At 41.6% G+C, this 60,948-nt stretch overlaps 1 pseudogene; it reads left to right on the top strand.

The window, feature by feature from the left end:
• Positions 1-377: 377 nt before the first annotated feature.
• LOC125910421 (S-formylglutathione hydrolase-like) lies at positions 378-50,975 on the top strand (annotated as a pseudogene).
• Positions 50,976-60,948: the final 9,973 nt, after the last annotated feature.

Below are 60,948 nucleotides of genomic sequence, written 5' to 3'. Positions count from 1 at the left end.
CTTTTTCTCCTCCAATGTCTGTAAATGTGAGCTGCCTCTCCCTTTTGCTTTTCTTTGAATCTGTAGTTCTGAGGAGGAAAAAAAGCGCTTTCTGTTTCATCTATTTAATACAAATAATTCTCTCTGAAACCAAATGGGTAGAAAAAGTACCAGGAAATGTATAGAAAAGTCACTACACTAAGTCTGTCCTGAAGAAACCATGCCATTCGCAGAATATTCCACCGCTAAAGATGAGCACACAGAGAAGAGACCAGAAAAGACAGATGGGGAAGGATCTGGAAATGTGTCTGAGTGTGAGTCCTGGTGTGTATCATGAAATGGACCTTCCTGGCATAAGCTTGCAGAGCAGAATCCTTTTCAGCTGGAGAAGAACAGAGATGGTCATGTGCATCAGGCCTCAATTAAAGAAGGGTGGGGAAGACAATGTCATCTCAGAGATCAGTCACGAGCCACTCCCCCGACCTGAATGGGAGCCCTGTCGGGGAGCCTGCTGCGGGGCTATGAATAGCAATCCTAGCAATGGTACCAGTGGGAAAGGCTTTGTGGAGGGCACCGTATATCAAAGTGGGGAAGCCAAGCTGGCAGAGGAACTTGAGGAAAGCACTTATATGCAAACGTGTGGCACCTCTTGTGGACTTCCAGAAAGAACCAGGTGAAACTTTTAAATGGGATTGGAAATCCTATGTTACCAGCCCAGAGGAAATCTTAAGAGACCTAGCTGATTACTGTAAACATGACCCACTTTACGGGAAACTTAGAAACGTAGGCCATGCACCCTGTGAAGAATGACTGAGAGAAGTTCAGGTTTCTCACATAGAAAAGAAGTATAAGAATATGGAGTGGAGTTTAGCAGAAACACTCTGGTGTTAGGGTTTCATGGAGTCCAAATGCAATGCCTGAGACACCAACAGGAATGCATCCGAATTGCATGTTTTCGTGATTTGATCGTACATATTTTTCTTTTTTGGCCTGCCTCATATTAAAGAACTTTGACTTCATAATTTTGCTAAAGGAATTTTGGCAAGCAAAATAATAGACTCTCTGCAATTTACATAATCTTGCTTTAAAAAAAAATCAATATTGCTTCTGCATGAAGTTCTTCAATGTAATTTACACCACATATAGGATTTTCCCTGGAGAAACCTAGTCTAAAGGAAAGAGGATCAAGAAGAGAGACAGAGAGAATGAATTAGGTGATGTACACAGAGAGAGCACAGAAGGTGAGGAGGAGGCCAGGACATGGAAAGAGGCCAGGTCAGAAGGGACAGCAGGTGGTGCACACAGAAGCAAGAAAGAGGTCATCTGAAAAATTCTAAGAAGACAGAAGGAGAATGTGTTCAGAAATTCTGATTCCTCCAACAGGGGGAACCTGAAAAGGTGAGAAGCAAAGATTATAGGCTCTGGTCAGCACTGTGCATTCCAATAGGTCAGAGGGAGATGGGATTCATGTTTAAGGATGCAGACAGTTTCAGCGGGATGTACATGCAGCACAGTACAGTAGTTGGAGAAGATTCTAAAGAAGGCACTGGGAAGCTGCATCCCTGGGTCAGAAGTGGACAGTCAGGTCTTTAGTACCACATGCCCAAGGATTCCAGAACAGTGTCTGCCTATCCTCTGTCCTGGTTGTGGATGCCTCTGGGGCACCATTTTGAATCCTCTTGGCTTTGCCCCTTCTTTCAACTGATGCTACTGTGGCAATCCATCTGTACAGTTTCCTCCATTTCTGACACCACAGCATGGCACAGCTGAAGAACTGCTCAGTACGCACCAATGCTCAGCTCTGAAAATGGAGGGGAGTCCATGCCCTGTAGGAGAAAGCCCTAGACTATCATGGGAAAGGACCCTAGGATAAATGCTTTCCAAAAGCCCGGGAAGATGGTTCAGACACCCATTTCATGACTTCTCAGGTGATCGTGTGTGAGTAAGTGGCCCAGGAACGAGGGCCAGTTAGACCCTGCAAATGCTTCTTTGTATAGGTTTCCTTAGTCTCCTTTCCCTTCCCTGTCCCTCTGTCCTGCTCACTGGAATCATCCTCCCAAATAAACTACTCTGACACCAACCTTTATTTCCGGCTCTACTCCAGGCTGACACAGGCTAGGAAAATAATAGACTGAGTGAGAAGGAGCTAAGCCTCTCTGGGAAGGCTTCTTGTACATAACCTATCACCTTGCAGGGCAGGGGTAGGAGGGGCTTTAGAGCAAACAGTGAGGACACTTTCCCACTCCTTTGCTTTGGAGGGTACAGCTTGGGCCTGGTTTCTCCCTGGTTAAGGACACTCCTGTTTCAGTTCCTCTGCTCTTCAGAGATCATGTCACAGAAAACACATAGTTTCAGACTTAAAATCCCATACACTTCTCCAGACCAAAGACTCTCAGTTTCCACAAAGCTTAGTTTTAAGATAGAATTTCCAGATCTGCTCACGGATTTGGTCTCTGGCCCATGCATGCAGACCTAGTCATCAACGTTCCCCCCAAATTGGTCTCCTGAACCCTGGACATCCCTCCAGCTGTGACCTGACCAAAGCAATTGCAGGGGGATTCTTGCTTCTCGTCACTGAGACTTAGTTCTTGGTCACATAATTGGGACCCAGATAGTAGAATGCAGATCTTGGCTTCCAGAGAATTCAATTACAGTGTTGGAAGCACTAATTACCTGCTTTAAAAACCAACATTATTAGCCAAGAATAATTATTACTCCAAGGAAAGTGAAAACAATCAGGAAGGCCACTTTCAATAAAGCCACCTTCAATTTTAGCTTTCCTCCTTAGCAGAGTGGGGAACACACCCATTCCCCATCCTCCTCCTATTAAAAAGGAAATCCTCAACAGCAAGCAATCTGCTACTGAATTCCATTTATATTTTGTACCTTCAGTGTGAATAGTAATTAGACATAGTGACAAAAACACAACATGTGGCTCATACAACTTTTGGAATTTGTTATTTTAAACTCATTTTCAGGATATAAATGACTTTTGGAGTTGGAGTTGTGGTTGGTGGGTAAAGCATGTGAAGTGTGTGTGTGTGTATGTGTGTGTGCATGCATGCGTGTGTGTGGGGGGTGGGTATCCTAGTGAGGCTTCGTGGTTACCATGACTACACCACGAAACTCCCCTGGCAACTTGAACAGTGTATGGGCAAAAGGAGGGTCTGAAAAATCATACAAATGAAATCAGAGGGGGTTACAAATTCCCAAATTGGAAAACTATATTTCCTTAAATATCACTACCATCTGGGCACATTCTCTTTTAAGATTCTGTACTCCAGATGCATTTTTGCCAAACAAAGCAGAGTTATCTTTAGTAATAGAACATTGAAGGAGCAGTGACTGAATGTAACAATTCTAAGGAAATCTGGGAATCGACTCCACAGTGCTGCTTGATTTCACTGGCATTGTCGGGGGTCTCTGTGCTGCATAAATAAACTATCCCCTCAAGGGGAGCACCCTTGTTGAACTAGGGAGGGTGAAGTGGACAACACGACAATTCTTGTCATCTTTTCTTCAAAAATTTTTAAGTGTTTTTTTACATTTATTTTTGAGAGAGAGACAGAGTGTGAGCAGAGAAAGAGGGAGACATAGAATCCAAAGCAGGTTCTAGGCTCTGAGCTGTCAGCACAGAGCCCAACATGGGGCTTGAACCCACGAACCGTGAGATCATGACCTGAGCTGAAGTCAGATGCTTAACCAACTGAGCCACCTGGGCATCCCTCTCATCATCCTGTCTTAATCCACACCTGCCACCTCTCTAGTGGGCCTGCCTGGGCTCCTAAGCACACCATGGCACTGGGGAGAGATAACATAAGGAAGGAGGGTAAGGATGAACCACTGACTTTGGGCCTCAGGTTCTACATCCACAAATAATCAGGTTTGGAGTAAAAAGCCTTCCAGATGTTTTACTTTTCACTTTACATTTTCATTGCTTACACATGTCGTGTAAGGTCAGTGGGTGGAACAGAGACTTCTGGAATGATAGCATGAGGTCCTCTCTTGATCCACTCACCAGTGAGACTGGAGAAAATGCTTTAAAAACCCAACCATTAAGAACCTCTGGATGGGGTGCCTGGGTGGCTCAGTCGGTTGAGCGTCCGACTTTGGCTCAGGTCATGATCTTGCGGTCTGTGAGTTCGAGCCCCACATCGTGCTCTGTGCTGACAGCTCAGAGCCTGGAGCCTGCTTCGAATTCTGTGTCTCCCTCTCTCTCTGCCCCTCCCCCACTCATGCTCTGTCTCTCTCTCTCTCTCTCTCTCTCTGTCAAAGATAAATAAACATAAAAAAAAAAAAAAGAACTTCTGGAAATGGTCCCGTTTGCAAATGACAAGTGAAAAAACATGGATTCAAAAAAATATATGCAAATTAGGTAAAGGGTGGAGCTTGTAGAATCTGAATCAAGACACTTCCTTTATCACCCACTCCTGCTCAGCAAAGAGGAGACTCCACTCCAGGCTGCTGTGGCCAAGAACGCCGGGCTCCCTTGTCCCTGCTTCCAGTTGGAGGACTTTCTTCCCAGGAAAGCCCGCTTATCTTGCCCCAAATTATCTGCTGCTGAGGCAAAGATGCAGGTTAGTGGGCGTGGGAGGTGGGGACTCCCTTCTTCTGCCCAGCCCCCACGTGAGGGACAATGTTCTACCTTAGGCATCGTGTGCAGTCAATGTTGGGGTCTTGTTGCCTTTGCCAGGGCTTGTGAGGTGGTGGTTCCATACCAGCAAAGGCAAAGCAAGAGTACTTTAGGTTGTATTTCCTTCTCAACCCTCAACAAAGTGCTCAGGAAGTAGACCAGAGTGTCCCTCACAGCAAAGGTTGCCCTAGCCTCCAGCTCTGGAGATATCACTCAGAGATTTTGCCTAGGAGATTAGCAGACCATAAGACAGAGAGCTTCTAATCTCGTCAATTGAGCGTGGAGAAGTTCAAACCTCAGGGAGAGTGAAGGTTGTGGTAAAAGGTAATTAATTGGGTAGGGACTCATAAATTTAATGAAGATACGGCCCAGGCTATAGGCAGGCTAGTTTTCAGGAGAGAACTGGGGAAGGAGTTGGTAGGAGCTGGTAGGAGCTCTTCTGGGCTCAGAACAAATATCAGACACAGATTCACAGGAACCGTTCCTCCAAAGGAGCCACAATCTGGATTACAGTATAGAGCAATTTATGTCCCCGGGAGAATTGTTGAAAACAGTAGACAAGGAATAGAGTTTAACAGCTCTGGTTAAGTCAGAGGAAGAGACAAAGAGAACCCAACCAATACCTTCATTATCCCCAAATCTGCACCTTCTGAAGAGCAACACCAGAGGCTTAACACTGTGTGCGTGTGCGTGTGCGTGCGCGCGCGCGCGCACGCGTGTGTGTGTGTGTGTGTGTGTGTGTGTGTGTGTTGGGGGCGGAGAGGGAGGTGTGGATTGCAATAGACTTCACTAAAATCTGGTCAGGCACCCCAAAATACCAGTAACAAAATACCAGTACCCAGAGTTGCTACAATATTTAATCTCCAATGTTCGGTTACCAACAAAAAATTATGAGGCCTATAAAGAAATGGGAAAGTGTAACCTACACATGAGGGAAATAAAGAAGACAATAGAAACTGCTTGTGGGAATGACCAGATGTCAGATTTAACAACCAGAGGCTTCAAAGTAGTCTTTGTAAATATGTTCACAGAATTGAAGGAAGCCATGATTAAAGAAGAAACAGAAGGCAGTGTCACATCAAATAGAGAATATTCACAAAGAAATAAAAATTACAACATACAGCCGAGTGGAAATTCCGGAGTTGAAAAAATACATAACTGACATAAAAATTTGCTACAGGGGCTCACCAGTTGATTTGAAACAGCAAACCCAAGAATTCCCAAACCTGTAGATTAAAAAAGACTGTGCAAGATGAGAAATAGAAAAAAAGTGAATGAAAATGAACAGCATCTCAGAGAAACGTGGGAGACCATCAATCGTACCAATTTATGCATAATGGGCGAACAGGAGAGGAGAGAGAGAGAGAGGAGAAAACATTCAAAGAAATAGTGGCTTACAAGTTATGTAAGATTGCTGTAGCAAGTGAAGCAATATGAAGATGTATAAAGTAAATGCTGACAATCTTTTCACTCACAACTGTGTTCCTGACCCTCCCCCCAGGCAGCCAGTACAACTGCTTGGTATGTATCCTTCTAGACTTTTTTACATGCTCATGCAAAAATAAGCAAACCTACGTATTTAGCTTTTTAATATACAATATAGAGGGATAATATTCCATTGTTTGATGCATCACGATTTATGTAGCTATTTCCCTATTCAACCATTGCCTTGTTAGATCTTTAAAAACTGTGATTCTGTTTATCTAATAGCAGTCATCACCATGTAAAATTTATTCCCAACCACATCTAGCCCAATTTTAGAAGTTCAGGGAAATACCTGTGCTAGAATAGTTGCAGTAGAATTCATTGTCCTATGAATACTTACGCATGGGAGGTCACAGTGGAAAAAGAAAAAGATGTCAAAGATGAACTTGATCAGTATTCCATTTGGTTCAGCCCAATTTCCCATGTATCAAGTGTGATTTTAGTAGAAGTTCAGACTGTGTGTTAGTATGGCACAGAAAAAAAGGCTACGGATTTGGAGTGAGTGGCTGAGTTTGAATTCAAGTTAGTCACCATTTCAGTTGACAACGGCCATGATAATGTTAGATAATGACCGATTGCGAAATCCCAGCAGTGCACAACAATGAGGACTAATGAAGGTTGGGGGTGCGGGGGATAGACTGATCAAGACTTGGCTCAGTTGGGCTGCCTTGCTTCATGTGTCTGGCAAGAAAACTAGGCTGATGATGGCAGAGGTGCAAGAGAATACCCTCAACTATGGTCATCTCTCTGCACTTTTGCAGCCTCTGCTTACATCCTGTCTGCTAACCTCCCATCAGCCAAACAAGTCACGTAGCTGAACCCAGAGTCACCAGAGCACTGCAAGCTTACGTACATGGCGACACAAAGGGACGCATGATCCTGTTATTGGGGATGGAGTAAAGATTTGGAACCATTGCTCGGTCTATTATAGTCATTTGTGAGCAAGTTACTTTGTGTTATCTGAAAGAAGGAGATAATAGTATGCACCTTTGTAATTTTGTTTTGAGCGTTAGTTGCAATATTGTATGTACATCCCTTGGCACGTAGTACATAATCAATGGCTATTAACTTCCTTGCTTTATAACAGCTACATTGGAATATATGACGGTTTTATGTTCAAAATCTTAAACCATGTTGATCAAATTGAAAAAATTTGAAAAGCGTAGGCCATAAGTTAAAAAAATGCTTTTCTCAACACCCTAGTACAATAATGACTTCCACATTACGTATTAAATACCACGTGCACACATACTTTTGCATATTTGCATCCTGAGTATATGGGCCATTCTGAATTTTGCTATTTAAAATTTTCTGACATCAAAACATTGTGTTACAAGGGCTCAGTTGGTTAAGTGTCCGACTTCGGCTCAGGTCATGATCTCACAGTTTGTGGGTTTGAGCCCCGCATCAGTCTCTGTGCTGACAGCTTGGAGCCTGGAGCCTGCTTTGGATTCTGTATCTCCCTCTCTCTCTGCCCTTCCTCAACTCTCACATGTGCACACTCTTTCTCTCTCTCTCTCTCCCAGAAATAAACATTAAACAAAACAAAACAAAACATTGTTTTATACTTCTTATACTGTTTTCTCTCATAATCTCTTTCTGAGGCTTTGTGGTAGTTTATCATTTGGCTGGACCATATGAGGCAAACTATTTCATGGAGAGGTTTTGAGGCCTCTAGCCTGAGCATCAATTACCTGGGTTGGTGTCCTTTTGGTTTCAGAGTGTTGGCACCTGCTGAGTGATGGCGGGGAAGGTCTCGGGGCATGGGGGTTCTTGAGCTCCTATAAATCCTCTCTTCCCTGAGAAGACAAGCAAGCATGCAGGAAAAGTAATAAAGTCCTCAATGTTATATTAGTGTGACTGTGCCCGAGGGAGGAAAAACAGAGCCATCTGCAGGTGCTGTCAATGACAATGACACATAGCACCCAGCTCCAGCCCCACGGAGCTGATTTTGTGGTCTAAGATATTTTAGCCGGATGTAGGGCTAGATCTGTGGTTTTGTAAATCCAATGAAGGAGCCATATTGGCTCATTTGTTAAATTTGAAAGCGGTAAGTGAAGTGGACCTAGAATTGGTTTAATAAGGAAGTGGCTAAACAGGTGTGGCGAGTGGCAGGTGAACCCCATTCCCTGGGCACGTTCAGTACAATTGGGGAAGGTTTGGGCAGCAAGTCACTGCTCTTGTGAGGGGACTCATGTGACAAGCCACTGTTGCTAAGGCTAGTCCATTACTAGCTTCCATGTCAAATTAGGGACTCCGTTTATGTAGGAAAAGGGATTTTGTTTGGGGTTGTCTGATAAATATTTTCTTGTGAATTGCCTTGTGGAGGTGAGACTGGCTCCCTGAGGGTCCCGAACCCCACCATGTCATAAGCAGCAGCTCTCTAGAGGTGATTACATCGAGGAACTTCAGAGGGTACTCTGAGTATTCATCCTGTTTCCCGTAAGCATCTTTCGATTTCCCTGTGGAGCATTTCTTCTGTTTTTGTGCCTCAATTTACATGCCCAGCAATGGATCCCCGAGTTAATGGATAAATGACCTGATGTTTGTACAACTATATAAAGTGTTACCTAAATGTGGCCATTATTATCTTGAGACCTTAATGAATTAAGTGAGATAATTAAATGAGATAGAGCCAGTTAACGTTCTAAGCACATAAAGGCATTGAATTGTAGATACTATCACTATTACTACAAGATGTTTGAGTTTTATCTCCTTGTAGGTAAGATGTCTGAATGTTAACAGGGGCCTCCTGCTGAGGTCACATAAGTTTGAGAAATGCTCCATGGTTCTGTGTGTGTGTGTGTATTTCTAATACACATTCAGACCATAGAGCTAATGTGCCTGAAAAACACACTTTGGAAATATTTTCTCACCACCTATGGAAGGAGAGCGAAAATTTCAGATGGGGAGAATCATAGGGGGAATTAGAATTCTGATCTCTTCTCAAACAATGCTAATTCAGAAGCTGTCCTTGTCGCCTCCAAGGAAAATGCAGGGGACTTATTAACATCTCCTCTGTGCCAGGCATTGATCCTGGCACTTCAGATACAGTATTGCTAATAAAAGTATACTAATAGCTACCATTTATTGACCACCTAGAATGTGCCAGGCATTTCGTATAAGCGATCTTTACTACCCTTAACGTTTTTTGAAGAGTAGGTGGTATCATCCCCAGCTTAAAGATGGGGAGATGGAGGTTCCCAGGGCAAGTATGTGGAGCTAAGTTTCAAGTACAGGTCTGAAGGCTTCACGGCTTCTCTTTGTGAAACCCTGATAGGAGAATTTGGCATTTCCAGCAGCACTTAAGGAAGACTAGGGAAGGAAAGAGGAAAAGAAATAATCATAACAGCAGATGTTCACGTTCCTTCTACAGTTTAGAAAATGTTCCCCAACGCAGTTTCCCATTGGATTCCAAGCATGCCCGATCGGGGCCCAACCTCCCTTTCCAGCCTCCATATGCCCAGTGCTGCCTGCGGGAGGCTTCATCCACGGAACCCACGTGTCATCCCTCAACTCACGTGGTTCTTGTGACTTCCTGCCTCTTCTCACAATGATCCCTGGTCGAGGCTGACTTGATGGACCTTCCAAGTTCCAGTTTGCCTTCCCCGAGCACCTTGCCCAAGTCCTCCAGGCAGAATCAACCAAGCTGCTTTCTTTGTGCCATAGGATTTTATTCAAACCCATTTATTGCAGTTATCAGATTGAATCATAGATCCTGGTTGACAGAATGAATGGGTTAGGATGTAGCAGCTCTCTCAGGCAGGCATTCATTCTTTCTTGCTTTTTGTTTTTGAGGTTTACTTATTTATAGCAAGTTGAGGAGGGGGGTAGAGAGAGAAAGAGAGAGAATCTCAGGCAGGCTCCACGCTGAGTATGGAGCCCAACACGGGACTCAATCACACGGCTCTGGGATCATGACCTAAGTTGAAACCAAGTGTGGGACACTCAACCAACTGAGCCACCCAGGCACCCCCTCCTGTGTTTTCTTGAAATATTCCCTCTGCAGGCTGGTTTAACTTTTAGGTCTTCAATCGGATGGAACAACAAGATAGAACAAATCAGCCAGAGGAGGTGGGATGCGGGTTTTCCCTTTGGATTGGAATCTAAAGCCATATTACCAACAGCCATAGTATTCACTGTAGCCATGGCTTGCATGGCAAGTCTCCCTGATTTTTTTTTTTTTTTTTTTTTTTTTTTGTAAATTTACTTTGGAGATAATGAGGAAACCCTTAAAGCCAGATTATAGTTTGTCTGTTCTAGGAAGTGCCTGTTAAAGCAGCATCTAACACTATTCTGGACAATGGAGAAAATAGCACTTTAGGTATGCAAAACGATGGCCCATGGCCTCTTTTGGGTGCATCTCCAAGCCTGGCCCGTGGATCTTTCTCCTCCATTACCACTTAGCCCCCTGGAGGCTTGTCTTCTGATTGGTTGGTTGGGAGTGCAGAAATGTAGCTTAGACTTCTCAAGAAGAGCCAAAAAAAGTGTGGTCTTTTTTATTCATCTTTTTTTCCTTTGTCTTAGACTTTTTTTTTTTTTTTTTTTTTTTTTTTTTTTTTTTTTTTTTTTTGAGATCAAGATTGTCTATTATGGTCTGGCTCCCTCACATGAGAGGGTGGGCCTTGAATGTGCCACATTCACTGAAGGCTGAGATACCATTTTATCCTGAAGCCAAAATCTCAGAGCTGAACCAGAGAATGAACCCGGTTGTGCCTGGGCTCACCTGTCTGTTTCATTAATTCTTCTTACTGACTGTAGACCTCATGTAAGATTCAGACTTTGACCTTCCTCAATTTTACCCAAAATATATATTATATATATATTATATTATATCTCAGATGAATACTTTTATGGCCATATACGTTTTTATGTATCATTTTAAAACCTAAGTTACTAGAGAATTCTGGGGATGGCTTCAATTATACCTAAATGAATGGTGACCTTCAGACTGGTTGCCTTGGGTGGACATACCATTAATCAGGATTATTTAAGTATAAGTGGAAGACAATCACTCTGGCTGAATTAGACAAAAGAGGGATTTATTTTAAGGACACTGGGATGTCCCACAGAATCTGGGAACACAAATATGACCAGTTCCTGGGATCAGAAACAGAGATGCTCTCAGGGTTCAATTTCTATTTCCATCAGAAACAGAGATGCTCTCAGGATTCAATTTCTGTTTCTTTTATCTCTGATTCTCTCTACATATCCCTTTCATTCTTCCCCTTTTTTATGTATGAGTGGTTCTTCCATTTACTTACATCACAGGAAGCTAGAATATAAACCCAGCATGCACGTCCTATCCTACAGTAAACCATTCAAGAACTGACTGACTTTCTTTTTCCTTGGTTCTAGTTCCAAGACGCCCACGCCAGCCCTCTGGTTGGCTTAACTCGGGAGAGGTGCCTGACTCACAGGGGTCTCCTGGTAACCATCTGGATGGAGTTGTCAGATGCGGTAGGTGGGTGTCAGAAGAAGGGCGAAGGTGTTGGGAAAATGAAAAATAAGCATGAAAACCAGCAACCTGTCAATGTATTTGTGAGCAAACACTGAATTCATTAGTTCTGCGAAGTCAAGTCAATCCATTTTCCTAGGAAGTGAGCAGTTGCAGATTTTTAACTCTATGAGGTATATGCCTCTATATTTATTTAAATGTATCTATTCTCAATGTAGAGCTTGGAATGAAACCTATGGAATCAAACTGGGGAGAGAGGACATATTCAAATTAATAAAGAATAATGCAGCACAGATAGGATATAATGACTGTTTTTAAAGCAAATATCTTAAAATTTGGAGAGATTTAAGAACGGCATGAACCAGTATCATTACTTTGCTTTTATTGCCATGCAAATCTGTTTTCTTTTCTTAAGTTTATTTATTTATTTTGAGAGAGAGAAAGAGAGAGTGGGAGGGGCGCAGAGGAGAAAGGGAGAGAGAGAATCCCAAGCAGGCTCCACACTGTCAGCACAGAGCCGCATGTGGGGCTCGCACTCGTGAACCATGAGATCATGACCTAAGCTGAAACCAAAAGTCAGACACTTAACCGACTGAGCCACCCAGGCACCCCTCCATGCACATCAATGTTTTCTGAGCTATCTATAAGGTGACCATTGTTTAGGGAAGACTGTATTCATAACTATATTTGTATGGTGCCTCTACTTACTAGAATGTGAATAATCATAGAGATCATCTAGCCTTGTTCAACCTGCTCACTTTACAGATGGGAAAAAATTTAAAAAAAACTCCACAACACCTTGACAACCAGAATCCTCAAGAGCCCACAGTTATTTAGTGCCAGGTCCTAGTTTTCAGAATACACTGGAATGTTGCATTATATTACTTTCTATTGCATTATGTCAATATCCACTTATTCCAGCTCTCTCATTTCAAGGTAGGTGTAATGATATTTCTCTTCCTACCCAAAATAGAAGTTGTTGTGGATAAAGTGCACACAAATTGAAAAGCATTGTTATAGATTAAAATGTTACAGAATATTCAGTGCTATTATCTTCACCATTGATTTTCGCATAAGATCTATCCTCTTGTATGTGGCTTCAGCCAGAGATTTTAATGCTAGGAGAGTCCTTAGAGGTCATTTCTTCAAGCCTCTCATTTTACAGATGAGGACACAGAGCCCAGGGAGGCCTCTGTGGCTTGAAGAAGGTCACATATAATCAAAAAAAATCTTCAATATTGGACTTCTCTAAGGATAAACATCTTGTGGAGCAGCTCCCTTGAAATGCCTGCACAAAATCAAGCTGAGGCTGTTGTCTATTTCACATATAATTTCCCCTCTGGTATTTGACATTACACACGAAAGCACAAGGCCAGATGCTTAACTGCTTCTAAATGGAGGCTGTGAAATGATAAGCAACTTTTTGCCATCTTTTCTGTGGGTCATTGTGTCTTCTCCAAGGTCATTGTATTTTTGTTGTTTGTTAGCTTATTTCCAAACTGGGAATTATGAAAACGATCTCTTAAGGCATTAGAATGACTTATGGCAAACTATAATACAGCATTTCTAGATTTTTCAGGCATTATACTCTACCTTACATTTCCATTTGGTATGCAATTAAATGACCATAACTGGTACATTCCATCAACTCTTAGCACAACAAAAAGCTGTAAATAGAAAGAAAAAGACAGTTCCTAGCCAAATACTCCTTGATGGTTTGATTTTGTATCCTTTACAAGTAGAGTTTTTTCTTCTCAGCTAATAAATGGCATTCAGGATCACTGCAGAAAAATTGGAAAATATTTTAAAATGTAGTAAAAAGAAAAAAAATACCCATGATTTCACCATTCAGAGAAAATCTCCTTTGTTATTTCAATGCATTTCATACTCTTTCTCTTTTTAAAAAATTTTTATGGTGATAAAAGTATATAAAACATATGTGTATGCGTTGACATATAGTTATAAAATTTAATGAGTATTACTAAATTGAAAATTTATTTTAACACCTATTATCTGTCATTCGGGTCAGGAAATACATTATAAGCACCCCAGAAAATATCTATGGCTCTTGTGATTGCAACCTTCCTTTTGTATAATCACTATATTTCTGTAGCTTCTCTGTATAGTTTTAGTACCTATACAGGTGTCCCTACACTATACATTAATTGTAACACTTGTTGCAAAGAATGAACCAATATCAATCCATTATTATTAACTAAAGTCTATAGCTGTTGTTGTTTGTTTTTTATTAGAGAGAGAGAGAGAGAGAGAGAGAGCATGAGCAGGAGAGGGGAAGAGAGAGAGAAAGAGAGAAAATCTTAAGCAGGCTCCACACTGACACGGAGGTCGATTCCACGACTCTGGGATCATGACCTGAGCCGAAATCAAGAGTCAAGACACTCACCACACACCCCTAAAGTCTATAGTTTATTCAGATTTCCTTAGTTTTCATCTACTGCCCTTCTTCTGTTCCAGGATCCCATCTATGACACCCCAATACATTTCATTGTCATGCCTCCTCAAGCTCCTCTTGGCTGTGACAGTTGTTTAGACTTTCCTTGTTTTTGGTGACCTTAACAGTTTTGAGGAGTACTGGCCAGGTATTTTGTAGGGCATCCTCTCCTGGAATTTAAAAAAAATTTTTTTTTTCTCATGATTAGACTGGAGTTTTGGGCTTTGGGAGGGAAAATTGCAGAGACACAGTGGCACAGTCATCACATCATCTAAAAGGTATATATACAAATCATCTAAAAGGTGATTTGTGACTGTTGATGTTGACCTTGGTCACCTGGCTAACTAAGGCAGTATTCATTGTCCCACTGCAAGGTTACTCTTTCCCCCTTCTTTCCATACTGTCCTCTTTGGAAGGAATTTACTATGAGCGGTTCACACCTAAGCAGTGGAGAGCTGAGTAGCTACATACATTATTTGGAATTTTTCTGCACAGAATTGTCTCTTATTTTCCATTTATTAATTTACTCAATTATGTATTTATGTCAGTATTGACTCATGGATATTTATTTTGCATTTTGGGCTATAATCCATACTTTATTGTTCAAATTATGACATCTTTGGCCATTGGAACCTCTGTCAGTTGTGTCCCATGTCTTCCTGCCATACTCTTATCAGTGTGTGTGTGTGTGTGTGTGTGTGTGTGTGTGTGAACACTTCCTTACTTCTTGCCAGTACAAGATATTCTGGGTTCATCTTATATATTTCCTTTGCTGATCTTAGAATCAATCACATTTCCAAAGAGCCTTGGTTCCTTTCATTGGAGATTGATTTTAAGAATGAAAATCTGGGCTCTGGATGTGCTTGTTGCTAATGGGGTATCATTTCTTTTATTTCCGCTTTGCTGACAGAGCAAAGAGATATGTGTGTATACATTAGCTGGTGTACACATATTTATAAATATTGCTGTTATGTTAACAAATGTATCTGTATTAAGCTGAGCATGAGTTTTTACCGATGTCTCCAACTTTCATTCGTTACCTCATGGATCATTCCAGCTTCTTCCCTTGCTTATCTGTAAAGTTGGACTCCAACAGTGAGAAAACCAGTTTCTAGTATCCACCACCCACTTACTTAATTGTTCAATTGCTGTTTATATGCATAGAAATATGAGAATTGTTGCTCTAGATATTATATTTTCCTTCTATTATTTTTCCATGGCTGTGTTAGTAGTCACCACAGAAATTACAACATGCACACCTAACTTATTAAAAATTAAAGTTTAATAAAACTCTTTACCCTCTTCCTTGAGAGACCTTAGAATACTTCAATTTCAGTTACCCCTCCCTTTGTCTTATTGTTATATGGTATTTTACTCTCTAGGGATGCACTTTTCTGTGCTGTGCATATGCATATATGTGTGATATTATTTATGTGCGTATATGTGACTAGACATTAAGGTAAGTGTCCACTTACCTACATACTTATCACTTTCTTTGCTCTTCATTCGCTCCAACATCTCAGCTTTCCATCTGGGGTCACTTTCCTTTTGTTTGAACTATATTCTTTGTCAGTGAGATGTTTGATCATGAATTTGGTTTTGGTGTTTGAAGACTGTTTCACCCTCATTCTCAAAAGATAATTTTGCCCAGTGTAGGATTTTAAATTTACATGAATTTTCTTTCAGTACATTGGGATTTCATGGTTGATGTTGAAGTCATATATCTATCCATTGCTAAACTTTGAGAGTAATCTACTTTATTTCCCTTTTATTCTTTCTTTTCTTTCTTTCTCTTCTTTCTCTTCTTTCTTTCTTTCTCCCCTCCTTCCCTCCTTCTTTCTCTCTTTCCTTCCTTCCTCCCTCCCTCCCTCCCTCTCTCCCTCTTTCTTTCTTTCTTTCTTTCTGTCACTTTGTAATTTGTCACAGTTTGGCAATAATGCATATAGATATTATTTTCTTTTTCTATTTATCCCGCTTGGGTTTTCTGAACCTGAGTTTGTGGATTCATTTCATTCATCAATTCTGGAAAATTATCACATATTATCTCTTCAAATATTGCCTCTGTTCCATTTTCTTCTTCTCCTTCTGAAACTTATAGTCACCAGTATTTCTGTCTCTCCTTCTGTCTCTGGGCTGTATGTGGATGCTATTGTCTGAATGCTTATGTTCTCCCCAAATTCATATGCTGAAATCCTAACCCCATAATGATGGTATGAAGAGGTGGGGTCTTTGAGAGGTGATTGGGTCATAAGGGTAAACCTTTATGATTGGGATCAGTGCACTTATTAATGAGAATCCAGAGAATTATCTCACTCTTCCTGTGTGTGAGGGCGCAACAAAAAGATGCTGTGTATGAACCAGGAAGTAGGTACTGGACCTGCTGGTACTGTGACCTTAGACTTTCCAGCCTCCAGAACTGTGAGAAATAAATGTCACTTGTTTAGGAGCTGCTCAGTCTGTGGTATTCTGTTAAAACAGCCCCAGTGACTTAGACACTGGAAAACATCATCTTCTTTCCTGGTCTCCCTTTAGTTATGTCTAATCTGCTGTCCAATACAACTGTGGAGCTCTTATTTCCTTCTACTGTATATTTTATATCCAGAAGTTCTGGGTTTTTTTTTTTTTTTTCAAATCTACTGTATCATTTCTTACTGTTTTCTGTTACCACTGAATATTTTCAAGCTTGCTTTTTATTTCTGTAGACGTCATGGTTATTTTATAATCAGTGTGCAATTCTATTCCTTTTGTTCATTTTCTTTCATGTTGCCTTGCTTCCTTGTACAGCTGGTTATCTTTGCCAGCCTCCTGGTCATTGCACTGGAAAAATATTTGTTCAGATTCCTTGAGGTCAGAGATAAATGGGCGTTACTCCAGAGTGCCTTAGAAGCTTGAGGTTTCCTGGCCTGCATTAGGCTATACATGTCTGTGGACAGGAGGTTAGCAGATGGGTTTTGATCTGGTTTGCCCCTACCCTTAAGGGTCATGTTTATAGAAGGAAAGAACTCCTGTAATAATCCCAAACTCAGGCAGGTCTTGGGCCTGAACTTCTGCCCTCATGCTCTGCGAAGCCTTAGGACCAGAGGGTAAGAAGTTGGTACTGACAACCTCAGAGCAAGTGCTACATTCATTATACTTGTGATTATTCATTGCGTGATATTCTCTATCCTGATTTTTTCTCTTAACATTATGTTTTCCATATACTCCATACCTGATATTTATCTTTCAACAAAATAATGTAATTCTTTTTTAGAGTTATCAAAAGCTGCTTAAAAAAAAAGTTTATTTATTCTGAGAGAGGGAGAAAGAGCTTGGGAGGGGCAGAGAGAGGGGAAAAGAGAGAGAATCCTAAGCATACTCCACACTGTCAGTACAGAGCCTGATGTGGAGCTCTAACCCATGACCTGTGAGATCATGACCTGAGCCAAAACCAAGAGTTAGGTGCTTAACTGACTGAGCCACCTGGGTGTCCCAAAAACTGCTTAAAAAAAAATCTTCACAGGATTTCCACCATATTAAGAACTTAAACAAATTTTTCCAGCAAAATTTATTACCAGTAAATTCTGATTACCTTTTAGATCTTTTATACTGGAGAAATAAAAATATTGAAGATCATAAAATTTCGATCTAACACTAGAGAACAGAGAACTGAATTTGATAATATATCAGGTGCATAACAATAATAATGAAAACCTCAATAATATGTCAATTCCAGGTAAGGCTAGTGAAGAAGAGAGGTAGAGGGAAAGAGTGTTAAGATCTGCCCGTGACCGTAGCTGAGCTTTGATCCCTGGACCACTCCTTGTTCCTCCAGCTAGGGACCACTACTTACTTTTCCTTGCATGCTGAAAGCTGGCCATTGTCCAGGAATGATTCCTGCTCTAATAAGAAGCATAAAAGCCCCCTGGCTGACCCTCCTGTACTTCTGGAAGGAGTGTAAGTTGCTACAGCTATTCTGAAGACCAATCCAACAATATTCAGTGCAGTTAAGTGATTGTTTGCCTTGTAACTCAACAATTTCATTTGTGAGTAGTGTATCCAGAGAACCTCGCCCATGGGTGGATGATGAGAATCTATGAGAATATGCGTAGAATAAAAAATTGGAGGCAGCGGCACTGTTTATCCCTAAAAGAAGGGGTATGTAAAATACAACGTGTGTATATGACACAATGCCATATAGCAGCCAGAAGGATGAAACGGATCTACAAATAGCAATGTCTCAAACACATAATGTTAAGTGAAAAAAAAAGGAAATAGAATGAGATCATAGAATGAGGTCTGTTGCTACTAACAAACCACCCCAAATTTATTGGCTTATAACAACTGTTTATTAGCTCATGAGGCTATGCGTCCGCATTTGGGGTTGGGATGTGCAGGGCATTTCTGCTGGTCTCTTCTGGGCTCATCATTCATTCCCCTGCAGTTGGTTGGCAATTGGAACAATTGTTAAAAGGTTGTCTTAGATGGCTTTACCTGCCCATCTTGGCACTGATGTTGGCTTCTTCTGTCTCGGAGGGCCTCATGTTTGCAACAACTTGTGGGCTAGCCTGGGCTTTCTCACATAGTAGCAGGAGAGTTGCCAGAGCAAGAGAGGTCAGGCCCCAAAGGACAAGCTGTTATTAAGCCTTTGCTTGATCATGTGCAAGTTGTGTGCCACACCTGGGGTCACAAATGAAGAGGGTACATGACAGCATGGATCCAAGGAGGTGGGTGGTTCATTGGATGCCAGAACAGCAGCAATCTGCCACAATAGAATACTAATTGTTGTAGGCCGAATGGTGTTCCCCCACAAATCCATATGTTGAAGACTTAATACCAGGACCTCTGGATGTAACCATATTTAGAGACAAAGTCTTAAAAAAGGTAATTAAGTTAAAACGAAGTTTTCAGCCTGGGCCCCAGTACTATCTGGCTGATGCCCTTACAAGAAGAGGAAATTGAGATACCACGTTTGTGCTCACACAGAGGAGACACAACGTGAGGCTGCAGTGAGAGACAGCCATTGGTAAGCCAAAGGCAGAGGCCTGAGAAGAAATCAACCCTGCTGACATCTTGATCTTAGACTCTAGCCTCTGAAACTGTGAAAAACTTCTGTTGGTTAAGCTACCCCATCTGTGGTGTTTTGTCATGGCTGCCCGAGCTAACTCATATGGTGGTATTCATCTAAATGTGAAGGGTTCACCCGCAAGCCATGATTGTGTTTTCCACAGATACCAAGGGAGTTGACTAAACACGTGTGCAGATCAGAAGTACGTGTATTACATTCGGAGTGGAGGTGTCTGTGAGGGAAAGAGAATGGTATTGGGGCAGGAAATAAGGTGAAAAACAATCTGAAAAGAGAGCCATGCACGGATGGGTGATAATAGTGTGCCATGTGTTTGAGAAGGTGATCAATTCAAATCTGTACCTGAACTTAAAAAATGGAATAAAGTAAAATAAAAAGATAGTCTCTCCTGGTTGAGGCAGAGTGGGCTTTCTTAGCAGGGATAACACCAATTTTAAAAACCTAATATTATTGAATTCTACTATATGAGAGGTTGTCTGACATCATTAAATCTTCTACATGAAGGCAACATTGCTCTCATTTAGACGAGAGGAAACTGAGGCAAAGAGAATTTAAGTATGCTGTCCATAGATACACCATGAGTAGTGGTGGGCAGGGGGTTGAACTCCAGTCTGTGTGATTCCCACCCTGAGCCTTGGCAGTTCCCATTTGATCGTCCATAACTTAGCATCTGTGTCTCTTCAGCTTCTTCGGCCCTTTCCTCATGTCTAGAGTTGGATTCCTTCCTTTCTCTCAGGTGTTTGTCTTCTTTCTGAGTCACTGGTCTCCTGTCACCTGCCTTGCTCTCTGATGCTACTGTCTGGCCCTGATGTGCAGGCTGACTCTCTCCTGGTTCACCAACACACTTGCACCTCACCAGGGTGGCTCCAGCATTGCATCCCCAAGGTCAGGGCGCTGGAGGCAGAGAGAAAGAACACAGGCAGCAGTAGGCAGAAAGAAGCATAAGATCAGGCTTTATTTAACTCTTTCGGCTGTGATTGTGGGCACTTTGAAATATGGGTGACCAAGTTCCATCTTCAGAGATTCTGATATAACTAGTCGGGGGTGCAATCTTGGCAACAAACATTTTCAGAAAGCTTGCCAGGTGACTGCCCTATACAGTCAAGGTTGAGAATTACTGGTTGGAAGTTTGAATTTTAGTGCTAAATGGATACTTTTTATTTTTTTTAATTGATAATTTATATTTAAATGTTTATGATTTTTAAATGTTTATTTATTTTTGAGAGAGACAGAAAAAGAGAGCCTGGGGAGGGGCAGAGAGATGGGGGGAACAGAGGATCTGAAGCAGGCTCTGTGCTGACAGCAGAGAGCCCGATGCAGGGTTCAGACTCACTCACAGTGAGATCATGAGCTGAGCCGAAGTCAGACACTTAACAGACTGAGCCGCCCAGGTGCCCACAAACTGTAAGATATTTAAGTGCACAGTGTGATGATTTGATATATGTACACATTGTCAAAGAATTCCTCCTGCTGAGTTAATTAATACTTCCATTACCTCACATATTTACTCCTCCCCCTTTTCTTTTTTTGGTAAGAATGTTGGAATTTTAGTAAATTTCAATGATACAATACAGTGTTATCAACTATAGTCTAATGTTATTCATTAGATCCTCAGGCCTGAATCATCTTTTGACTGAAAGCTTGTACCTTTTTACCAGCGTCTCCCTCGCCAGCCTCCTAACCATCCCCTTATGATGGTGAGTGGGAGCAGATTGTTAAGTATGGAAGAATTTTCCAAGCTGATTGGTGGTAGGTTAAATTAGCCACAGTGAGAGTATTTATACCACAGAAATGGGAAAATGTGACAAATCAGGGCTTGTTTTTTAGAGAGTTGGTTGACCAGAATGCCGGTGGATGCAATTTGCATGAGTTATGAAACTTCATGTATATAAAAGGCTGAATGCTGTATGATGCAGTGCAAGTGTTCATGCTATGGAGTCAGAAATGGGAGCTCAAGTCAAACAGTTTACAACCTTATAGCCAAGTGATGAAGGGAAAATTATTTTGTCCTACCTGGGCTTCGATTTTCCTAGCTTTTAAGTAGGAATCATCATGCCTACCTCACTGGAGTACTATGAGGAGGAAAACTCAAATATGAATGAATTTAGCATTGTGTACAAAATAGATGCTTGAAAGATACTGGTTGAATTTGCCCAAGGAACAGAGCGTAGCTAACAAACCCATCCATAATGCTTTCAGAAAATGCAAATGATAGGACTACTTACAAATGTTTAGTGTATATCTAATATTATATTTTTCAATCATCAGGCTCCTTCACTCACAACCTTTTGAGGTAGATGCTGTGCTTTGCCATCATTTTATTTTATTTTTTATTTTATTTTTATTGTTTTTAGAGAGAAAGGGCATGCAAGCAGGGGATAAGGTCAGAGGGAGGGAGAAATAATCTTAAGAAAGCTCCACCCTCAGTAAAGATCCTGATGCGAGGCTTGATCTCACAACCTTGGGATCATGACCTGAGCTGAAATCAAGAGTCAGATGCTCAACTGACTGAGCAGCACAGATGCCCCAGAGCTTTTTTTTTTTTTTTTTTTTTTTGACAGGGCTTGGATCTGTCAGGGTACAGAGCCACTCCTCCTAACCATTATGTGCTACTGGTAAATGATGCTAAATGCCAAAGAATGATAATGCATGCAATACAGATGATCACGTGTGCTAAGTGTGTCTGCCTCATTCAATTAGGCGTGACATCATCTGGAAAACAGCACCCTTTGAATCAATTAACATGGAGTTACAGCTTTGTAGATTCCTCAGGGGCTGCCTGAGATCTTTGCCAGAAAGCGTGCCATAAATTGTGGTCATGTTTTACACAGTGCAGCCACTCTCTAGGATCCTGTGGGGATTAGAGTCCTACCGGAAGAGGTTCTTACTGTCTTCAGCTAAACCAGCTTGAAGCCCTTCCCCGCCCAACCCTGTTCTCTTTCCAAGATCCTATTAACAAACCTTCGATATGGTGCTGATAACAGCTTGCCCCTGCGTGACTGGCCTCTCCTCCTTCTTTGGAGCCTGGACCAGCTCCTTTAAAGAATATAAAAGAAAGTCACTCATTTCATCCTGATCTCGCTTAATCAATTTTGCCGTTTCTGGGCCATTAGAAGGTCTACAATTTCTTCAACTCTCCACACTGCATTTCGATTAAGGGCAGAGATATTTTTCCTCCTCTGGAATTTTCCTTCCTGTCTGGTGTCCTGCAGAACAGAGGCAATGTAAGAAGCTTCCTCTCTTGTTTTCACGGAAAAGAAACCTAGGAAAGGGATTTTGTTTTCCTACCATTTATTTATTTTTTATTCACCAGCCACACTTATTCCTCTTAGAGAAGCATCTTCCTCTTTTCTTCTTTTCCCTCTCTTCCTCCCTCCTTCCTTTCCTCCTGCCTTCTCTCTCTCTTTTTTCTCACTTTTATACAGTGACTTCTATAATAGATTATGTTCTGCATAATTTCACCTCCAAGGAATTGCCAAAATAGTGCTCTGAATCTCCTGAGAATGAAAACAACCAAAATAATCTGTTTCTACAGTCGAGTTGATCAGATTTTGAGAGGAAATTTGAAGTCTGGATTTGAGAATTTCACTTTAAAATATTTTGCATCAGCTCCTAACTAGTGAATAGTGAATTATCCTTTCTATGTATAACCCAGATGGTTGTTGGAGATCTTTCTTTGGTGCATCTTTCTGTGCATGTGTGTGCGTGTGTACGTGTGTGTGTGTGTGTGTGTGTGTGTGTGTGTGTGTGTGTGTAGGGTGGAAAGAGTGGAAAGATGCACCTCTGGGGAGGTTCTGAAGACTGATTTAAAATGACTGAGAAGTGCTTGAAGAACTACAAGCTGATTCTGATTAGAATCACATTTTAGAGAGATTTTGAAAAGAGACTAGTGCACCCCATTCAGATTAGAGAGGGGGGCAGACCCTAAAACTCTCCAGTTACAGAAGGATGAATGTGAGCTTTGGTGTGGGGTGAGCATGTGGCTGGGCATATGTGGGCATGCATGGTAATGTTTGTCATTCCTCAAAGATGACACCATATCTCTTTGCCTGAGGCTTTCTTTGTCATTGCTAAGCGAAGCCTGTTTCATGTGCGAATTCATGGCATATGAGGAATAACCTGTGATTTGACTCTTTTTTTTTTCCATTAGCAAGTTTTGTTATAATAAATGCTAGATTAAGAGTCTGGGCATTAAATAACCTAGAATCCTAGTTTTATCTTTGCTGCCTGGGCAAAGAGAGACAAATTCTTAACCTCATGAGCCTCAACCTTCAATTGGAAAATGGAATTGATCAATATCTACCTACAGAGGCTGGATGAGATAATGCCTGGAGAGCCCCTTGTGCAAGTCACAGGCATGAAATAAGAGCCCAACAAATGTGAGTTATTTTAATTGTTTTTACCTACTCATTTTATTAAGATACATTAGATTTCTTAAAGTATTTGCTCAAGTATCTTTTCTGAGAGCTTTTTTTTTCCTGGCTTTTCAAGGTAGAGCTCAGGCAATGCTTATTTCATGTCTCAGTTGAAGTTCAAAACATGTTGTTGGTAATTTATCTTTTTTTTTTTTAATCTGTCTCTTCCAGTCCACTGGATCCTTTTGACCAAAAGGCGTGCTATGAATATTGTTAATCTTGGTACATGACTAATGAGTACTGAGGCCAGTACCTGCACATACTGCCAAGTACCTGTCTCTGTTTATTCATCAGGTACTTATTGAGTGCCAGATGTGCTAGGGGCTAGGCATGCAATGGTATGCAGTCCCTATCTTCAGAAAGCTCACAGGCTCATGAGGAATATGGATAAAGAGTAAAGTAACACATATTGTGTTAAAAAGGGAAGTTCAGCTATACTTTTTATACTTAGAAGAGGCTGAGCCAACTTTGACATCCGAAGAATCTTAAGGCAGAAAGTGGAGAAAGGTTTGTGGGAGGTGGGAGGGTGCAGGGGGAACTGTCCAGCAGAGCTTCAGCTGAAATCACATCCAAGGTGACTATGTACAATGTAGAGGGCCTTGACCATCTATCTACCCATTGGGATAAAAAAAAAAAAAATGCTTTGCCCTAAACCTCATGGGAAATTTGCCAACATTCAAGACATCTTAAGAGCTATGAAAACCACTTCAGAAATTCCTGAATTTTCCCACAGTTACACACCATCAGAGCTCAGTTGGCTTCCTTCTGTAACTACCCAACAATCATAGTTGAGACACAAACCACTAGTTTTAAAAAATGTGTAATATATTCACTGAGTGTGTGTGTGTGTGTGTGTGTGTGTGATTTAATTTTTTTCAGAATAAATACTAGCATTTTTTGAAACTAAAACTTGTTTTATATTCTCTCAAAGCCTGACTCATCTCTTAGCATGCCTTGTCAAATCATCAACCCCCTGAGGAAGCAGCTGATATTGCTTCCTGAAAAACTAACCACTCTTTTCTTAGCAGGAGGACATGTAGTCTAAGTGAAGGAGAAGAAGAGAATGCATATCAATTCCCCACAGCATGCATAGTATTTGAAAAATAATGCAATGGCCACAGTTTCCTCTTGGGGATGTGTTGGGGGTGGGGAGAGTGTGACTCTGACAATCTCTAATGGTTAGATTCAGAGAAGGTTGGGCATAATATTCAGCTCCTCAAATGGTTATTTTTGAAAGAATGGCTACCACTCTACATACTAACCGTCTCTTCAAACTACATTATCCATAAAGATTATTATTCTTTTGTATAATGGAAAGTGCGTGTGCTTTAGAGGCAGAAACAGCTGGGTCCAAATTCTGGCTCTGCTGAATACAAAGTCTGTGACCTCAGGGTAAACATTTATTCTTTCTGAGACTCCATTTCCTCATCCTTGAGGGAGAGAAAGAATACTTCTTTCACAGCTTTCTTTTGCAAAGATTAGATGATGTGATATCTGTTAAACTGAGTGAAGAGTCAATATTCAATGATGTTTGTTCCTTCCCTATTTCCTTAGTCAAAGGAGCAGGAAGCAGTGTCTGGCTCACACTGTAAGCAGAGACCCACATTCCTCAAGGAGGATATCTTTCACCTATAGTACAGCCATCATTGTTGAATTTCCAGAGCCCTGAGAAGCAGCCATGAATTAATTTTATTTACTTATTAGATTTTTAAATTACTTTACCTAATTAGGTTTATTTTATTTATCATTCACTTATTAGATTTTTCTCAGTCAAGATTTCCATGGACTATCCTCCTCTAAAGTAAATAGAATATACAGCTTATTCAGAACAGACTTTTATAAGATTCACCCAGAAGGAAAAAGAACCAGGAATATGGGCGTGCAATTAATGGAAGATTAAAACCTAGTGGTCAATAAACACATAAGAAGATCCTCAGTCTTAATCATGTAAATGAAAATAAATATTATGAAACGTCATTTCAGATCCATCCACCTGCCAAAAAGTGTAAGATCATCAGTACTAAGAGACGGTGAGGTGGCAGAACAATGGAGATCCTCACAGACTGCTGGTGGCTTTGCAAATGAGTAAAACGACTTTGGAGAGTGATTTGACAATATGTAGTCATGTTGAAGGTACACGCAGCCTCTGACCAAGTGATTGCCTTTGTAGGTGTGTACTCAGGAGCAGTTGTCACACGTGTCCGTGGAGATGTGTGAGCATGGTTGTGAACCGCACAAAGGAAGGAAGGGGCAATTGAATGGTCCAGCAATAAACACGGATCAGATATATTTTAGTGTTTTCCTAAGCTTGTTAAAATGAGTTAAACATACATATGGGCATGAAAATATCTCCAAGATGTACCACATCATTAAAAATGTACCACAACCATTTCACGTGTGCACATGGAGACAAGGACGAGGATGTGTGTTGGTGTTTACTACCACACTAGTGACAAGTTGAAAACAAGTTAAATACCCATCCGCAGGGGCCGTGTTAACTAATTGTGGTGGATTCATAAAATGGATGATTAAATGGCAGCTAGATTAAACTAGAGGGGTTGTATCGATATGGGTGAATAGCAAATGCAGAAGGAAGTATGTGTATCTTTTAGAAGTTAAATGCATGCAAAATTACACTATGTATTATTTAGTAGTACAGTTGACCCTTGCACAATGCATGGGTTAGGGGCATTGATGCCCCCAGAGTCAAAAACCCATGAATAACTTAAGACTCCCTTAAAAACATAATTAGTAGCCCCTTGTTGACTGGAAGCCCTAATGGTAACATGAACATGGTAATGGTAGCATATATTTTTGTGTGTTACATGTCTTATATATTGGATTATTACAATAAAGTAAGCTAGAGAAAAAATATTAAGAACATCATAAGGAAGAGAAAAATACATTTATAGTACTGTGTGTATATTTACTGAAAAATTATCTGCCTGTGGGCAGGCCAAGCTGGATGCACTGGACAAAGTGGGGTGGTGGATGGCAGGGGGCCCAGGATGGAGAGTTTCCCGAGCGTGGAGACCTTGGTCCAGTAGGAAGCCTGGGTGGAGGGGGAGGGGTGCGCAGGCAAGCGGCAACAGGACCCAGAGGTGCACCATCTGCCTGTGGCCATGGATAGCTGTGGTCAGTCGTGAGTGTGCTGGGCTCCAGGAGACGGAGGGGTTGGGGTTCAGTAGCAGGGAGGAGGGTTACAAGCCTGATCCAGGAAGGGTCTGCACCCCTGAGCCCGGCCTGGAGCACTATGGGGAGGGAGGGCAGGAGTGCTGGGGCTTCGAGACTCCCTGCACAGCATCACCCCTGCCCTCTGGATACTCTGCTTCAGTCCAGCGTCCTGCCCACCAGTCCCCATGCTTGACCCCACCAGCCTGTCTGCACATGAGGGAGCCTGCACATGCCCCGGGGCTGCTGACGGCCTTGAAGGGGGGTTGGGGGGGCTCCCTCCATCCCACCTCCCAGGGTGCTCAGAGGGCAGCAGGCACAATCTCTGCTTAAAGGCACAGCCTTCCATTCTGTCCCTTGGAGACTGGGGTGAGCAGCTGTGAATAAATGCCTTGTGCCTTTTGCTGTCGTTTCTTAAAAAAGAAAAAAATCCACCTATAAGTGGATCCATTCAGTTCAAGGGCCAACTGTATATACGTATATAAATAAAGTACAGATGAACCTATGGGAAAAATATGCACTAAACTTAAAGTGTCATGGGGGATGTGGAGAGAGAAGAGAATCTAATGGGCAGGGACAGGACTGTTTCATGTATCTGAAATATTTCAAATGACAAATGGAAAATAAAGGTCCGAGTGGAAGGGACATTGCCTCCACTAATTTAAACAGTATTTTAAAATAATAATAAAAAAACTTGTGTCCTGTTTACCTTCCATTAGCTACAAGATCTAGATGAGAGATGCCTAATCTTGCATTTCTACACTTTGGGCTTTTCCGAGTTCATGATGTGAGCTTAGCATCTCTGTGTCTGTTTCAGTCCTGAGCAAGATTCAGAGGCAAGACAGGGAAATAGGACAAGCCTGTCTGGAGACGGAGGCTCCAACCAGATGCCAGCACTCGCACCTCTCCTCTCTGCTCTGCCCACTCATTTCCCCACCAGCCCCTTTGTCCCCCTCTGCAGCCCCCAATCTCCCCATGGCTTCTTGGGCTCCAGGATCCCTCCTGAAGACTAGGGAATCAACAAGTTTTATCATCATATTCAGTCCCCGTGAACATTGCTGAGTGGTGTCCAATTCTTTGAAATTTTACAGCAGTCCTTGTCAGTGTGATGAATGAGCCTTCTCACCATGTGCTTTGTTATAAGCTGCTGTGGATCCCAACTCTTATCTCCGTGGTTGGGAGATGAGGTGGGGAAATGCTTTATGGGATTGTTCACAGTCCTTCATAAAATGTCAAAGAAAGTTGTTTTTAATGAACAGAGACTTTCTCCTACATTGCAGAATATGAACCACTCCTGGAATTAACCCTGCTATGGGAAGTTTTCCTCTTCTCTTCAGGGATTTCTTCCCACTGGGAAAAGGGACAGAATACCAGACAGGACACCAGATAGGGACTGCTTTTGCTTCCCTGATAGTCTAAACGCTAATGTTTGCTTTGGGTGCATCCCACTCTGTTGACATGCTGCCCATGGCTGAGCACATGTTGAAGCAGAAAGAGGGATGGCCACATAAATGGGTGCAGGAGGGACCCTGCAGGGGTTAACTAACTCTCCAGGAGGGTCCAGCCCAGGACCAGAAATTTCTTTTTCACCTGGAAAATAAGGCATGATTCTAGGCATGGGATCCTGGCTGAGACTCTTTTGAGATTTAAAAATCACGGTGTGATTTGGTGAATTTTCTTTGCCTTTAAAGAGAGAATACAGGAGGCCAGATGGGGGGATCTGTGTCAGATGGGGCTGGACATAGCTCTCCAGCCTCTTAGCTCCCACTGGGGAGACCAAGGAGGATTCTAGGTTCTGGACTCCTTTTCTTTCTGGCTAGTACAATTTTGTTTGCATATTAAAACTGAGAGGAAAGCTATCAGGAAGAAGAAAAAACCCTGCTGAGCATGATTTATCAGTTTGCTTGATGTAGTGATCCTGCTGTGAAATTAGTTTAACTCTGTGAGGTCTGGCCATTCATATGTAGGACTCTTGGCTTTATGATTCAATCAGCTGCCTAAACATCTAGAATAAAATGAAGAGCAGAGCAGTAAAAAAAACCCTCTACTAATAACTACATAATAAGCCTAGTGTAATGAATATGTTCTTCCATTCACCCTTTAAATAAGCATGGACATTCCATGCTTGTAGGAAGGCTGGGCTGTTCCCAGGGCAGAAGAATTCAGCCAAGGGAATTGAGGGCAAGATGGTTGAACTTGCAGCCTGAGCTTCTTAACTGAACAATGATCTAAAACCAACTTTAAAAGCAGGAGCAAGAACTGTGACCGCAGGGAGGTCACATGGCTTAACTGCCACGTGGTTTGCCATTCGTGTGACTGACATTCGGCTCATGTGCATAGTCACGGGCGTGCCAGTTGGCTTCTGTTCCATTCTGATTTGTTAGTTACCAATTCATGTAGCTTGCTAAACATGGTTAATTATCACCATGATTCCTCTGTTCCATGGACATGTCATTCCTTATTTGACAGGTTCCATATTGATTGATGCTTATTTTCCTCCCAATTTGCTTGCCATTACAAATGTTGCTTCAATAAATACTGGACATAGGACATTTCACACATGAGCAAGAGCATTCATACGGCAAATCTCTAGAATCTGAACTTCCTGATCAAGCGGCACGTGCGTTTTTCATTTGGAGACATTGCTAAATTGCTCTCCATAGAAGTTGCCCAAGAGTCATATGGTGAAAGGAGCAGACAGGGGTTATGATATGTATCTGTGTATAGCAGACCCTTTTGCTGTTGCTTGTCACATCCTGGTGGGTCTACCTCTAATCGCGGCTGCGGCTGAGTTAGAAAGGCGTGCGTCTGCTTGTATGGGCGGCTACTGCATCCCAGCTGAAGTGCACCAAGCCTCTTTCCGCTTCCCACCACAGGGCATTCTCCTAGACAGCTGGAGGTGGCTCAACCAGTGCACAGTAGTAGCCTGGAAGAGGGGTTGGGGGCAGTCAACACGACAAGCCGAAGTCAATACTCCCAGAAGCTAGACCACTTTGGCACTAGGGGATGGCCACAGAGATGAGGAGATCCCCTCTCAGACTGGGAAGAACTTCAGCCCATTCCTAACCTTGTTCTTGCTTCGGCATCGAGGCTTTGACCCAAGACGATCAGTAAACGGCCCCACCTTGACTTCCGTGGAGAGCTTTTGTCCTTCTAGGATGTTACTGCCAGTTGGTGGAGCCCCTGCTCTGGCAGGGAGCATGCCATAGGGCGAGAGTTTCTCATCACACTGAGGTTGCATGTCTTATGTGAACGTGTGCAGGCGTGTGTACTTGTGTTTGCTTCTGAGATTTTTGAGGACAGTGCAGTTATAACTGCATTGGTTGGTTTGCCCGTGATTTTAGATTATCTTCATGTCAACTTGCCCCTTACAGGGTGGGTGCTGGCCAGAGACGTGTTTCAGTTTCCTAAAGAGACTTCTGGTCGGGCATGAAGGAGTGAGCCACCCGACTGAGGTCACTGTCAGTCCTCAAAGGCCATGTGGCCAATAGAAAGAGATGACAGAGGGAAGATGACCCTGAAGAAAGCAAAGATGTGCTGTGTGCTCTGATGATTTATGTATCTCTTGTAGTCCCCTTTGTGGGAAGTAGTAACTAAAGACACTTGGGGCAGGGTGTGTTCCCTGGGGAAGAAAGGAGACCCAGTTGTCCTTAAGGATGGTACCTAACACTTGTATAGCACACTCAAGGATTTTCACAAGTATATGTCTGTGCGTCTCAATAATCCTTTAGAGTGAGTAGGATTAGCTCCATTGTACAGATAAGGACACAGGATCAGAAAGGTTACTTGTCTTCTCGGAGTTGCCAGAGCCCATCAGTGACCTGGGTGCAGACTCACGCTTCGTGATGCCAAGTGAGAATTCCATCAGATCAGTGCCACCCTCCTTCAATGGGTGTGGCTCTAAATGGAGGCAAGAAAGAAGCATTAGTAAGAAACTATAGCCACATCTAGAATTAATCTGAACCTCCAGCATGCTGCCCTCAAATAAAGCTTACAAATATTCTACTGAATGCTTATGTGCAACTGGAAAAAACCCGACGAAACAAACAAACAAGCAAAAACAAAAAACAAAAAACAAACCCTAGGTGATAGTGATTATATTTTGGTCAGTAACAATAAGACCCTTCCATTTTCTTCTCTCTTGTGTGCTCTCTCAAATTCTGTGTTCTGACTGGTGCTGAGTCTCTTGTTTCTAGCAAAGATTTAATTGAAATGAAACGGTAGATTCATTTATAGCATTGATTCTGCCTATGGAAATAGGCAAGTAATATCACTCCACTTCTTGGTAAAATAGGGCGACCCCTATCCTCTGTGAGACTAAGGGAAAGATTTACTCTGAAAATGCATTTATCGTGCTCAACAAAGCACCAGAGAAGAGATAGTAGCTATTATTAATTATAACTCTTCCTAGTCCAATTTTAAATTAGTTGTGATTTCAAGTACTTCGCTAGGTTTCGACTTTCTGTGGCTAGCTGCTGATGCACCTGCCCTAATTCCCAGGTTCCACGAACATGATTCCTAAAGGGTCTGACGCCAGGGTTTTGGAATGTAAGCACTGCCCACTCCTTTCTCTTTCTCAGAATTTGTCTTTGCTTTTTCCCCATGACTACTGGCATATTTAAGACAAACTCATAAAACAGGGCAAAGCACTCTTGCTTCAAAAGTGCTGTAAGTGTAAAATAATAATGCCAGGCTTGTCTTTGCAACCTCATCAGATACTCTGCAAAGCCAAATATCTGCTTATTCAGGCCCAGCCCTCCACTGAGAAGCAATAGAGTTAAGCCCTGAGCTCACATCTCTGGGCCCATTCAGTCCTGGAAGAGAAACCACCCCCCCCACCCCCCACCCCGCTGTGATCCCTGGGGGCAGACAGTTCTTAATTGATTCTAATGAACACAGGACTGTCAGCCCCGGCTCCTCCCTGAGATGTGGCCCAGGGGGTTAACCTCCCATGTCCTGGTTAATCGGTTTCCTCCCCAGGCTGAATTAAGCCTCAATTTTTATTTTTGATTGAATCTGTCTTTGCTGACAGATGTTTTCTGGGCAACCCGGAAAGTCCTCAGTATGTGATAATGTGATGGAAGCTATAATGAATCCATAACTCCTCTGCTGGAATTATTTTCTGGAGCCTTTGAGAGATCAGCGCTGCACTGTCACAAGAGAAGGCACTGGGCTGGTGGTAAACCATTGGCAGGATGGCTCTTTGGAAGTGTTGCCTAAACCCGCTCCAAGCACATCCTGCTCCTTTTCAGAGGCAACATGGGGGCTGCAAGGCCAGGGTAGGTCATCTTGGATTTAAGTCCTCCTGCTGCCACTCGCCAGCATTGCGTGTCTTGCCATGGAGATCATGTTAACAACAGCAAGACTCGTTGCTAACAGCTATGATTCTTTTACATCCTCATTACTCAGAATGCGGTCCTCAGACCAGCATCTCCTGGCAGCTTTGCTAGAAATACAGAATCTCAGGCCATAGTCCAGAATCTGCATTTTACTAAACTCTCTACATCATTTGCTCACTCTTGAAAGTTTGAGAAGCGCTTGTAATCAGCTCATTCGGTTCTCATTATAATACTGGGTATTTCGGGAAGGTGTGGCCAGCTCTGCTTTCTCACCCCCACTGCAAAGACTTGGTGACGTTTGTTCCTGGTCGCGTAGCTAGGCCACGGGGCAACACGCTGATAGGCCAGCATCCTGTTTCCTTTCTCTTGACAAGTGTCTTAGATTTTCATAGGGCATAGAGGGGATGAATTCAGGATTTTCACCCTTTATTTCCATTGTATAAATGATCCAGTCTCTGGAGGACTAGAAGCTTCACAATTTATTTGCTTTGGAAAAAGAAGGGGCTCTGATTCATAAATACATTTTTTAAAAGGATGAGCATATTTACTGCTAACAACCAGTTTCTATGGTTTTGGTTTCTCAGTAATAAGGATGATAGATCATAAAGGACAGGAGCAGGGTAGAAGTATTTAAAGAAGAGAGAAACATAGGATCGGGACTGAATAAACAAGAATATATTTAAGTACCATGATCCTATCATTTCGGGATCCAATTTTCCAACAGATGTAACTGAGATCTTATTATGTGTTCCTCAGAGGACACATCAGATATAGAGCATGTGACATCCACACTTTCTATTCAACCTTATCTCGGGCTTTAGACATGAGTATACCATGAGGAAATTGCTTGAGGACAAGATGGAAAGCTTCTGGGGCATCTAGCTGGGTGAAGGCCATGGAGAATCAGATTACTGAAGCAAGCAACACCTTTCATTTGATTAATGTCTCTGAGAACGACTTTGGGAAACAGCTGAAAAATGGATTTGTGACTACATTTTAGGAAGAAAACCCTGGAATCCAGGAGAGGAAAGAAGAATGTGCACATACCTCAGAGAAACTACTGCCCACAATGAAAAGTATGTTAGTTATTTATTGCTTCATAGCAAATTACTTCAAAGTTAAGTGATTTAAAAGTTTTTTTTTTTTTTTACATTTATTTATTTTTGAGAGACGGAGCACAAGATGGGGAGGGGCAGAGAGAGAAGGAGACATAGAATCCAAAGCAGGCTCCAGGCTCCGAGCCCGACGCAGGGCTCGAACTCACAATCTGTGAGATCATGACCTGAAGTCGGATGCTTAACCAACTGAGCCACCCAGGCACCCCCAAAGCTCAGTGATTTAGATGGCAACAAACATTTATTGTCTCACACAACCTCTGTGTGTCAGGAATTCAGGAGCGATTGGGCTGGGTGGTTCTGGCTCAGGGTCTCTTATGAGATCACAGTTAAGATATTGGCAGGGGCTGCAGTCATTTAAAGACTTGAATGAGGCTGGAGGATCCATTTCTAAAAAGGCCCAGTCACACGACTGGGAAGTTGGTGCTGCCTCTTGGCAGAATGTTTCTGCTCCTTGCCATGTGGACTTCTCCAAAGGGCTCCTGAGTGTCCTCACCGCATGGTGACTGGCTTCCCTCAGAGAAAATGATTCATGGAAGCAAGATGCAAATCACAATGTCTTTTATGACCTAGCATCAGAAATACACATTGTTATTTCCTCAATATCCTATTAGTTCTACAAGTCCTCCCTCTTCGGTGTGGGAGGAGATGATACTATAGTGTAAATACTAGTAGATAGGGATCACTGGAGGCCATCTTTGAGGTTGGTTACCACAGAAGAGAAAATATAACTATTTAGGGACCAAGGGGGAAGTGTTCTGCCTGGATTCCTAACTTTCTCATGAATTATATGATCTTAGATGATTTGTAATGTCTTAGTCTCAATTTCTTAATTTCTAAAGATGCTACAGGCTCTTGAAATGACGGAAAATCAGGGACTTACAGAGTGAGGACCTCAGTTCAAATTGCAGTCCTTTCTCCCTTGCTGGAAGGTCTAAAGCAAGCCACTTACAGCTCTGAAGAATGGATTTCTGATCTCAAGTGAGGACAGTCCTGAGGGTTATAACAGATAATGGATGTGGACATATCCTGTAAATCTAAGGTCTGTGAACTTGTGAGGTATTGTTTTATTTCCTCATGGGCAAGCTGAAGTATAGGAAGCCAGATGGCAGGTTCATTACCATACAGAATAAAGTTACGCTACTCTGCAATGCATTATGAGCCTCCAAACAGCCTCTTCTACCTGCCAGCCTAGGGTGGAAGCTTTTGAACTATGTCAGGTGGTTATTATAATACAAACTAAAAGCCATATCATTTCATATGTGTATTTTACAATTTATAAATAGCTTTTACTGGCAGTATGTTATTTGGGCATTCGTTGTTGTCGTTGTTGTTGTTGCCAACGTAAAATAACTTGTTTATGAAAGTTCTTTTGAAACTAGTAATGTTTAGATATGTGAATGTATACTATTCATGCTGGCTGTTACTTTTATGATTGATTATCATCCTCTCCCTTTAAATAGGCAAAGTCAGCCACTTAGGTCCCATCCTTATTTTCTATCACATGAGAAATGTGCATCTCAGAAAAATTAAGTGGATTATCTAAGGTCACAGAGGTACTTAGGATGAATCTGTGGAGATATGTCTTATGTCTGTGGTTATCTTTTATTTTTAAGAATCCTGTTCGTAGGGGCGCCCGGGTGGCTCAGTCGGTTGAGCGTCCGACTTCAGCTCAGGTCACAATCTCGCGGTCAGTGAGTTCGAGCCCCGAGTCGGGCTCTGGGCTGACGGCTCAGAGCCTGGAGCCTGCTTCCGATTCTGTGTCTCCCTCTCTCTCTGCCCCTCCCCCGTTCATGGTCTGTCTCTCTCTGTCTCAAAAATAAATAAATGTTAAAAAAAAAAAATAAAAAAAAAAAGAATCCTGTTCGTAGAATGCTTGTGTGGCTCAATCAGTTGAGTGTCAGACTCTTGATTTTGGCTCAGGTCATAATCTCAGGATTGTGGGATTGAGCCCTGTGTTGGGCTCCATACTGAGCACAGAGCCTGCTTAAGATTCTCTCTCTCCCTCTCTCTCTGCCCCTCCCCTACTTGTGCTCTCTCTCTCTGTCTCTCTTTAAATGTTTATTTATTTATCTTGAGAGGGAGAGAGAGAAAAATGGGAGAGAAAATGTGCAAGCAGATCAGGGGCAGAGAGAGAAGGAGAGAGAATCCCAAGCAGGGTCCTCATTGTTGGCATGGAGCCCGGCACAGGGGTCAATCTCACAAACTGTGAGATCATGACCTGAGCTATAATCAAGATTTAGATGTTTAACTGACTGAGCCATCCAGGCTCCCCACTCTCTCTCTTAAAAAAAAAAAAATCCTCTTCTCGACTACTGAGATGAAAAAGGCAATAAAAGGAATCATAACTATTATTATTAAATTTTATAAACACATAGTATGGTCTTTCTTCATGACAGGTGCTGGAGTCATAAAGAGGAGGAAACCGTGGTTTGCGGCTCACTTCCTGGTGGACATGGCAGATACAGTCAGGCTAGATGTACATGTGAGTCATTTCAAGGTAGTAGGATACATCTCTTTGCAGAAGTTCATTAAAAGTATGTGCCTTGGTGGAAACATTGGTGGACAAAATAGTCTTCTGCTCAAGGATATGAAGAGAAGGGGAGTGGTGCTTTGGGCTGGACTTTGAGGGCAGTAAGGGAGCTTCTAGGTCAGTGAAGGTGAAAGGCATTGTGGCAAAGTGGGGAGCTTGGCAGCAGCTTGTTTCAAAAGAGAGGGGGTACTGAGGCTAGATTTGAATGGCCCTGAAGGCATATCACAGCTATTTTGGATTTAGTTCTATCCACGGTGGAGAACCACTGGCATATTAAAAGACCTTTTCCTCAGGGGCACCTTGGTGGCTCAGTCAGTTGGGTGTCCGACTCTTGATTTCCGCTCAGGTCATGATCTCACAGTTCGTGAGATCCAGCCCCATGTCAGGCTCTGTGCTGACAGCCTGGAACCTGCTTGGGATTCTCCCTCCTTCCCTCCCTCTCTCTCTGCCCTTCCCCTGCTTGTTCTCTCTCTCTCTCTCTCTCTCTCTCTCTCTCTCTCTCTCAATAAATAAATAAATAAATAAATAAATAAATAAAATTAAAAAAAAATCTTTTCTTGATTATAAAAGTATAGAGAAAGCTTTTGGACAGGGTGATGGCATGAAGAGAGTTATGAAAAATGTGTTATAAAAAGGGCAAGAATGAAAGCAGTAAGCTCATAGTTGATGAAGTGGGTCAGACTGGAATGAAAGAGAGTTTTGTCTTGACCTGTACTTAAGGATAAATGAATCTGTAGCCTTTGAGCAGTAGCTCAAAGGGGTCAAGAAGCCTTTTCCATAAAGGGCTAGATGGCAAATATTTTAGACTTTCCTGGCCATACGGTCTCTGTGGCAAATACTCGACTCTCCAATTGTGGGAAAGCAGCCATAGACAATATGTAAATGATTGCATTTGGCTGTGGTCCAATAAAACTTTATTTATGGATGATAAATTTGAATTTTATATAATTTTCACATAATTTCATAGAATTTTCACATGCCATGAAATATTACTCTTCTCTTGAATTTTTTCAACTATGTAAAAATGTGGAACCCATTCTTGGTTTCTGGGCCTTCCAAAAGCAGGCAATGGCATGCGTTTCACCCACAGGCCATAGTTTGCCCACTCATGGTAGCCTATTGCAATTCCATTGCCATATTTACCTGTGTGGTCTTGGAAAATGCAGGCGTGCCAGTCATGGTAAATGCAAACTTCACAGGGCAACCTCCGTCTCCAGGTCACATTTGGAGTTGAAACACACCCATAGATAGACCTGAAGCACAAGAAAGCGGAGGACGCATGTCTGTTGGAGCCATCTTCCCCACAGGCTGCTGAGAGTCTGTGGGCAGGTTGGGGGAATCCTTGAATTTCTAACTCAGACTTTCTTCATGTGCCTCTGCACTGGTTGTCCCAGGCTGGGGTCTGGTGACTGCAGTCAGGCCAATGGATGGAATAGCTGGGCTCAGAAGACAGAAAAACATGCCTGCAAATTAGGTGGTGATGGGAGAGCTGGGTGAAAGGAAGACATGTCAATCTGGCACATTTAGTGCGGCCATGTAAGGTCCAGTCTTGCTTTGGAAAATGTCTATTCAAGTCCTTTGCCCTATTTTTTTTTTAAGAGAGAAAGAGGGCATGTGAGTGGAGGAGAGGGGCAAAGGGAGAGAGAGAGAATCTAAGTAGGCTCCAAGCTCAGTGTGGAGCCTGAGACAGGGCTTGACCCCACAACTCTGGGATCATGACCTGAGCTGAAATCAAGAGTCGCACACTCAACCCACTGAACCACCCAGACACCCTCTTTGCCTCACTTTTAAATCAGCTTATTTGTTTTGATGCTATGGAGTTGTAGGATGTCCTTATGTATTTTGGATACTAATTCCTTCTCATGTTTGAAAATATTTTCTCCCTTCTGTAGTTTGCCTTTTCACTCTATAGATTGCTTTCTGCTGTGTAGAAGCTTTTTAGTTTTATGGAGTCCTGCTTGTCTAATTTGGGATTTATTTCTTGTGCATTTATTTCCTGTGTCAAATCTGAGAAACCATTGCCAAGTCCAAGGTCATGGAGCTTCTCCTCCATGTGTTCCTCTAGGAGTTTTATACTCTCGGGTCTTATGTTCAAATCCATGATCCAATATATTTTTGTCCATTAATGTTAATAAGTATTCATGGAAATATACATAGTACTTGCATTATCTCATTGATCATACTCATAATCATGTTTCCTGTGAGAAGAAGCAAAACCAAAAGGGATACAATATTCCATTTCGAATTGCTCAACCAATCAATGGTAGATGTTGGGACCCGCCCCCAGATCATTTGACTCCAAATGCAATTATCTTTCACCCACCCTACCTGATCCTTTATATGGTACCTTTTGAAAGGGGTTGAAGAGGGCATGAGGAGAGAAGGGAGGGCTAATGGAACACCCAACTCTGCCTTCTTCTCCTTTTTTAAATATTTATTTATTTATTTTGAGAGAGAGAAAGAGAAAGAGAGAGTGAGCCCAGAGGAGGGACAGAGAGAAAGGGAGAGAGAGAGAGAATCCCAAGCAGGCTTGGCATTGTCAGCATGGAGCCTGAGGTGGGGCTCAGTCCCATGACCCTGGGATCATGACCTGAGCTGAATCAAGAATCAGACGCTTACCTGGCTGAGCCACCTAGGTGCCCCGAGTCTGACTTCTGAACAAAACATAGCAGGGATGTATTTGTTCAGTTTCCTAAGGAGAATGATCAGCTTTCTTGGTCTATTTTGTCCTCCCTGAGTACCCTGCTCCCCACCCTTGTCTCTCTTCCCCATCCCTCTTGCTACCCACCACCAGCAGTTGCAAGCAATTATTACTATGTCCAGGCTAAGGGACATAAAAGCAAATGATATCTTAGCAGATCTGATTTTAAAACCCAACAACCTAAGTATTTGAACTTCAGTCACATGTGGCCAGTGCAGATTCTGTTTTTCATCAATTATATTTTCGTCAAAGAGGGAAGGACAGAACTAAGGGGACAACACGTTTATCTCAGTGTGTGCTATTGGAACTCCCTGGTTGGGCTTTATCTAGCATGGTGAAATAATAAATGAGGAGCAATCATGAAAAATATCCAGTTTTACGCTTCTATCTAAATCAGGCATGTCCTTTCCAAGACTGTCAGCGAGCATTTCAATGAAGAATCCTCTTCTAGGCTTTGTGACAGGATGGATAGCTTTCTGAACAAATGGCCTGGGTTCCCCCCTATAAGATGGCTAGACTAAGAATGGTATCCTAGAAGCCAAAGCTGCTTGCTGTGTTTTCTCAGAACGTGCAGAATTGGGTGATTTCCGCCCTACCTCCCTCTTTCTGTCTTCAGCCACACCTGGTCCATACAGTCCAATTCCACACCTTTTATCCTCCTTATGAAACATAAAGCACGGGCCCCACTGCTTTCCCACGACAGTGCCTCGCAGGGTGTTGTCCTGTATGCTATCTCTTGCCACTCCTTATCCAGTTTCAGATGGGGGTCATCTATATTTATAAGTAGTCTAGATTTTCATGGCAATTCTGAAGACAGAAGGAGGATGGAGGTATATTATGTACCCTGGGGCCAATTTCTCAGATCCCTGTGGACATATTCTCTTTTTCCAGCCCTTCTCTCTTGTCACCTCCTCCCCCTACTTTCTCCGATGCTTCCCTCCGTGCCTCTAATCCTTGGTCCTTTCTTCCCACTTCTGAATCATCTTCCAGGTCTTTTAACCTCTCAACCCTGTGTGACAAGCCACATGGCTCCACCCTGCTTTTACTTCCAAGATCTTCCAGATACCAGGATCCATTCTCCGTAGAGAGCTGTGCGGGATTTTAATGACAAAAATTTGTTATGTTGTGTTTAGAAGACCCGATTTCTTATCTTTGTCTTCTCCATTTACAAACTGTGTGAGATTATGCAAAATACTTTATGTCTTGAAATAAGTTTCCTTTCTGTAGAATGAAACTAACATCTGTTCTGCTATCTGGAGGATCATCAAAATATAAAATCATCATAGCAAATATGTGTGGAGCACCGACCGTGTCCCAGGCACCATGCTGAATGTTTTAGGCATGTGGTCCCACTTACCTTATGATGTTGGAACTATTATCACCCCCGTCTCACAGACTACTAAATTAAGTGTCTGAGCTGCTAAGTAACTTGTCCAAGGTTTTCTAGCAGGTAAGGAGCAGAGCCAAGACTGAAATTTGAGACAGGAACTTCAGTACTCCAAAGGGACCATTACAAGAATCTGTGGTGGTACCTGGCCCAGATAAGGGCTCATACCCATTTGCTCACTGAATGGGAGAACTAGATTACATACTTTTCTTGTAGGAGAATGGGAGGTATGGTGTGATTTTCCCCAAAAAATCAGGATAACTTGAAATTACTCACTTTACTAGCTTTATTGGTAAGTCACGTTGCTGCCATGTATATAATATGTCCCGTAGAAGCACGCCTGTCTAGTGTAGTGGCTGTGGAAAGAGACCAGGATCTAGGAACCGGACAAGCAACTTAAACTTTCCCGTAGAAGCACGCCTGTCTAGTGTAGTGGCTGTGGAAAGAGACCAGGATTTAGGAACCGGACAAGCAACTTAAACTTTCTAAGCCTCCGTTTTCATCTGTATTTTTTATAATTCTAATTTATAAAAGCATCCATGTTATAGGTTGCTGTAAAGGTTCAATGAGATCATGCCTGCGGAATGTTTAACACGTAGCTTGGCATATAGTAATCATTCAGCTCATGTTGTCTGTTAATGACAACCACAATCATGGTGAAGTAATAATGAATTGATAACATATCAGCATGAGAGTTCCGCTGAGTTTTGATTTTGCCCCGCTCCTCTGTTTGGTGGCTGTGTGATTTTTATGGTCCCTATTGAGTGGTTTGACATTGGCAGAGGTCGAAGGGGGGATTCTGATACACATACAGAATGGGAAGCCAGAGACTTGTAGTTAAATCATTTCTATTACTCACTTGTTTTGTAAGCTTGAGCAAGTTACTTTTTCTAAATTAATCTTACATGTAAAAATAACAATGAAAACACCTGCCCTTCCTCCCCACCCCCTACCTACAGTGTGAGGTTTGGCTGATACAGTGATTGTGACGGTGCTTTATGAACTCTAAGTGCCGTGTAGGTGTTATTTTTTTTCCCCTCCCTTACATCTGAGAGCAGTGCTTTTCAGCTCCCCTTAAATGACCCAACGCTTTGCCCTTGGTTAATAAACACATTTGTGCATGAGCATTTGGCTAATAATGGGAACTACCTTTGCAATACATGTTTTCCCTTCAACAGCAAAGTGGGCCATTGTGAGCTAAACTGTAGCTGTGACATTTACAATAATAAGTTTATAAGAGCAATCGCTACCTTGCCTATTTTGCTAGTATGGCATAATAGAGACGATTTAGGATGATTAGATCTGCAAACTGACAGTTTGAAGGAATGGTCAGAGAGGAGAGTGAAGAGAAATGAGTGCCTGAGATCCTGAATTTGCAATCAGATCGAGAAAGAATAACCTCTGAGAAGAGCTACCATTTATTTCAGGGTGTACCATATACCAGTCACTTTTTAGGAACCTTCTCTAAGCCTTCCGACAATGTTGTGATTTATGTATGCAATATTGTGATTTATAAGAAATATATTTTTGGTCATTCAAATGATCAAAATATAATATTCCTTATGTATTTGGTTCTTGTCCAGGGTTTCTGGCTTATAGCTCCTAAACCCCTTGAAATTTCTTGTGATAAGGGCAACAAAGTTACCTTTTTTATGTTAATGAGGTGACTTTTGGAAAGGATGGGGGTTGGGGCTGGTTGCCAGGAGAACCAAGCATGTGACTGGAGGGGTGGAACTTTCAGTTTTACCCCCAGATGGGGCGGTGGGGGTGGGGAATGGGAAAGGGACTGGAGATTGAATCAGCCAATGACCAATGACTTAGTCATGACTATGTAATGAAGCCCCCATAAAAACCCAAAGGACCAGATTGGGAGAGCTTCCAGGTTGGTGAACATGGAAGGAGGGGGGTTTGGAGAGAGTGGTGTCCTGGAGAGGGCATGGGAGCTCCGCCCTCTTTTCTCACACCTCACCCTGTGCATCTTTTCATGTGGCTGTTGATTCATATTCTTTATCATATCCTTTAATAAACTGCAAACCTAAGTAAATGGTGTTTCCCTGAGTTCTGTGAGCCACTCTAGCATATGAGTCGAACCTGGGGAAGAGATTGTTGGAACCTCCAATCTGCAGCTGGTAGGTCAGAAGTACAGGTAAAACCTGGGGCTTGCAACGGGAGTCTGAAGTGGGGTTGGGGGCAGTCTTGTAGGACTGAACCCTTGACCTGTGGGATCTGATGCTATCTCTGGGTAGATGGTGTTAGAATTCAGGTGAATCCTTGGATACCCTGCTGGTGTCCGAGAATTGCTTGGGGTTGTATGTGTGGGAACTCCCACCTCCCTTTCCACCATGTTGGATTGGGTAAGAAAACCTAAAAGACGGCATTACCATTCTTGTTTTATGGATGAGGAAACTGAGGCTCAGAGGTTTAGGTCATCCATCTGCCTCCTTTGAATCTTAGTTCTCAGAATATGGACCACCACTTAACTGGTTTCACAAGCCAAAGTGCTCTGAGTTGGCATTGATGTACTCCTTTCTCTTACTTCCCTGATCCAATGTATCATGACAACCTAAATGGTTTTAGTTCTTAAGTATCCCCTAGATTCTGTTCACTCTTTCTATTCATGTCATCACTAGCTCTTGTATGAATCACGGCACTGGACTTCTACCCGGGTACTGGTGTCCATGCTGTCCTCTGATGTGTTCACGCTTGGGACTGATCATGTCCTGCAGCCCCATACCACTCAGAAGGAGGGCAAACCTCTTAGCCGTGGTCACAGGTGCCTCTGCATTGTTCAGACCTCTCCATGGGCCCCTCTTCTCTGCTCCATACTGTGCACACTCACTCTCCCAGGCTGGACGTGGTCCATCCCAGCACTGTGCCCTTGCCTGGGATGCTGGCTCTTCTTCATTTCGCCCTCTTATCCTTCTCATCTCTGCTCCAGCGTTCCCCCTAAGGCAAGCCTTCTTTGACCTTCGCAAGAAAGACACATCCTCCTGGTGGGTGCCCTCACAGTTCCAGGGAACCTTCCTTCCCAACACTTATAACAGTTGCTATAACTTGGGTAACAGGTATGCTGGTATCTGTCTCTGCCTCCAAAGTGTAAAGCCAGGAAGGCAGGGCTGGTATCTGAGTTCCTAGAGCCTAGCATGCTAAGGGAGATATTGCTGAGTTTGTGGGTGACTTGGTCAAGGCATTGCAGCTAGGAAGTGACAGACTGGGGATTTAAACTCATTTCTTTCTGACTCTAAAGACTTTGCACTTAATACCATTCACTTTAGGGCAGTGTCATTCTAGCAGTAGGACTGATAAGTATACTTTATACTAAGATCAAACATATTTTGGTTTCATCAGATAAAGTTTGATAAAAATGGATTATTAAGAACAGATTTGATAAGCCGAGCTGCCTGCCCAAGGTTTGGGGATTTTGCATCAAAGAGAAATGTAATGAAAATGGATCAACCTGGGCTGATGGGAGGGGGTGGGGGCTGGAGGGTGAAGGAGAGTGGCTCATTCTATAGTGCCCTTGACCCTTGCCTTTTCTGCATTCTACGTGGAGCTCCCTACCCTGAGTGCAGTGAGATAATGATGAATGATCTCTGTTGGATTGTGTGTGTTGGCTTATGTATGAGTGAAGCAGTTTCTTTGAATCAGTGAAGTTGCGCAATTGAGGAATTGGTAGAAAATTCCAAGTATGCCATCATACTTTGTCTTAAGCACCACCCCCCTGCCCCAGAAACCACATCATCTTGAACTTACTTTTATTTACTGGTACTGATGGCTACGGGATGGAGGAGAAGGAGAGAAGAGCCAACACTTAGCTCCTGGTTTCAATTCTGCTACAAATGAGCAGATGGAATTTGATCAATCCCCTTTTAACCTCTCTGGGCCTCAGTTTCCTCATCTGAAAAATCAGAGTGAATAAGCAGGCCTGAGTTCCTTTCAAATCGGACACTCCATTCTCTGTCTTCCTACTGTTGAAATACTTATGGAAACCATTGTTCTCTCACTCTCTCCTTCGGACATTATGACTTCTGTGTTGTCTTTTGGGGTCATCGCCCACCTAAATGACCCCTCACGGAAATGAAATCTTTAATCATTTCCACCGGGTAAGTGCAAAGGCTGAAGGGAAGCACTAGCTGTCAATAGCTCTGCGGATGGCAAATTAGTTCAGGGAGATAGGATCCGTGCAAACACGTGCTTAGACAGCCATAATTTGCCTTTCATTTTCCTTTGCAACTTAGAAGAAAGTGAATAATTTCCAATGAGCCTCTCATTTGAACATATTGAAAAAACATGTCATTAGCAAAAGGAGCATTTAGTTGCTTGATTACCATATTTCTCCAAGTATGAGGGACAGTCATTTTTTCAGTTGGGGGTAATTAGCTGAGCAGAAAGATGCAAAATCTCGGGGGCAGCAAAATCCTTGTATGTCTTCTATGGGTGTGGAGACAGCAAAGTGAAAAAAGGGAGAGCTTATGAGGCCATTAAACACCTAGGGATGTGGTCAGCCGTATCTCCTATGGATAGCCGGATAGAAGTCTCTAAAACTGTGGATGGAAATATGTTTATAGGGTCTCATTAACCCAAGAAAAGTGCAAAACAGAAAGGACTAAAAACAATGTAAATTTTTAAAATTCAGTGTTTGATTTGCTTATCTGCTTCTGATGCTTTCTTGTCATCACAGTTACATTTTCCTTCTTCCTGTCTATGGCCACCTGGCTTATGAGCTACAAGGGTGACCTGGGCAAGTTGCTTCAATTCTCTGTATTTTGAGTTTATACACTTTGGGGAAATAATCCTGGATTTTCATATCTTGAGATAATATTGTTCAGATCTCCTAAGATCATTGGTTACATACGGGCTTTGGAAAACTCACCACCCACCATGGTTGAGGGCAACTGTTTCTTGGGGTTTGCCTGGTACCAACAGGGTGGACTGGAGAGCAGTGTCAGGAGGGGATGTTAGGATTTTCATAGATTCTTTTTTTTTCTCCAGAAAGAAAACATTGCACTTGTATTTGAAGACACCTCTCTGGACAGGCATATGGAAATCCTAAGGTTGTCAGAGCTTTGTGCTTATTCTAGAGTAGTGCTTCAAGATTTTGGGCAGTGCCATGGTTTTCCATTACAGATTTTAGGCAACAGGCTGGTCATGGTGTCCCTAACATGCAAGAATCTTGTCAATGACGGGGCATGGAAGACTGGGATCACATCTTCTTTCCCTTCAGGCTGGGCAGTCCCAGGAGGGTAATGTGAAAAATTTAATTGGAACATATATCAGTGGTAATAAGGAATCAATCTCTTAAAGGTTTCCTAGGAGAGTCCCTGACGATTTATAAAAGAAACAGCATTGATTAAATGACTCTGATGCGTCCTTCTCCATGGAGACAACTCAGGTCAGTAGGCTACTTAGGACCTCATGTTCCCCTTTGCCAATAACCCCCACTCATAGAATTTATTTAGGGAGTAGCTCATGCTATTTAACTCAATATTTTGATTAGCAGGGCTAGCATTCATGGAATATCAATATAAATTGCACTATCATACCAGACTTCATTTAACAATTATCTGCTCTAATTCAATTTTTCTTTAAGAACATAATTTTTTTTTTATAACTAAGTTTATCATTAGGACCGTGAACATTTTACAATGCTGGAAAAACCTATTTGAATTTTTTCATTTAAAACCTGTAGCCTTTTATATAAGCCAATGTTCATAAATATTGTACTTTCCCACTCTAGAAAAATTGGTGTTTAGAGCAAAGTATGAACAAAAAGCCATCTGTTACCCCAACTCCAAAGATTAAACAATACTGTTAATCTCTTAGTCTAATTCTGGTCCTTTTTACTGCACCTGTATTTCATATAGTTTCATCACATGTCACAAAAATTGTATATATATTACATAAAAAATTTTTTTTAATGTTCATTTATTTTTGAGAGAGAGAGACACAGTGCAAGCTGTGGAGGGCAGAGAGAGAGGGAGACACAGAATCGGAAGCTGGCTCCAGGCTCTGAGCTGACAGCAGAGAGCCTGATGCCATGAGATCATGGCATGAACCATGAGATCATGACCTAAGCCAAAGTCAGATGCTTAACTGACTGAGCCACCCAGGTGTCCCTATATTACATTAAAATAACACATTTGATTATTATAAATGAAATACATGTTTCATATGTACAAATAGAACACATAAAAAAACATAAAAAGGAAAACTAAGGTCACTTAGAATCTTCCCAGATAATCACCATTAAAATTTTGGTGTATTTTCTCAGAATATTCTTTTCTAGGCCTTTTCTCTTTTTTCTTCCTATTAAATTCTTCAAAAATACAGAAAAGACAGAGACTAAGATAACCGACACCCATGTATCCAACATCAAAGTATCAAAAATATGAATATTTTTCTACATATAGTTCAAATTCTTTTATTTATTTATTTTTTGTTATCCAGTGTCCCTCTTCTTCCCCCCCGCCTTTTTTTGCAAAATGGAACATTACAGATACAGCTGATGCTCCCTGTGCTCATTTTTATCTTTTCAAGATTTATCCATATTGAAATGTGAAACTCTAGTCTATTTAATTTCACTGCTGACTAATATTCTACCAAATGGACATATCTACACTATTGCCATATGCATTCCCATGTAGGTCTCTTGAAAAGCATCTCTTAACATGTGTGGCATTGTTAATATGTGGGGCAGGCTTGTGTCCAACTTTACCAGACATTGACAAATTGTTTAAAGTGGTCGTAATAATTTGTATTCCCATAAGCGACATTGGACAGCTCGTTTTGTTTTTGGCTTCACTTGGTATTGCTAAGCTTTAAAGTGTTTGCTAATCTTAAGAACGTAAAATGGCTTCTTTCATTGTATGTTGCCTATACCTTATTATTGGTGATACATGTGACTTTTATTTGTAAGTCACAGCTGGTATGGATTTGCTTTTCAGTTCAACTCATTTATTGAGTACTCATCAAGTTCAGGGTTTTCTGAGGTTGCTAAGCAGGGCTGCTGCCAAGCCTGGCCGCTCAGATCTACCTTCTCCAGCCCTCCACCACCATCAGTATTGCTGTCTTCTGGTTCTAGAGTTCTCCTTCTTCCACTTCTCCTCCCTGGGAAGGTTCTGGCTGTAGAAATCAGCTGCAGTAACAGGAAGGATTCTATTAAAGCAACTCTCATCATCTTACCTACTAATCATGCTGACCATAAAATATACTTAAATTAATTATACAAGTTATACATGAAACCAGAGCATATACATGCAATACCAGAGCATATGGAAAGTGCAAATCCTCTTACAATCTTGTCCCCCTTATCCAATAAATAACCACTTGTAGATAACCTGTGCTTTTTCCTTCCTATTTGTGTTTATGCACCAATACAATGAATGTTATTGAACATGTCTCTTGGGTTCATAAAATTTTTTTAACTTAATATGATCTGTCACCATCTGTGCAGTATTCTATAGTATGGAAGCACCATAACTAACCAAATTCTGCTAATTATGGGCTAAATTTAGGTGCTTCCAGTTTTCCATTTGTGAACAATGTTGGGGAAAACATTCCTGCAAATGTCTTTGGACATCTTTGGACATTTGCCTCAGGAGAAAATTTCTAGAAGTGCTATTTACATACCAATTTTTTGAGTTCCTGATAAATTGGTGACTTCTCAGTAGGTTTTGGACATAGTACGTCGATTCTGTGAACTTTATGTTTTGTGTAAAATGGTGGAAGTCATAGTAACTGCCTGATAGGGTAGTTTTTTTTTTTTTTTAAGTTTACTTATTTATTTTGAGAGAGAGAGATAGAGAGTGAGAATGTGCACATGCAACCAGGGGAGAGGCAGTGAGAGAGAGAAAGGGATAGAGAGAATCCCAAGCAGGCTGTGTACTGTCATCACAGAGCCCAACTTGGGGCTTGATGCCATGAACAGTGAAATCATGACCTGAACCAAAATCAAGAATTGCCCACTTAACCAACTGAGCCACCCAGGGGCCCCAATGATAAGGTAGTTTTGAGGACTGAATGAGATAATGTATATAAAGTTTGTACACAGAGTTTGGACCATAGTAGAGGTTCAATCAATGTCTGTTTTTCATCTCTTTCTCAGCAAAAAGGAAGTATCAAAAACGGAAATGAAACACATTTCCACTCATATCAGATTTTGGTCTAGAGCTGGAATTGTTCTCCAATATCTCTAACAGATTCCTATGGAAAGAAAGATATATTGTCCATTCAGAATGTAAAAAGAAGGGTAATAGAGGGAAAAATTCTTCAGTCATCTTTGTGAAAAGCCATCATGTGGACTGTATTTCTCAAATGGTAAAGTGAGGCAGAAAGGCAGCTCTTGATAATTCTTGCTTTCTTGCCATCAGTTTCCCACTGCTTTTATTCTCTTGTCTGGGAATAATTGTAATGATTGTAACAATTATAAAAAATAACAAAAACAGTTATTCCAGAATTCCAGAATTTCTGGAATGCACTGGCTCTAGTAAGGAGGAAACAGAGATGGTTAATTTTTCCCTTTATCCTTCAAAGTTGCCCTGGGGTTCATTCTTATCCATCCTTTAGATAAAGAATTTGGCACCCTATGTATTTTTTTAAACAACTTTAGGGTTTAAGAAATCCTATCCCATTTAATTTCAAAATTTTAAAATCTCATCCAATTTAAAACCTATTCTTCCTTGCATATTTTAATGTTTAGAAAAATCAATGAGAAATGCTAAAATTCAATGGATAATTTTAAGTGGCATCATAAAAACTATGTAAATATTCCAAAAGAAGTCAGAAAAAAGGAACAGGGACAAAAAGCTGAGGGGACAAACAGAAAACCAACAAAATTGCAAAGCAAATAATGAAATGATGGACCTAAATCCAATCACATCATTCAGTCACCAGTAAGTCAATATTTAATAACATTAAATGTTAATAAGCTACACACTCCAATTAATATGTAAAGATTGCTACTTGGTTAAAAAAAAAAAAACAACAAAGCTCAAAGACCCAATTATAGGGTGTCTATAAGAGATTCACTTCAAATATAAAACTATAGATAGATTTAAATAAATATATTTTAAGAATATACTATGTAAACAAAATGATAGAAGTAGCTGGAGTAGCTATATTAATATTGGACAATATGTGTTATAAGTCAAAAAGAAAAAGAAGGATCTTTCCTGATAATAAAAGAATCAATTCACCAGGAAGCACAAACATTAAAAAAATATATAAGTACCTAATAACAGAGCTTTAATCTACATGAAGCAAAATAAGTAGTAATAGATAATCCACAATTTTTATTGGTAATTTGAATACCCATCTCTCAAGCAATTGATAGATCAACTAGACAAAATTTAGCCAAGCTAATTTATAGAAGACTATACGCAACAACCACAGAAGACACATATTTTTCAAGTGTATATTGTATTCACCAGCATATGGTAAATCACAGTCTGGGTCATTAAAAAAAAATTCAATAGTTTAAATCAAATTGAAACCACACACAGTATGTTCCCTGACCACAATAAAATTAAAATAGAAATCAGCAATAAGATATGTAGGAAAGTTTCGACTATTTGGAGATTAGACATAATCCACGGAGCAAAGAGAAAAATCACAGGAGAAAATAGAAAACATTGTAATATGAATAGCAATAAAAATAAAACATATCAATATTTGTAGAATACAGCTGTAGGAGTGCTTAGAGGGAAAGTTATAGCTCTATATGATAATATTAAGAAAAGGGAAGGATCTCAACTCAATGGCCTGAAGAATATAGGGGAAACAAAAAAAGGCAAAGAAACCCCAAAGGAAATAGTATAAAGGAAATTATAAAGATAAAAGTGCAGAGATTGGATAAATGAAAACAGAAAAGAGACAAAACTAGCAAAACAAAAGCTGGCTCTTTGAGAAGATTGTAATTAATAAACCACAAGCTAATCTGATCATGAAAAAAAGAGGAGAAAACACTAGTTCTCAATATCAGAAGAGAAAGAGGGATTATCACTACAGATCCTATAGACATGAGGAGGATAAGAAAGTATCAAGAACTTTTTTTTTTTTTTTTTTTTTTTTATTATTATTTTTGGGACAGAGAGAGACAGAGAATGAACGGGTGAGGGGCAGAGAGAGAGGGAGACACAGAATCAGAAACAGGCTCCAGGCTCCGAGCCATCAGCCCAGAGCCTGACGCGGGGCTCGAACTCACGGACCGCGAGATCGTGACCTGGCTGAAGTCGGACGCTTAACCGACTGCGCCACCCAGGCGCCCCCTCTCAAGAACAACTTTAGAAGTTGAGGCCCTGCCTTTCCACTCTGGCTGCTGCTCATAAACCGATTTCCAGCAACAAGTGCTTTGGAGGATTGCAGAAAGTTTTTGAACATGACAGTGTTGAACTGAACTGAAAAATGAAATTTGCTATCTACTTACCACCAAAGGCAGAAACTGGAAAATGCCTTGCACTGTATTGGCTGTCTGGTTTCACTTGCACAGAACAAAATGTTATATCAAACTCTGGTTCTCATCAAGCTGCCTCAGAATATAGCCTTGTAATCACTCCAGATACCAGCCCTCATGGCTGCAATATTAAAGGAGGAGATGAGAACTGGGACTTTGGCACAGGTGCAGGGTTTTATGTGGATGCCATAAAGATCCTTGGAAAACTAACTACAGAATGTACTCTTATGTAACTGAAGAGCTTCTCCAACTCATAAATGCCCATTTTCCGGTGGACCTCCAAAGGATGCCTATTTTTGGCCACTCCATGGGAGGCCACAGAGCTTTGATTTGTGCTTTGAAGAATCCTGGAAAATACAAATCTGTATCAGCATTTGCTCCAATTTGTAACCCAGTGCTCTGTCCTTGGGGCAAAAAAAACAAAAAAAAAAAAAAAAAAAAAACAAACCTTTAGTGGATATTTGGGAACAGATCAAAGTAAATGGAAGGTTTATGATGCTACCCATCTTGTGAAAGCCTATCTGGGTTCTCAGCTGGACATACTAATTGATCAAGGAAAAGATGACCAGTTCCTTTCAGGTGGACAGTTACTACTTGGCAACTTTATAGCTGCCAGTACAGAAAAGAATTTCCCCTGTTTTTAGATTACAAGAGGGTTATGTAGAGTAGATTACAGCTACTACTTCATTGCAACCTTCATTACTGATCACATCAGACATCATGCAAAATACCTGAATGCATGAAAAACTTCAGATAAGAGAATTTGTTCAGGATTATAAAATTGTAATAAACAGTACTGCAGGGAAAGAGGATTTCAAGACATTGGCTTTCAGAGTGCTAAAAATACATCATTCCATAGTTGAATCACTTTCTGAGTAAATATATAAAACAAGGAGAAAAAAAAAAGAGACTATTATGAACAACTTTAAGGGGACAAATTCAACAGTGTGGATGAAATGAACACATTTTTTTTTTTTGAAAATACAGCTTATAACAAGTGACACAGGATCTAGCAGAAAAATTGGTAAAAGCTTCTGCTAATCTAAAGATACATTAAGTCAATGAATATGCAAACCACAGACTGGGAGATTGATAAATGCATTTTCTGACCAAAGACAAGATTTGAAGGTATACCAAGATTTTTTTACAACCTGACCATAAAAAGATAAAAGAACAGCAACAACAAAAACGACCCTCCAGGAGAAGGAAAGAATTCAGGATACACTTCACAAGGATGATACACAGATGGGAAAAAGTACCCGGCATGATTACTCATCAAGGAAATACAAATTAAACCACAACAAGGTACCACTCCACACCCACCAAAATGGGTGTTTGGGAAGATTAAGCAGTAGTGTTGGTTAAGAATGTGGAGTGACCAAAACTCTCCCATATTGCTGGTAGGAATACAAAGTACAATGACTTTGGAAAATTTCTGGAGTTTCCTTATAAAAGTAAACACACACTTACTCTATACATCCAGTAACTTCACTGGTAAGTATTTACTCAAGGTTAAGGAAAATGTATATTTAAAAAAACAAACTTGGTAGGGGTGCCTGGGCGGCTCAGTCAGTTGGGCGTCCGACTTCAGCCCAGGTCATGATCTCACGGCTCGTGGGTTCAAGCCCCACATTAGGCTCTGTACTGACAGCTCAGAGCCTGGAGACTGCTTCAGATTCTGTCTCTCTCTCTCTCTCTCTCTCTGTTCATCTCCTGCTTATGCTCTGTCCCTTTCAAAAATAAATAAATGTTAAAAAAATTTTTAAAAACAAACCTGGTAGGAGAACATAATAGCTTTATTTATATAGCCAAAGACTGGACACAGTTCTGGTGTCTATAATCATGAGAATGCATAAGCAAATATATTAATTCATTTGTGGAATAGTACCCAGCAATACAAGCAAAAGAACTCTTGACATGTACAGCAATAGGGTTGAATATCAAAAACATTTTGCTGAAATGAAGAGTCATTACTATATAATTTTTTAACTAAATGATTTAATTTACATGGACTTCTAAAATTTGGCAAACCCAATCTATCCTTGGCTTGAAAAAAATCTAAGAGTATATGGGTGGCAATTGCCTGAGGAAGGACATAAAGGGACTTTTGGGGTTATGGTAATGTTCTGTATTTGATAAGAATTTTAGGTTATACATATTATACTTTTTCAAAACTCAGCAAATACATACTTAAGATTTGTAATTTCATCATATGTAAACTTTTTATCAAAAACTGTACTGAACTCCAGTCAATGCATGCTGAGCTGTTTAGGCAATGTATATTGATGTCTGCAACTGACTTTGAAATGCATAAAAACCAATATGGAGTAATGAACGGCTAGAAAGATGGATAGATATGTGATACAGCAAGGATCTAGGTGGTGGGTGTACAGGTGTTCTCTAACATTTTTTCAACCTTTGCTGTGTGTCTGAACACTTTCATAAAAAAATAAAGACCCCAAACCTCTTCATCCCTCCCCCTCTTTGTGACAGCCTCAGCCTGAGAAATCTGCAGTGGGGAAAGGGGAGGAAGGCAGTGCGTTTGGTGTCTGTCTGTCCACCTCATATAGCCTCTTAGTAATGGCTTCAGGCTTTTCTAGGGTTGACTAAGAGGAGAGGAGACAGGAGAAACAAGAGGGTCTTACTGAATAGGTCAGTTGCACTTGTCATCCTCTTCTCGGGGGACCTGTTTGTGGCTTCCACAGAGATTTCTCTAGTAGGAATCTCTGGCTGCGGTTTGCTAACTTAGGCAATATCGTCCGGATGGCCACTTCGAACGCCCCTACGATCTACTTCTGGTGGCCTCTTCCCACAGAGATTGCCTCACCCCCAGGAGGAAGGTTTTGGGGGCAGTCTCTTTTAATCTCTCTGGCTGGTTCTCTATTGTGGAGTCCATATTTGGCCTTGGGAAAACACACGCGCACCTTTGTCCAGCCTAACTTGAAGTATGGGCCCCTCCCAATTCAGTTATTTCTTCTTTCTGTCCCCTTCCTCCAGTCCAACCTTCTTGCCCTTGGACTTGATTCAGATGTGAATGGCAATCCCTGAGTTCTTCAAACTTCAGGAGCACTTGTCGGTCTCTGAGTGGGTGTGTGAGGTTCCTTTTCACAAGCTCACTTGCCTTAAAATGAGGGGAGAGCGTTTCCCAGCCTATGGGAGCGGTGTGAGGAGAAGGCACATACAGCATATACCCCTTTTAGAGAAGTCCTCCGTCTAGCCCCCCAGGGACATTTTAGTCTTTTTAAATAAAGCTTGGGAGTGAATGATAGTCTACGCTTGTAAAACTGTCTCTTGACTTTACCCTTTGCAAGTTTTGCCTAGAAGGTCTAGTACCTGACTTTAAACCAGAGGGTTCTTGACAACTGTTGTTTGGTACTTAAGCTTTGGCTCCAATGCAAAACTTGGAGAAGATAGAAAGTTTCCATTATCCTGTAACAACAGCTCATCTGTTTCCCTTCACTGTCTCCTGTGTAGAAGAATATTTATGAGGTACAGATGTCTGCAGGAAAGGACCCTAATGTGGAAAGGAGTCTCACAGAACTAATCCCACCTCTTTTCCTCACAGAAGAAACTCAGAGATATCAAGCTTTGCCTGGGGAAACACAACTAGGTAACAGGAGAGATTAACTAATTTCTGGTTCACTGCTCAGAAATCGGCTTTCATGGTTTCCCCTCTGCCAGGGAGATAAGAATTAAAGGCAGCAATTTTCTTCCCATTTCTGAGCCTGGGCTCCACTGCTCCACATCTTTGGCTGTGAGTGGCTGAGAGCACAGTACCGTCTCTAACGGCCCTGGCGGGACCCCCAGGCCACCTGAAACCGTCTGCACTATGCATCGCTCAAGCTGTTGCCCCTAGAAAAGACAACTGGCCCGAAGGGCGTCTTTTGGCTTTGTGAGTCAGCTGAAAGGAGACCTGGGGCTCTGAAGTAGGACCGAAGATAAAGTAGAGGAGTGGAGCCTTGGAATTTCTCTGATTATCTTTTGAATAACTCTGTTTGTGGCTGACCATGAACTCTGTGCTTCCATTCTATGTTGGAATGCTTTTTATTGTCTGTATTTTAGGATGGGCCCCTTTGCTCCTGGCCTTTCTTCCGGAGGGCAGGGCAGAACCGGCACTTGCTCTCCAGGGGTGGGAGCTGGTGGAGTCAGGTGGTAAGGGAGTGACCTGAAGGCAGAGTAACGATTTAAGCAAAGGCCTTAATGCTTTGGTCTGAACCTTGTGTTAATCTTGCTCACCAGGGCTGTGGTTGTCTTAGGGTCCTCCGTATAGTGTGGCCTCAGAGGGAAAGAAACTAGATTATTCTCTCCAGCACTCCTTGTGTGTGGACTCTAGGCTAGGAATTTTCAGGTCATGATTTCACTTCAGACTCATGAGAGCCTTGGAACTCTATTTCCCTTTCACAGATGAGAAAGGAGTTAAGTACTTATCCAAGAGTCACACAAGTCAGAGGTAGAGGGGTCAAGTCTTTTAAGGAATTCATGAGAACTCCCCACAGGAATCCAGAGACAAAAACTGTAACATTGATCTCATATTAAAGTAATCAAATTGACATTTAATGGAAAGCAATGGATTGCCTCCTGTAACCCCAGGAAGAGCCACTTGACTATAGCTAATCAGTGATATAATTGCCTCTGTCAAAGGAATATGTGATGAGAATTCACAGGCAGCAACAGAACATGGGAATGTGGGAAAGAGAGACTCAGAGGGTATTGAAGAATTCTCCTGGTGCACCCCAACCCTGGCATTGGGGTGGGGGAGTCAGAGAGATGTTGGTCAAAGGGCACAAACTTACAACTCGAAGTTGAGTACTTTCTGGAGATCTAATGCACAACATAGTGATTGTAGTCAACAATATTCTATACTTCAAAGTTGCTAAGACACTAGATCTTATGTGTTCTCACCACAAAAAATAAATGATAATTATATGATGTGGTAGAATGCTTAATTAATGCTACAGTGGTAATCATCTTGCAATATATAAATACTCAAATCAACAAGTGGTATGCCTTAAACTTCCACAATGTTTTATGTCAGTTATATCTCAATTAAAAAATATTATCAGGCAAGCCCAGAACAATGAAAATAAATACATCTCTTTTTCTGGAAAAAAGTATGAATACAAAACCTAGTCTGTTGGTTTATACCGCTCTGCCACAGGGAAGGCCACTACATCTTGTTAGAGATATCAGTGTCAAAACTTTAAATTTTGGTGAGGATTGATTTTTTTCTTTTTTTTATACATTTTTTAAACGTTTATTTATTATTTAAAAATTTTTTTAAATGTTTATTTTTGAGACAGAGAGAGACAGAGCATGAACAGGGGAGGGGCAGAGAGAGAAGGAGACATAGAATCTGAAGCAGGCTCCAGGCTCAGAACTGTCAGCACAGAACTTGACACGGGGCTTGAACTCAGGGACCGTGAGATCATGACCTGAGCCGAAGTCGGATGCTTAACAGACTGAGACACCCAGGTGCCCCTAATGTTTTTTTTTATTTTTGAGAGAGTGAGAGACAGAGAGCGAGAGCACAGGGACAGAGAGAGACAGAGACAGAATCTGAAGCAGGCTCCAGGCTCCGAGCTGTCAGCACAGAGCCTGATGCGGGGCTCAAATCCACGAACTGCCAGATCATGACCTGAGCTGAAGTCAGATGCTTTAACCAACTGAGCCACCCAGGTGCCCTGAGAAGAACTGATTTTTTAAAAAATGTTTATTTACTTTTGAGAGAAAGAGAGAGAGAGAAAGAAAGAGAGAGAGAGCTTGAGCACGAGTGGGAGAGGGGCAGAGAGAGAGGGAGACAGAGAATCCCAAGTAGACTCTCTGCTGTCAGTGCAGGGGCTCAAACTTACAAACTATGAGATCATGACTTGAGCCAAAACCAAGAGTTGGTCGCCTAATTTACTGAGCCACCCAGGTGCCCTGAGAAGAATTAAGATTGTCTTCTTGTAACAGGATTGCTTCAGGTGCGAAAGAAACAGTGTATGGAGTTCTTTTTGAGAGAAGGCATTTCTGGAGCTTCTGAGGGAACTCTGGGGACATGCTCCAATAGACCTCTACTGGACATACTTCTCTGCCAGACAAGGGCATGCGAGAAGGGTATCGCATCCCTTCCAAATCCATCCCTCTGCTGATGTGATGAGGGAGAGAGGGGTTGGGTGGTGGCAATCTCTTTATCCCTAGCAGTCGCTCAGTCCCAGGTATTACATCCGCACCTGTCAACCACTAGTCAGCCCCTTGGTCTTTGTGGATTTCCTCACGGGTATGAATTGTGCGACATGTAAATAGCTGTCTCTTCCTTTCCCTTCCATTGCCAAGACTATGCTTCTTGCTCCCTATCCTTAATCAACTATCTAGTGAACACGTGTTGAAATGACTTGTAATGCGAATGATTGGCAAAGGCTAGTCTGGGGGCTAATGGTGGGGGCTAGGGAAGAGCAGGTGACACAGAGTCCTCATATGCTCTTCCGAAGAAGAGAGCCCTGGGCAGTGTTAGAAGGATGAAAATTATGCTTTGATGTCTCCTTCTGATTTGTGATGTTGATCTCTCTCATTGTCCCCTGAGCCTTCTCATCCTTTTTGGTTCCAACAAAAACTACTTCCTTTTTCTTTAGGTAGAAGTTTGCTATTTCTGGGTTGGATGTATCCTAAATCTGGAGATTTTAAAATATTGACTTGAACTTAGAACTTTTCACATGGATGTTGTTTAAAGGGTCAAGTGGTTCTGTAAGGCTTATTCTGAATCCTCGCATCCTCCCGCCTCCGCTGCCGCTGTTCTGTGCTCTTCAGAGACAGTCACTTTCAATTCTTATAGTTACTTGTTTTGGTAGCTTTCCTATCTTTAAATAATATGTGTATCCTGTTACTTTTCCATTCTGCGGGATTTGAGCGTGCTGTAATTTCTCTTTTCACTTTTCTTTCTATGGGCACATTTCTTTTCCTCCCCTTCACCCCATCCTCCCAAATAGTTGTATCATCTTGGTGATATTGATATTCAGCATTTATATTTTTATGACTTGAAATAAAGGCTATTCACAGCATATATACACTATGATGCATTTTCCTTTCTGGTGTAATACTTGCTTTCTCCGAAGTTAATGATTGCTTTCTGACTTGTTTCGGTTTTCTATGTAGCTAAGTCATCCTTAAGCTCTCCCTGTTGGTTATTTCTCCTCTAGTTACCTTAAAGCGCACCAAACACTCTGTGATTTTATCTGCTTCGGGTCTTCTCTACTAGAGCTTGTTTCTTGCTCTAACATGGAGTGGTTGCTCTCTGGCCAGCCTGTGCTGTTATCAACCTGGAGTCTCACTTTACCATCAACATGAAAATTGCTTTACCCTTTTTTTAAAAAATATTTTTAATGTTTATTTTTGAGAGACAGAGAGAGACAGAGCACGAGTGGGGAAGGGGCAGAGACACACACACACACACACACACACACACACACACACACACACAGAATCGGAAGCAGGCTCCAGGCTCTGAGCTGTCAGCACAGAGCCCCATGCGGGGTTCAAACCCACAAACTGTCAGATCATGACCTAAGCCGAAGTCTGACGCTCAACTGACTGAGCCACCCAGGTGCCCCGCTTTACCTTTTCTTTTTTACTGGGTTGAACCCCTATTTCTTAGATTCTGTACCTTTCTTAGTTTTTTTTAATACTCTCTCATTTTGATGCCACACATCTTTTTTTTTTTAATTTTTTTAACGTTTTTTTATTTATTTTTGAGACAGAGAGAGACAGAGCATGAACAGGGGAGGGGCAGAGAGAGAGGGAGACACAGAACTGGAAGCAGGCTCCAGGCTCCGAGCCATCAGCCCAGAGCCCGACGCGGGGCTCGAACTCACGGACCGCGAGATCGTGACCTGAGCTGAAGTCGGCCGCTTAACTGACTGAGCCACCCAGGCGCCCCTGCCACACATCTTTTAATAACTTTCTGATAAGGTACATATTGTGGTTGATAGGGTATAGCATTCTTTGTTGAAAATATTTTTTCTCTTCAGATTCGGAACATATTATTCCATTATTTTCTAGTGTCTTCCATTCTTTTCTAGTGTTGCTTTTGGGAAGGCTGAAATCACACTGATTCTTGATCCTTTGTAAATTAATTTTTTTTTCTTTTTGGAAACTGTTAGAATATTCTCTTTGTTCTATCTTCCAAATTTTTGAGATGGTGTGCCTTGGCGTGTGTTTATTTTCATCTGCTTCAATTTGGGAAGTTTTGCCTTTCAACTATGGGAACTTTCCTCCCCCTCCTCCCCCTCCCCTTCCTCTTCCTCCTCCTCCTCCTCCTCCTTCTTCTTCTTCTTCTTCTTCTTCTTCTCCTTCTTCTTCTTCTCTCCTCCTCTCCTCTTCCTCCATGTCTATTCTTTTTCTCTCTGTTTCTCTCTCTCTTTCTCTCTCTCTGGAATTCTGATTATTTTGGTATTGAGCCTCTTCTAATCTTCTTGCTTTCTAAAAATTTCTCCAACTCTTTTTCTTTTTGCTTTATTTCTGGGGGAAATAGAGCGAAACTCATTACCCTCAACTTTGTCTTCTTACTCTTCTAATGAGAATTTTAAAAGGTTCTGTTCTCATATTTTTAATTTTAAAGAACTGTCTTTTTTCTGGACTGAGTTCTTGTTTCATGAAAATAATAGTCTGTTTTTATCTGTTTGAGCACACTCAGGATGGGTTTTTTTTTTCATTAAAAATTTTTCCAAGATGTTTTATTTAATTTTGAAAGAGAGAGAGACAGAGTGTGAGTGGGAAAGGGGTGGAGAGAGAAGGAGACACAGAATCCGAAGCAGGCTCCAGGCTCTGAGCTGTCAGCACAGAGACCTACGTGGGGCTCAAACTCATGAACTGCAAGATCATAACTTGAGCCAAAGTTGGACACTTAACCAACTGAGCCACCCGGGCACCCCAGGATGGGTGTTTGAAGGTTTTACCTCTTCACACAGTTGCTTTTATTTGTCTGTTTGCTCTGCCTTTCATGTTAGGAGTTTTCCTCAGATGTCTAGTGACCCTTAGCTGCCTGTTTCTATTAATAAATGGAGCCCTTAAAAGCCATTAGAAGCTGTGTTTGTGGGCTTCCTTGGAAGTGATCTGTCAGTTTTCTGGCACCTGCCTACCTCCCCATCCAATACCAGCATCTTTAGACTTTGTTCACTTGGGCAGGTAAGAATCTCTCCAGAGAAGAATCTTCTTGTCTCCTGCCTGTGTGTCTGCTAGCCTTTTTACAACCAAATGAGAGGAAAAGTGGAAGATCTTATATTCACTATGTAAATGATCACTTATTTCTAGCGTTTTCAGCACTCAATGTATGGAAAGCTCCTGCCCAGAGACACTGCATTTTACCCTGAGACAAGAAACTTCCAGAATGCTTTCACCTTAGGGAGTAGGTAGAAGATCTGGGTTCTACCTGATACTTAAACAGATTTCAGCCCTGTCTTTGTCCTTCAACCTTTGCATCCAGAGGTAAATTATACTACCAATTCTTGAGCATTTGGGGGATTCTGGTTGCTTTTCCATTATTGGCTTAGGGTTCTAGATTCCTGGGTCTATGCCAAGTAACACTTACTTATACCTTCTGTTTTCCAGTTTCCTAAATGCTGTAGGTATTGTATTTTCTCTCCTTCTTATCCTTATGGTTTATTCTTTTAAAAGATCCTCTCATTTCTACTTTAATGTGATGTAGTGAAGGAGTGAAGATGTCTGTATTTATTCAGTCATCCCTCTTAGCTGGTCTGTATTTTTCTGTTAGAGTAAGATCTTAACCATTCAATGTTTCGATTACTTAGAATTCTATTTATGCATTCTGTTTTGATGAGGTAAGAGAGAGAGAGAGAGAGAGAGAGAGAGAGACACTGAGAGAATGAGGGGGGCATGATATTGTAATAAACAAACCCATTGGTCTATGTTTTTTGGAGTCAATATGAATTCAGTCCTGTTTCCTGTTTAAAAAGAAACAATGCTCAGAAAATGACCCTGAATCAGTCTTAGGACAATGGGGAAGATTCAACTGTATTCAGTTCATCGTTCCTAGGCCAAAAGGAGGAATATTATAAAACACATTTTTAAACTAGTTTTCACAAGTGATGTTTTCTGATTAACCCTCCAATAATTGGAATATAACTGGAAGATAGCCCATGCATCTTTGGCTACATCAGACATCATTGTGATTTTCTCTGTCAGTGACTTTATTGATGTCTTTTCCATTGACGTCTTTTCTCTTCAGCTTAACATCAAAAAGAGAAAATGATGATGCAGAATAGCTGAAATAAAAGGAACAGATTACCCATAACCTGCCCCCTCTCCCTCCCACCTAAAACCAACCATTGGTAACATTTTGCTATATTCTCTCTTTATACTTTTTTTGTTCTAGGCACTTTTTTGAAAAAAGATATTTTTGATCACAGAATTGTCTTAGATGAAGAATAAGTTGTCAGAGAGGACCACCCACTCTCCTCACACTATAGCTTTCCCAGCTGAAGGTGATTGACTTGGGAACCCCATATCTTAACTGTCGAGTGTTGACATTATGTCTTCGGTTTGGTTACTCTGTGGTTTTCTCTCCCTAGAACCTTGTCCTTCATTCCCTTCCTACTTCACACACACACACACACACACACACACACACACAATGGGTCAGAGTAGTCCATGCAGGAAAACAATACTATCACTTTCCAGAAGGAGGGACAGCTACATTTTTACAAATGACAAAGGTGGCTCTGTTTATGAAGGGCTTTTTCTATTAGGCTTGGCAAGAAGTTGAAAGGTTTTTCTC

Source organism: Panthera uncia, assembly GCF_023721935.1.
Source record: "Panthera uncia isolate 11264 chromosome B3 unlocalized genomic scaffold, Puncia_PCG_1.0 HiC_scaffold_1, whole genome shotgun sequence".
Classification (NCBI taxonomy): domain Eukaryota; kingdom Metazoa; phylum Chordata; class Mammalia; order Carnivora; family Felidae; genus Panthera; species Panthera uncia.
The sequence above is the reverse complement of the archived record's forward strand: the minus strand, read 5'-3'. Positions and strand labels throughout refer to the sequence as shown.